The sequence below is a fragment of the Momordica charantia genome (assembly GCF_013281855.1).
Source record: "Momordica charantia cultivar OHB3-1 chromosome 6 unlocalized genomic scaffold, Mcharantia_2.0 BLBB01000006.1, whole genome shotgun sequence".
Lineage (NCBI taxonomy): Eukaryota > Viridiplantae > Streptophyta > Magnoliopsida > Cucurbitales > Cucurbitaceae > Momordica > Momordica charantia.
Window position 1 is genome coordinate 9,714,357 of NW_028275164.1, and position 72,089 is coordinate 9,786,445.

At 32.4% G+C, this 72,089-nt stretch overlaps 4 protein-coding genes across 15 annotated transcripts in view; all 4 read left to right on the forward strand.

The window, feature by feature from the left end:
- The window catches only part of LOC111020766 (Tetratricopeptide repeat (TPR)-like superfamily protein), a 16,195-nt gene extending 11,652 nt beyond the window's left edge, over nt 1-4,543 (forward strand). For 7 of the 11 annotated variants that reach the window (XR_015791242.1, XM_088124762.1, XM_088124763.1 and 4 more), the window contains 4 exons: nt 467-858; nt 1,905-1,952; nt 2,209-2,294; nt 4,103-4,543. The gene's annotated coding sequence lies outside the window, so the exon portion shown is untranslated. Of the gene's footprint in view, nt 1-466; nt 862-1,904; nt 1,953-2,208; nt 2,295-4,102 lie in introns of all 11 variants that reach the window. The other 4 variants (XM_088124765.1, XM_088124767.1, XM_022297528.2 and 1 more) reach the window with 3 other exon arrangements.
- A 17,971-nt stretch (nt 4,544-22,514) lies between these two features.
- Nucleotides 22,515-23,336, forward strand: LOC111020778 (uncharacterized). The gene has a single exon (XM_022297551.2). The coding sequence runs from the start codon at nt 22,519-22,521 to the stop codon at nt 23,155-23,157; it is 639 nt and encodes a 212-aa protein (XP_022153243.1). The 5' UTR covers nt 22,515-22,518; the 3' UTR covers nt 23,158-23,336.
- Nucleotides 23,337-31,533: 8,197 nt separating this feature from the next.
- On the forward strand, nt 31,534-46,659 carry LOC111020773 (signal recognition particle-related / SRP-like protein). Of its 2 annotated transcripts, none has more exons than XM_022297542.2 (14): nt 31,534-31,751; nt 31,895-31,991; nt 32,144-32,210; nt 32,371-32,481; nt 32,910-33,105; nt 33,252-33,337; nt 39,732-39,927; nt 40,579-40,690; nt 43,333-43,460; nt 43,572-43,778; nt 43,888-43,997; nt 44,790-44,919; nt 45,569-45,715; nt 46,006-46,659. In XM_022297542.2, exons 2-14 carry the CDS (start codon nt 31,919-31,921, stop codon nt 46,225-46,227), a joined length of 1,785 nt encoding a protein of 594 aa, XP_022153234.1. In that variant the 5' UTR covers nt 31,534-31,751; nt 31,895-31,918; the 3' UTR covers nt 46,228-46,659. The 2 variants fall into 2 exon arrangements, with proteins under 2 accessions (XP_022153234.1, XP_022153233.1); XM_022297541.2 differs by having other exon boundaries at nt 31,535-31,751; nt 45,566-45,715.
- A 22,130-nt stretch (nt 46,660-68,789) lies between these two features.
- Nucleotides 68,790-70,986, forward strand: LOC111020780 (protein LATERAL ROOT PRIMORDIUM 1). The gene is made up of 2 exons (XM_088124888.1): nt 68,790-69,890; nt 70,464-70,986. The coding sequence occupies exons 1-2, from the start codon at nt 69,248-69,250 to the stop codon at nt 70,805-70,807; spliced, it is 987 nt and encodes a 328-aa protein (XP_087981014.1). The 5' UTR covers nt 68,790-69,247; the 3' UTR covers nt 70,808-70,986.
- The last annotated feature ends 1,103 nt before the right edge of the window (nt 70,987-72,089 follow it).

The following is a 72,089-nucleotide window of genomic DNA, read 5'->3' on the forward strand; positions in this document are numbered from 1 at the left end:
AACCATTAATATGGTTAATATCAATGAGAGAGAACATGACATTGATACGTGATTTGAACATAGGACCTCTTACGCTGATACAATGCTGATACAATGCATGTTAACTTATCATTAAACCCAAAAGTTTAAGTTAATAGGTTTTTTATTCATATACTTCCCACTTTCTCAACCTACATTTTTAGCCTTATTAATTACAGGTTCCTTCTACTTTCTCCATATACTTTCTCGCGCCTTGTATATTTTTCATGTTTCTCAATGAAACACTACAATAAATCTGGCAGTTAATGACCGTCAAAAATAAAAACACGGAGGAAACAATGAGGGACAGTGAAAAAAACCCTCCAAAATTTGAAGATAAAAAATTTGCTTTCAAGGATGGTCCAAAACCGACATTGGAAGTCTTTTATTATTTCACCATTTTAATTTTTAACCCAACTTTTTCACACTCGTCTCTCTTACTATTCAGCCTCCCTCACCAAAGACCAACCCACAATTTGCAGCCTCTCCTTCATCAAACGAATGACAGGGACTGCGGCACGAACGATGATTACTCTTGACCCTATGACGTGAAGCAGCAGCAGGGCGACCTCCGGCAGTGCGAACGACAGTGACCCACGATGCTGAGCAGTAGTGGATTTGAACTATAGAGTGACTCATATGGCGGTGGATCTGAACGGCAAGTCTGAATGTTGGTGACCCAACCTCCAGCGCCACCCGTAGGCAACAAATGGTTTTAGATCTGTAACACCCACCCTCTATTGTGTCAGATCTGCGAGCTTGAGCCCTTATGATCTGCATTTCGAACTATTTCGGCTCTTGAGTGTGGTGATGGGTTATTTTGGAGTGCTGCTCCTTCAGGTAGTTTTAGTATTTTCTTCAATTTCAATCCCCCGTTTTAGTTTTGTGACTAATTACTTTTCATATGCTTTACTATGAAATATGTTTTGTTACTCTTTTTTTCGCCATTTAGACTTGGGAAAAAGTATCAATTGCACACCTCCATTCTGTACTGCGAAAACCTGGCTTCGATTGTCAATGGATAAAATTTAGCAAACTAAAAAGTATTTGTGAGCCCATAAAAATAAATGCAGAGCATTAGACTATTTGCTTAGAATGGTTTAGTTTGCATGGTCTATTTTATGGTTTCGGAAGAGAAAATTTGGTTTTAAACTTTGGAAGGACTAGTGATCAATCTCTTTAATTTATTAGTTTATATTTATTATGAAGGACACTGATAACATCTCTTTAGGTTAAGTCTCTCTGCATTTATAGTATTGGGTAATGAGAATGTGTTTTCATGTACTGATCTGAACTTTGAGTAGTAAAGAGGCTTTCAATCTAGCAAATATCCATTCAAGATATTGAAAATAGATTTTTTTTTTTTTCAATTTTGAGAATCAATTTTATAATGTCTCATACTTTTTATAAGGATTTTGTTCTTCGAAACTATATTTGATCATTTAGTACTGATTTTCTGGTTTATATAATCTACTTCTTGTAATGAAGTTCAGCCAATTTCAGACTAATGTTGGGGAATTTGGATGCAATCAAATCACTTTTTTTGTTAATGACATTTCATTATCAAACTCAATAATTCATCCTCTATAGTGAAGTATCAACTGGAATCTATATTAGTAATAATGGAGGAATTGGAATAGAAACCATGAAATAGTATAAGCCAAATGCAATAGTTGGGTTCGAAGAGTGGTGACTCCTACAAAGATCAATCCCTAGAAAAATTTCATTTCTAGATGAACATTGGGTCATCGGGAGACCTTTCAGGCTTGAAATGGCTAAAATTTGCTTTTGTTATATATTTTGAACCAGAAACCTATATTGATTAAAAAAATGACTACTCGTCTACTCCTATGAAGATCTTTCATAACCAAATTTCGTTACCTCAGGGCGAGTTGTCATTGGTCTATTTGGAGAAACAGTCCCTAAAATCGCAGGTAAGGAGCTAAATTCTAGTGTTTTCTTGTTGATGGTCGTTTTACATTCCAATAGTAAGGCTGCCGACTATTTTACATCTTCATGTTTGTTTTGCAAAGAATTTTTGCTCTTTGCACGGGTAGCCCAGTAAATTTTGCTCTTCAATAGTTGGATTATTCATTAGATTGGTCGAGGCAGCAAAAATTTATTTAATTCTCTGTTAAAATATCTCTAAGATTTGAGATTTTAACTGATTTTCTTAAAATCTTGTTATAGGGGAGAAAGGAATTGGGAGGAGCAAGAAGCCTCTACATTAGAAAGGAAGCAAGCTTGTGCAAACTAAGCTTGTGACTTTATTCGAGGTCAGTACATAAGATTCTTGTTTTGAAAATTTAACTAGTGTTCCTTGTGAGATTATTGTTAGAAGAAATGTGTGTGAAAGTTTAATGTGTGAGGAAGTGTTTTCTTACCCTGCCACTATCCTATGTAATTGTCGATGGTAGAAAAAAAGAAAAAGAAAAAGAAAAAGAAAAAGAAAAAGAAAAGGAGGGTTGTATTTAAAAATTCCAATGGAGTTCCACATTGTGAACAAGATTTGGCTTGTTGGCATGTGGGTTTATAAATACTGCAGGACCCGTATTTTTCAATTTATTATATTATAGAAGTAAAAGTTCTATTGATCATGTTCGAATGTGGCATTTCCACATAGATTAGATGAGTAGGAGAGGATTGACATCATGATTAGATATTAAAATTATGTGTTTTACTTCCATTTGTTTAATTAATCTCTGTTAGTGCTGGTATATATTGAGATTTTTGCTCGTGACATGACTATTTGCATTGAAAGTTATTTATGTTGGGTGATTGAAAAGCTTGCTAAGTTGATTTCTCTGGTAGTTTGAATTCAATTTGATTCCATATTACTATTTACTTTCCAGAATTGAGATCTCATAGTAAATCAACTCTTCTTGTTAGGTGATAGTGGTGTTTTTTTGTAGTGAATCAGTGATAATGTCAATTGTTTTTGAAAACAATTTTAGTATTACGCCTGCTTATTCAAATGAAATATAAATATGATAATGCTTACTTATATCTGACAGCCTACCTGCAATATGAGTAAAACTAATTTCACTGACCATCTTATTATAGATTACAGGTACAAACTTCTCCAATAACCACCTTATTTGTAGTTATTTTTAGTTGGATTTTATTGTAGTTTGATAATTAAGTATGAAATAGTGTTCTGTTTCTCCTCAAATTTTTAGTGTTTTCATTCAGAGGGCATTGGATAATGCTCTCTTTATGTTTCTCCTTGTTTATCAAGTCACCAATTCCCCCTCTCCCCAAAGCACCCTCATCCTCCTTAAATTATAATTATTTTGTGTTTGGGCATGTTTTCCTATGAGTAACTGATATTGTTCCGTATCATTTTCTATTTCTTTGGCAAGTTGTGCTACAGGTTTAATGGTTTTTCCTCTTCTTATATTCTGCCTTTTCTTCTTTATCAAGCCCTTGTTGTTCAAATTCATGAAAATGTTTGTTGACTGGAGGCTTTGAACAAATTGGTCACTATGATTTGTTTCAATATTGGGTGTTTTACGAGATCTGCTAGATATAAGGTTCCCAATATGAGTAATTTTGAATTATTATTCCTTGAGTGGGATTTAGGCTAATCTATGAACCTCTATTTCCATTGGTTAGTCTTTTGTTCAAGTTGAAATGTTTTAGAGTCTTTGTATTTATTTCTTTTAACAATATTTCCTTATCTTTGTAAGTCGGACTCGGTTTCTTATTTAAAAAAAAAAACTCTCGGTATACCTTTGGCTATGTAATAAATCCCACCTTCCGAATTTGGTGTGTTCTCTCTTCTAATTTTACTTTACCATTGTAGTTGCCAACTTGTGAGCTATTTATCAGCAGCAATTACCTAGTAATCGGCACTGGAATTGTAGCAAACAAAAATTGTCATTTGTGTCAATAGGGAGAGAGATAACTCTTCATAAGAGAGTTATCTTAGGAGAAAAATGCCAAGGGTAGACAAGAAAATAAATATTTTAGCTCCAATCTCAAGAGTCTAGGCATTAATTGTGACCATTCAAATGAAAGTTGCAAATGTGTGTTTATTGTTGAATATTAAGAAAAGGTTATAAGTTTGAATGTTTTGTGGCAGCAACGATGATGTGGAGCCAACATGGGAGCTAAAATTGCAGAAAATGACAAAAACAGTTTACCCGAGATTTTAACTGCAGTAAAACGAAGAATCACCTGAAATTTGGGTTGGACCTCGTTTATCAATTTGGTTGCCCTAAAATTGAGGAGGGGTATAAAAGCTTCAAATGAGGGTTGCCTCTATAATTCTTCATCAATCCCTAAAGAGAACAAAACAAGAAAGAAGGGAAGATTCTTACATTTTGTTGAGGACTCGAAGAAGACAGAAATTGAGCTAATAAAATTGTCATTTTTGTATTATTTAATTAATGAGTTTTGTATTTTCTTCTTCCCTCTTCTTTGTCATAGAGTTAAAGTAATAGCTAAATACATTAAGAGGGTTGTGGACCTGTACTCGTGAATGCTGATTTTTTGGTTTATAAAGTTGTTTCTACTTGGTTAATGCTTGTTTTGCATTTTTAAGTTTAATGTACTTGATCACCATGTTGAATAAACTATTTATTAGCTTTCGGGAGATTGTAATAGAGATTGAATAGTTTTAACTTGTGTTAGATCTACATTCGAGTTTAGAGTGTAGGTACTTAGAAATAGGTCTAATCTAACATGGCTAAAAATTGAGTTGAAGAGTCGTTGGTCTTAACTGTGGTTAAAATAGCGTTGAAATTTGAAAAATTTGGGAAGATTTTGTGTTTGTTTGACCAGTAGCTATAGCAATTTTGTTGTCTTTGTTCTTGTATCTTATGTTGAAGGATTAATTGCCTTTAATTCTGTTTTATTCATATTTAAATGTATTTTTATCTTATTCGTAAAGTATTGATAATTCAAAATATCCTTGTTTGTTTTTCTTATTTCTTAAATAAAAGTAGAAGCGTTTTAGTTACTCAATCCTAGAGAATTCATTCTTTTTTATCACTTGCTATGTGATTTGTGTATACTTGCACAATTATATATTCCATGTAACAAGTTTTTGACACTGTTGTAGGGGACCTTAAGAGCATCTCTTGCTATTTTTTAAAAGGGGGAGTTCATATGATTCAAGGGAAAATGAAAATGGCACTAGTACCAATACTTCAACCTTCTTACTTACTTATTTGTGGGAGCAATGTGATCTCTACATAATGGGAATGTTAAGGTGATGCTATGCAATTATAAAAAATATTGGAGAAAAAGGGTATTCAAATTTCTTGTAGGCTCATGGATAGGGATTGTTTTGAGAGAAGCATTCATTTCACGTCTTCTAGTTAGATGGCAAGTAGGGATGACAATAAGATGGGGTTAGAGATGCATTCTCTCGTTTTTATCCCCGTCTCTGTCTCATTCACTATTTTTGGGAGTTAAGAAAGAGGATTGAGTTCCTTGAGAGAAAATTTCTCGATTAATATGTAATTATTAATTATATTTTGGATTGAATGGAAAAAGATTGGAGAACATCTCTCATTTAACTTGAGTAACGCTTGACTGCTCGCCCTTAGTTTTCGACCATCTCTTCAATCTAGAATAGAAGACTATTAGGGACAAATGTGATGTGAAATATATGAAAAATGAAGTAATTGGAAGAGCAGCCGAGGACTTGTACGAAACAGAAGAAAACCAATTTTAGGGGCAACCAAATCTTTCAAAGAACTGCCAAAAACCAAATTGCCATGCAACTCTTTCCTTTCTCATAGAAAGTCAAACATATCCAAACTTCCTCCAATTTATTTTTAATAACTTTGAGGACTATCACATTAGAAACCAAAAAGTCTTATTCTACATTGCTGTTTAGGGCACTCTAGTTTTATGAGTTCGAAGAAAAAATTATCCAAAGTGATTTTATTGTGCAAAACATCCTATCTCATTTCATAGTCTCATTTTTTGTTTACCAAAAACTTCTAGTACTCCGGTAATACTCACTCCACCCGTTAATTTTCCCTTGTTTTGACTTTTTTAATGAGACAATAGTCTGATCCTACTATTTGGTTTCTAAAGTAGTTTGTAGGATATTTAATTCTAGGTAGGCTGCCACTATGAATTGAAACTCGTTTCTATAAACTCTTTACTATTTATATTAGCCTTGATTGACCCCTAAATCAAACTAGGTTTTGAAACAACAAAATCAAGTTTCTCGTTCCCTATTCCTGTTTAGTGTTTTCAATATTTTTTTAAAACATAAATAAAAACATTATTTTATCATTTAGAAATGCATAATAAATGTTTTAAAAATAAATAAAATGTAAACGAGTTTGAATATTTAACTGAAAAATTAATTTTCATATAAAATTTTTACATTTTTTTAAAATCTAAAATGATAAAGAATAAGAACCAGAAATGATTACCAAATGTAATTATATATATTTTTTTTAAATGGAAAAATGGGAAATAAGAAATAGGAAATGAAAAAACAAGAAATAAGAAATAATAACCTTATTAAATGACCCTATATTAACCTAGGATTCTTTTTCTTTTTCTTAGAGCAAAGAGTGGTGTTTGAGGGCAGGAGCTTGATGACTTTTGTATCATCAATAACCATACAATAATCACTCGAATCTTCTTAATCGAATAGAAAATTGAGGTTAATGAAAATATTTAAAACCTTTTAACAATATTATTGAAACCCAAAACAAGAGTAAAGTCTAAATCTATAAATTTGACTATGTAAGAGACCATATATTTCAATGAACTTGGGATTTTTTTTTGGGGACCATTTATCAAAGTTCTTGCTCTAATATTTGTTGGGAATTAAAGTAATTTACACTTGGATTAAAAATTTATTTCCATAATACTTGGTTTATTTTTGTTTCAAAATACGAGAATGAATAATATATATATATATATATATATATATATATATATATTTATTAGGCCAACGTTTACTTATCCGCAATCGTTAACAGAAATCAATCGATAATGAAATCAATCGGAATCGTAACGTTATTCCATTGGTGTTGTTTACCAAAAATTTTTTGGAATCGTAATCAGAATTCGTTTGATGTTGTTTATTAAAACTGTCTGGAATCGAAATCGGAATTAGATATATAATAATTACTAATATACCTCTTTCTCCTTTTTAGCTAAATACAAATATATTATTTTTCTAATCTTTTCTAAATTACAATAATAATAAATTTTATAATTTATTACTATATTATTGATACGTAAATATTTTTTATTATAACAATTTATCTAATATTAATACATAATGAATAATTAAAATAAAATTACATCAAATAAAATATTTTTTTATTAGAACAACCAAATTTTAAACTAACATATTATTAAGTTTTATTATTCTAATATTTAAAAGTAATGATATCTATTTAAAAAATTTAGTGATATTAATTAATATTAATTTAACATATTATATAATAAAATCACATCATTTAATAAAAATTGAAGTATAAATGTAGAAGAAATTATAAAAGTATAGAAAAAACTAATTAAAAATTAAATGGATCTATAAGAGAGAAAAGGTAAAAGTGATACATTAATTATAATATATATGTGGGGTCCACGAAATAAAGAATAAGAATGAGATTGATGAAGTTGTGAGAGTGTAACGAGATTACACATTTTTTTTATGTAATGAGATTACAAAGTTTGAGGTGAGTCCCACCATTTGATTACATTCCTACAATTTGGTAAACACCCATCAAAGGGAATCAAAGTTTTCATTATGATTCATCGATTGCGGGTAAGTAAACGGGACCTTAGTTCAACGGATGAGGATCCAACCATGAACCTTAGACATGATAATAGATATCTTATCCACTCTAGCTAAACTCGAATCGAAAAAAATAAGCCATTTATGAGTCTTATTCAACAAAATAATTAAGGTTTAAGTCACATTTTGATCTATAAACTGTTTTGAGATTATTTTATTTTAGTCATTGAACTTACAAAATATCTATTTTTGTCCCTAATCTTTTAAGTTTGTTCCATTTAGTCCCCAATTTTTTTCTTAAAACTTATTTTTTAAATAAATATTTTGGTCTTTGTCATTAGTTTGTTGTTAATTTTTTTGACAGGTAGATGACGAGTGCGGCTAGAAATGACCACCAAATGTTGTAGAGTTAGAACGAAAAAACCTGTAACTTTTTAGTTACTATATTGATTTAAGCAAATAACAAAGGAAGCTATATTAAAGTCAACATTAGCTTAACTCAGCGATTAAGATATCCTACTCCTTCACTACCATTGAAAGTTTAGAGGTGCAATTATAACAATTATCATATTTGTGAGGTTGTGCAATATTTACTCTTAATATTATAGGGTTATGGAAAATCTTTTATTTTATAATCTAAAATACATTTATAATTAAAAATTAAGATAAATAGATAACAATATTATAGTATATATCTTATATATTATATGAAAAATATGAATAGAATTGGAGGTTTTGAGCGATCGCCTCATTTGCATGTATCTAAGTCGACCTAGATATAGTGTTGGCTTTGAATATGTGTATCGACATAGATTGATTGAGGTGGGTGTTGGATGGACATAATAATAACAAAGTCCAAACTGATTATCTTTTAGAAAAAAATTAGAAAATAAAGTAGACATTTTAAAATTGAAGTAGCAAATGAGATGAGCTTAAAAATTATGAGAAGCAAAATAGAATTTAAACCAATAATTAATCATAATAGATCAATCCGAACATAGCTCATTAGTTAAAACATCGATCTCTAACTTCATGTGTTGAAATTTTTAGTACTAAAAAAAATTAAATATAGGAGGTTAAAAATTACCCTTTTTTTTTTGGTTGAAATCACATAAACAAATGCAGTTTGACACGTTAACCATTGTGCATATCATTTCAATAATTAGCTTCGGTGATTTTTATACTATTTTTCAATAATTTATTAAGTAATTTTTCCTATTTGTATAAACTCTGAAAAATAACAATATCTGTGTATATATAATTTTTTTGAAGGACCCAAAAATCCTTTGAGTCACTGCATTTGATTCAAATGGTTTTCACAAAAGCAAAATAAACAAAGTGGAATTCAATTTTTTTAATAATTTAATTTAAAAAAAAAAGATTTTTTAATTGTGCACCAAACAAGGTTAAAAATAATTATTATAATTATTTCATTTATTTCCACAAAAACTAAGCTTAGACATTATAGGATACTTACAGTGAAAAATTAATATCTAGATAAATACCAATACCTATAACAGATCCAAGAATTGGATTTCAACTAAAAATTCTTGGCAGACCCTAAGCGACAAAGATAAGAATTTGGAGTGAAGATCCAAATTTTTTTTCCTCCATTATTTACGAGGTTTTTTTGTTAATTGTTTTTTATTTTTTGTCGTCTTTTTGTTATTTTCTGTTTTGGGGACTGTTTAAATTTCAACTCTCATATGAAAAACGTGATTAAATGTTATAAAAGAAAAAGTTCAAAAGGTCAACATTTATATGTCAGCAAATTGTGTGCTATGATCAATTTAACGTCTTAATTTATTTTCTTGTGTTATAGTGTTCCTTTCAATCGAAAGAAGTGGCAATATTCTAATTTATACAGCTCCATTAGAAACTAATTTTTTTTGGGTTGGGAAACATTGCTCAATCTGAACACGATGCAATTGATGTTTATACCTAAATTTGGTTGCATTAGAACACGCACGAGGTGGAATATATTCCATTCGATGCTCAAAAGTTAGTAAGGATTCGACCTATAGTTCTCATCACGAGGAACCAAAATTGTATACTTGCGTACGAAAAATGATTGTCTATTTATAGAAGAAGGTGTCGAGATTATGGAGCCAAATCGACATTGGAACAAGTTGAGACGAGGCTAGATGGAGAAGGAATGAAAAGTATAGGGAAACGGGCTGTTGTAAGGCCTTTGGGTCGAGAGAGCAGTGCTGCGGTGCTAGGGACAACGCCACGGTGCTGTCGCGTAAACAAGAAAAATAAAGACGCATGCGAGGAGTCTTTTTCTTGCTGCATTGTCCATAGCGTTGAAACGTCGTGTACAATGTCTCAACGCTGCGGCAAAGGTGTTTAAATATACCTTATTTCATTAGGTATTTGATATGTGTTGTAGCACATTTTGTGTAGTCGTGCTGTGTAGTTGCATAGAATCACAGGGGTAGTGCTTTGGCAGAGAGTTTTAGAGGCGAGATCTACTCGGGGTTGTAGAGCGAAGTCGACAATCAGTTCGTATTGTGAGAATTTTCATTCCTTTTTCTTATGATTCTATTGTTGTAGTTCCTAGAAGCTAGGTGGATTTTGTCGGGGCCTCTAGATTTTGAGAGAGTATTGTATTGTCCATTATATTATCCCAAAATCATAGTAGAACTCGTTGTCGTGGAAGACTGGACGTAGCCCATAGTTGGGTGAACTAGTATAATTTTTTTGTGTCGTTTACTGCGTTTTCCCTATATTTCTCTTATTGTTTAATTAACTTAGTTTTCACCAAAGAACTGTGGATGGGGAAAATATTCTTGGTAAGTAATTTTTCCATCAAGTGGTATTAGAGCTGCATGTTCAGTATCATGAGATCCAGTAGGAAGTCACATCACAATTTAGAGGGGGATTTTAAGATTTGATGGGGAAAATTTCGGATTTTGGAAGATGCAAGTGATGGATCTTCTTACAAACAAGAAGATTCACAAAACCCTAAAAGAACAATCAGCTACTGGGATGACATACAAGGAATGGGCAGAGATAGATGAACAGGCTGTAGCGATCATCATGTTGTGCTTATCGATGAATGTGGCACGTCTCGTAGCACATCAGAAAACAATGTTGGGACTGATGAACGCACTGACGAACAAAAATGAAAGACCCTTTGCCAACCACAAGATGTATCTAATCATGAGATACTTCAACATTCATATGGAAGAAGATACGTCGATGAACTCTCACATCAATGAGGTAACTAAACTGATGAACTAGTTGGAGTCAATGGAAATTACCTTTTCAGAGGAGGTGAAGGCTATAAAGTTATTGTCTTCTTTGCTTGAGAGTTGGGAAACGATGAAGACGAGGTGTCGAATTCATTGGGGGACAAGAGTCTAAAAATTTCATATATCTGTGATGCTGCAATTGTTGAGGAGATTAGAAGGAAAGGAAGTGGGAAGAATCTTTTATCCACTTCTGGTGGTGAGAATCATTTGGAGTAAACATTGGTAGCTCAAAGCAAAAGCATAAATGGAAGATGAATTATAAGAAACAGTAGAGATACGACCAGTAGAGACACCCTCCCTTTCGTATGACCTTGCCCATGCATGGCCACAGCTTACCAAGCACCCTTGCCGCACGCACCACTCAGCCGCCGAACCACGTGCCGATATGCTCTTGCCCGCGCCCAACCGACCAACACGCACCACCCATGCCGCCCACGCCACTTCCAAGCACGCACCCCTTTCTTTGCTACCGCCACCCTCCAATGGGCGCCACCTACCTTTGGCGCCAAAACAATTGCCCTACCACCCACTCTTCAACTTTTTAGGAAATTCCCTATTCTTAATTTGTTTTAAAATAATTGTGGGATTTGTTTTAATTCGTTTTAGCAAATATTTTCAATTTTAGGAAAGGTATTGCCTTACTTCATTAGCAAGTTGGCTATTAAGAGAAATTTCTTTTCAATTATTTGTTTATTTTATTTTTAGGTTTATTTTTATTTTACAATTTCCTTGTAAAGGTCATGGACCTTAGCTATAAATAGGCTTGTACCCCCCTTTTGTTTGAACATTTTGGAATTATCATTTGAATAGAATTGAGAGTTTTCTCACCCTTTTGTCGTGTGCAAACCCTCATCCTCTAAACTATCGATTTCCTTTGTGTGGTTGAACTTAGAATCTCATATTTTACCCCTCGGAGCATGCTTGTTGAGTATATCCAACCTCGAATATAGTGAGTATTCTGTCTGCTCAAGGTAACGATTGTAAAGGTAATCCATCTAACCATTAGCCTCTCGGGTTGAAACCACTTATACTTGGATTCAAGTGGCTTGTGGCTCGAGTAGTCCATACGCTTGATTGTCGCATTTCAAGTTGGTTCACATCCTTTAGTGCAAAGAATCATGGTACGGTGAGGATGGAAAATGAGAGACTCTCAAAGATCTAAGGAGTTGGGGAGGTACGTTTGAGGACTAACAGTAGGATTGAGTTAATTTTACATGGTGTCAGGTATGTACCCAGTTTCAGGATGAATTTGATAACATCGGGGAAGGTAGATGACGAAGGCTACATAAGTGAGTTTGTAGAAAATACGTGGAAACTCATAAGAGCATTTAAGGTAGTGATTTTTAGCCACAGAGAAGCTTCAATGGATGTGTTGAGGTTTAGCGTTGGTAGAGGATCAGAGAGACAAGTTATGCATAGGGCTGTAGATAGTTCAAGGGGAGATTTGAAAGAACTAGCAGCACTTACAGTCAAGACAGATTAGAAGAATTTTCCATCCGTTCAAGTAAAACAGTTGGGAAGTAGAGGAAAGGATAAGATGAACAACTTAGTAAGGTGTTTAGCAGATTGTCAGGATAAAACCCCAGTTGTCAGACGGATTAGCGAGCTGTTGAAGTCACAATAGGCGAAAGAGTGCATTGAGGAGAAAGACTACAATTGGTGCTGAGGTCGAGGGTGAAGTCTCTAGAGTGGCAACAAATTTGGGTGAGACTGTCAGGTCATTAGAAGGGATTTTTTTTTTCAGGAGTCGTTGAGTGCGAGTTAAGAAGGAAACGTCGGGGACCACTTAGTTTGAGTGAGAGCACGTAGCTATGTCTCTTACGTCTAGGAGACAAGACCACGTAGGATTGCTCAATCTCAGGGCAATCACAGGTTGAGCTTCGGTTGGTGCCAAGAAAATGTTAGAAACTGTCCATGCAGTGGGAGTCGAGCCTTAGTTGGTGCCAAGAAGACTTTGATCAGTTAGAAGCTGTTGGTACGGTCAGAACTAAGTTATGAAAGACACTATTGTTATAGTGGGAGGTAGACTATTGTTTTATCCCCAAGTTGGATATTGTTGGCATTATGGAGCCAAATCGACATCGGAACGAGTCGGGGCGAGTTGAAACGAGGCTAGAATGGAGAAGAAATGAAAAATAGAGGAAGCGGGCTGCTGCAGAGCCTTTGGGCACAGAGAGCAGCACTGCAATGCTGTCGCGTAAACAAGAGAAAAAAGACGCACACGAGATGTCTTTTCTTCGCTGTAATGTTCGTAGCGTTGAGACGCCATGTTACACATTTCAACACTGCGGCAAAGGTATTTAAATACACCTTATTTCTTTAGGTATTTTATATATGTGAAGTATCACATATTTTTTGTGGCACCCGTGGTGTGTAGTTGCACAGAATCACAAGGTCAGTAGGTAGTGCTTTGGCATAGCGTTTTAAAGGCGAGATCTCAAGGTTGTATAGCGAAGTCGGCAACCAGTTCTCGTGAGTATTATGAAGTTTTTCATTTCTATTTCCTAGGATTCTATTGTTGCAGTTCCTAGAAGCTAAGTGGCTTTTGTCTACGCCTCTAGATTTTGAGAGAGTATTGTATTGCCATTGTATTATCTCAAAATCATAGTAGAATTTGTTGTTGCGGAAGACTGGACGTAGCTCATAGTTGGGTAGATCAGTATAAATTCTTTGTGTCGTTTACTGCACTTTCCTTATATTTCTCTTATTATGTGATTGACTTAGTTTACAATGAATAACTGTGGAAGGGCAAGATATTCTTGGTAAGCAATTTTATCATCAGAAGGATAGTAGGTCCTACAACTTTGGTATGTTAAGTGGTTTCTAGAATTCGTTAGGCAATTACAACAACTGCTCTGAGGTACCTTACTATCAACTTATATCTAGGCTATCAGTAGGCTCTCGAGCTATTTAGGTGCACTTTAGACGAGCTTAATAGCTCGACCATTGTGTATTTCCGAAGTAGTTTGGGAAAAATCACTTGCCATGCTCCTTTTTCATCACTTCACGAGATGGGTTGTATTTTACCTTCTAATATTGGATAGGACACTTTGTTATCATAAAATAATTGATGGTAGGACCTTCAATTGTGAAACTATTAAACTTAAAAGGAAACAAAAAAGATAAGAAGAAGAAGTGAATAGTTGACATATCAATAACCTAGATAAAAACATCTTTTATCAGTTGAGAAATTAAAATATTTTTATAAGTTAAAAAAGGAACTAAAATAAAATATTCTAAAAATTAGGGACTTCAAATGAAACTTTTTTTAGTACAACAAGTGGGGTGGAGAGATTCTAACTTATAACCTCATGATTGGAGATGATACCAATACCACTGAGCTAAGCTCATGTTGGTAGGTAGGGATGGCAACAGGATAGGGCGGGGTCGGGAGAGCCATCCCCATCCCTACCCCGTTGAGGATTTTTCTCCCATCCCTGTCCCCATCCCCGAAAATTTTGGGGGCGGGGACGGGGATGGGTTCCCCGCGGGGAACTGTCCTCGATATATTTGATTTTTTTATTTTGAAAAAAATTTATAAATATTCTATTTCTTTAAAAAATGCAAACTTTTTCTTCATGGAATAGTGTAAAATTTAATTAAATACAACTACACTGTTTTAAAAAATTATAAAAATATTTATAAAAGTTAATGTATATTAATATTATTATATATAAAATATATAAAAACTAATAAAATATTAAACGGGGCGGGGACGGGGCGGAGAGACCTCCCTCATCCCTGCCGAGGATCCCGATCAGGATCCCCAGTTTGTCCCTATCCCCGGTCAAACCGGTGATTCCCTGACTTGATTGGGTTGGGTACCTGCAGGGATCGGATCCCGTGGATATTTTTGCCATCTCTATTGACACGACTTCGAATGAAACCTTAAACAACGTTTATTTAAAAAAAAATTCTCATGGTTTAAAGGGCAGCTCCAAAATGAAGCTTCACAATTCATATCGAACCATAAAAAAGAAAATTAATCTTTTGAAGCTGAAAAACGTTTTCTTTTATTAGAACACATGCATGGTGACATTATTTATATTTTTCCTAGAGTAATTTCTTATTTCTCCTTATTATTTAAAAACAAAATACCCTTTTGGTGGTTGGTACTAATATTTAATAGGTTTCGCAGTAATTTTCTTTAAATAAGGATCGTACATACGGTAAGTTAAAAAATATAATAACTTTTGCCTCCTAGAAAATTTTATAAGATTTTCCGATACGTTGATGCAGAAATTTGGCCTCTCGAAATTCCACCAAATTCGCATCAATGGTTAATAATGAAATCTATGGTGCTAGCCACACACAGCTCTAATGACTAAGTTAGAATAAGAAGTTTGTTGAGTATCGAGAATAGGATTTTTAGCGGTACCTTTAGGGTTCAGCTTAACATTATATTTATAGAGGTCAAATCCTGATGCCCTTAGGAAAATACACTGTTGAGCTGTGGGCATCTTGTGGGTTGAATGTTGAACCAAGAGATCAGTAGCCTATAGTAGATTTTCTAGTTGTCGGATCTGGTCTGCCGAGACTTGGTCGGCCAGACTTTTCGGAGCCATGAACCTGGTCATGCTCTGGATCTGATTAGGCCCAGATATGGTCATGCCCTACATATGGTCATACTCTAGGCCTAGTCATGCCCTAGATCCTAGATCTAGTCCTACCTTGGATCTGGTCATACTTTGGGCCATGAACCTTTGATGTAGCTCGCCTATTGGGTCTAGTCTTGTCTTCCCATAACATTATTTATTTTTTTATTATTACATTACAAATAAGAGGAAAAATATTCAAACCTACGATGTATAAGGGAGATCAAATAGTATGTAAGTGTAATTGGTAGAAGAAAAAAATTTGAAGAAAAAGAAAATTGTTTGGAAATATATCGAAAATCATTCGAAGCTATTTTTTCTTTAAGAATACTACAAGACCACAAATATGAAAATGAGAAATTGAACCTATAAAATTTAAGAGAGGTAAAGATGTTTGCGATTATTTCTAGTAATTTTTTTAGAACTACCATTCAAATTTTGAGGCAGTTATTTAAATTTACGATTTTTAAGAGAAGCATTACTAATGTCTTGACTAATTGAGTTATGTTAGATTGATTGTTTATGATCATTCAAACCGTGTAAAATATAAACTTTTATTTGTTAAAAAAAATTAAAAGGACATAAACTTTTTTTGACTTTTCATGTTAACTTAGACCATAACTTAACTAGTCAAGATATATATATATCCCCAACCAAAAGAACATAGATTTAAATCTCGAGCTCACAGACTAAAAACATGTCGTGACTCTTCATGAAGGATACATCATCTCAGGCATAATTTTAAATTTTTTATTTGTTATAATTTAAAATTAATTAAAATAAAATTTACATATATTTTTTTAGTACAATAAATATGAAGACGAGATATTGAACTTTTGATCTCTTCAAACAAAATGTCTTAACTATTGAGTTGGACCCATGTTGGCTAATGTCACATCTTTTAAAATGTTTTAACGCCACATTAACATAACTAGAATGATAAAATTAATAAAAAACCGTCCAAACTTATAATCAATCTTTAAAATGTCGATATTGATAGAAATGTTGTTTCCTCTCGACTTTACTTTTTTTTTCTCTAAAATTGTTCTCTTTTTGTCTTTAACTTTTCTTTAACTATTTTTTTTTCTAAATCTTTTTGTTTATCTCTCTAAAATTTATCTTCCAAAAGTTTATTTACATCTCTCTAAAAGTGTATTTTCATGTCTCTACATTAGCGGATGGCAAAAATTTCCAGAGGGTCGGGTTCCAATAGTAGAAAATGTATGTCCTGACCCCTTCCCCATCCCCGATTCCATTTTTTAAATAATTAATATATATGTATTACAATTTTTTATACTTAAATTTTAAAAATAATTAAAGACAATTATAAAACTTATAATTTTTCTCGAGAGCATCTCTCAGACCCAAGAACGAGGTGGAGACAAAGACTAAAAATTTTCACGAGCACGAGAATGGGGGAGAGCATCCTCACTCGCACTCATACCATTGTCATTTCTACTCTACATAAAATTTTCTCCCTAATATGTATTTTCAATTTTCTAACTTTTTTTTAAAAAAAAAACTAAAAATGGTGACCAAATATGTTTTGGTTTTCACTTTTTTAAAAACACAAAACAAAAAATGGTTATCAGACATATATGGTTTTTGTTTTTTAAAAATAGAAAACAAAAAACCAAAAACTAAAAACAAGAAAAACCAAAAACCAAAAATAAAAAACAAAAATAGTTATCAATCATATATGATTTTTATTTTTTAAAAACAGAAAACAAAAAACCAAAAACAAAATACAAGAAAAACTAAAAATCGAAAACAAAAATGGTCATCAAACATATATGGTTTTTGTTGGTTATCAAGCAGATCCTAAAAGTCATGTATATGTACATAGAAGTTATTTGAATGGGTAAATTAAAGTTATTGTTGTTTGATTATGTTTTATTGACACGTCAACATTTAGTTCCATAGTCATATAATTATTAAAATAGAAAAATTAATAAAAAAAAAAAGTAAAGGAACTCTAAATTATATAATATTATAAATCTAATTAATTTTTTTGTGTCAGATAAATCTAATTAATTTTACTAATGAACACGTAATTAAAAATAATTATGAAAAAAAACTAAAAAAAAAGACTCAAGAGGGGAGCAAAATGAGATTGCATTTGTCCCGATAGAATCCAAAAAGAGAGATCAATAAATCTCTATAAAAGAACTCTTAAAATATGTACATTCAAGTGGACACTTAAAATTTGTATCTATAATCATTTTAGAAACGTTTAATTTTAATAAAATTTGCGCACATAAAACGTGGAGATAATCCATGTGAACTAATTTCATTATTAAGACAAGACCGAACAAAAAAAAAAAAAGAAAAAAAAAAGCGCTATTTAAAGATTGCACAAAACTATATTGAAAATGTTTTCAATTATTTTTAAAAACACTTTAACAATTTATTTTATTTTTTGTGGTCTGGTCAAAGTCAATGCTTTATAATGTTATAAGGAGGGAAATTAAACAATCACCGATATGGCTACATATCTCCTACGTGACAACCACCATGACGTCACCTTATTGGTTCATTGGCCATGTCGGCATTCTTTATTTTTACATTCAAATTTATATATATTTATTATTATTAAAAAAAAAAAAGAAAATCTCATTTACTTGATTGAGTCAAATTTTCAACATTTTGAGTAACAAAATCAAGGTTAAAAATCAAAATCCACTAATAAATTACGTAAATTAAAAAAATTATGTTATCTGTTTGGTACCATGTTTTTGTTTTTGTTTTTGAAAAATATAAACTTCAACTATTTCAGTTTCTGATAAATTCTCATTTAAAATAAATGTTTTTGATAAATTATCATTTTCAGTTTTTCTTCTTCTCAAAGTGTAAATAAAAGTATTATTTTATTATTATTGACTTATAAAGTGCATAATAAATGTTTAACAAAACCGATATAAGATAATTTTTCTTAATATTTAATTAAAAAATAATTTTCATTTACTTTCTTTTTAATTTAAAATTTTAGATAATGAAGAATAAGAAAGGATTGCCATTTTCCTATTTTAGTTAAAAAAAAAAACAAGAAACGACAAACAATTATCAAACGGCAGTTATATTACTATTTATTTAGAAAAGGAGACAAGAAAAAAGAAATTATAAATTATAAAACAAGATAAAAAATGTTTAAACTCATTCATGATTCTTTTTCTGTTTTTTTTTTTTTTTTTTTGGCAAAATACAGTCATGTTGAATCTAGCTATAAAATCAAGTAGCTCGTGATAAAATAAAATCAACACCCTACAAGAATAATACATCTTGTTGAGTGATATAGTGTAGCAAAGCTAAATGGGTTCAAAACCATAATTGAAAGGTTAATTTATACAAGTATTGGAAGTAAAGGTATATAGTTATTAACACATCATAAATATAAAATCGAAAAACAAGATACTAAACCAAAAATAAAAAAATAAATCTTGAAAACTCATTAAAAATCATTTCATTTCATTTTATATATTTTGGAAACAAGTGGTTTGTAGTAACTAAAAACAAAAAACAAAAAGACCCACTTTCTCTTTAAAAAATTGCAATTTTAAATAAAGAGATAGTTGGAGTCTATAATTTATATAGTCATAAAGGAGCACTAATATCTGGCCATTGAACTATCCTGAGATGGAGCTGACACTCAGTTTTAAAATAAAAGGAAAGTGACAAGAAATGTGGTTATAGAAATGTATATACTTTTTTAAAGGAGATACTTGTTCAATAACACACAAAATTTCCATATGCATATCTCAACTGTCTAAATTACCTCTATGTATATATATATATATTTATATCTATGAGTATCCAGACCAATTTACGCGTATTTCGACTAATCTCACGAGACAACAACTTGATCCTATAACATTTGATACTAGGAAACACATAGGAATTACCCTCGAAATTGGAGTGCTCTTTAAAAAATAAAAATAAAAAGAGCTTCTTTTTGTTTATCTCTCACATACATTATGGTACCATTTTTCAAAAAAAAAAAATAATAATAATAATAATTATTATTATTATTATACTAAAAAATGGTTTTTATTTATTTATTTTTTTAAACTTTTAAAAAAATCTAATAAAAAACCAAGTCGCTGGAAGTTTCTTTTGAAGTCTTAAATTGAAATTGATGAAAACATTATTAGGGCGTATTTGATATTGTTGTTATTATTTTATCACTCTTTAACTATAAAAATGCATCCATTAAAGGTTTGGCCACCTTATGTGCCAAACATCTTACCATTTCTGAAGGAACTGGAGTTATGTGCACGTCCACTAATCTCATAGGACAAAATTACCATCTAAAAAATGAAGGAAATACAGAGAAAGTACAGAGAAAATTAATTGAATATTTGATTTAAAAAATTCATTTTCATATAAAAAATTACTTTTCTTTTAATTTAAAATGTTAAAAAACAAGAAACAAGAAATTGTTACCAAACATGCTTCTATATTTTTTTTAATAGAAAAAGAAATAGTAAGAAACAAGAAACAATTATCACATGCAACGACATTTTTATTTATTAAAAAATAGAAATAGAAAATAAGAAACAAATTAAAATGTTTCCAAACTGTGCCCTTAATTTTTACAAAAGCTCAAAACATTAACCAACAAAATTTCAACCACACCAACTGGCGGACTTTTAAGTTTTAGTTAGTATAATATTTGTTTCTCTCTTTTGATAAATCGAAATCGATGTCGTGTGGCTTCGCCAGTCGAATTATCACCTATAACTAGGGAGTGCCAATAGACAGCCAACACTGTAACCGACATTATAGAACTCGTACTCGAATGTGAGGGAGAGCCCCGACTACGCATCCCGTGAGGTTCGAATTGGGGAGGGGTATCCCCACTCGACCACAAACGCTCACTATACCACCACCCATTGGTAGGTATTATTCGGTTTCTCTTTGCACATCTAGCTACTAATAGTAGAAAATTATTTTGAAAGGTTTCAAACAACGACTATTATTATTATAATTTTTTTTTTAAGAATAGAAGACTAACATTTTTCACTCAAAATAAATTCTAACTAATAGTTTAAAATACTCTTTTGGTTCTCATATTTTCATTAAAGTAACGATTTAGTTTTTGAATTAGTTTGTAACGATTTAGTCCCGCCATATTTTCATCTTTAGTACGTAACAATTTCGGTCATAAACTTAGTAACAATTTTGGTTCCTATGTACCACGAAAAATCTCATCCAAATTTAACTGTCGATTTTTATTATATAACAATTTAATTAGTCTTTGTAATTTATAAAACACATCATTGGTTCCTCGTCAGTTTATCAATCTACATATATAAGAAAACCCTATCAAATCTTAACAACATTTTGTAGAATAGAAACTAAATTATTACAAAATTTAAAATAGGAGGACTAAATTGTTATAAATTTGGAATTACAAAAGAACCTTCGTTACAAACTAAAGATATTGAATCGTTACATAAATTAATGACGCATAATGACCAAAACTACTTGTTTAACCCTCTTAATATTTTTCTTCAATTTGATCATCAAACCGAAAAATGTCAACCATTAATTTTGAAAATTAGGGTTTTCGGAAGAGATCAAAATTTACAACCACATAATATTAGCACACAAGATGGGTATAATATTCCTACTTGATCAATGTCAAAATTGCCCAAAATATTGTAATTCAGAAAAATATTGACCCACATTAATAAAAACCACAATAAATTAGAAAAGTAAACCCTAAAAAAATCAAATTGGAAATTGAAATATCTTTGAAGAATTTAATATTTATTTTTCCATTTTAGAAAAATACTAAATATCAACCCAAACACTACCCCTTTTTTACTTAAATATTGTTTGACTTGAATTTTCTAACTTTTGCTTATCTTTGCTTTTAACTATTTTAGGGGCCAATTATATATATATATATATATATATATATCTGATTTTGACTCAGCCTGATAAAGTACAAAACAAGTTGTTATATTATATTATTGGCAAAAACATAAATAAATAAGAGGGCTGAAATTTTCACACATTCCTTAAATGTTAATTATGCCATATTCAACATATGGGGCAAAATGAAAAGGTTGTTGAAACTTCAAAATTACATTAAAAAAGGGCTAAGTTCAAAGCTCTCTTTTTTATCTAACATAATAATGTAATAAAATATTACGTTAATTATAATTAAAATTAATGATTATAAAGTTTGAATAGGTTGATAAAGTTTATATTATATATCATTCGTTACTATTGACAATTCAACTAAAGTGACATCAACCCATGATAAATATTAGCTACATTTGACATGTGATTAATGATATATATTTTTTAAAGTACTAATATTTACAATTATTTTGAAAAGATATACAATTAATTTAACCACTCTTTAAAGTCCCATAATCTAAGCATAGCCAACTGGTTAAGCCACCTATCTCCGATTAAAAATCGTGAGTTCGAATTTTCACCATTTTTTAAGTCCACATCATCTCCGTTGAAACTGTGTCGAGACCACCCAACCCACATCTCCACTCACCTCATAGAACAAACTTAAACAATCGTTTGATCTTACAACACACATTTACAAATCTATCATACAGACCCACTTAAACACAATAACTAAGGTAGGTCAAGATATTTCTATTAGTAGAGTTGTGGGTTAATTAGTAGGTTCGAATCCCAACTCGATAAATTTAATTTTTTACCACTTGATCTCATATCATCAAATTAGGATGCAATTGCATTATGCATACCATGAACATAGCTAGCATGTTGATTGTTGATGTTGCAAAGAGATTAACATCCTCGAAGCCGGCATGGCTGACTGACCACCGACCTCAAAAAATTACCCTAAAAACAAACCTTCTCATACCACTTTTTCCTTTTATATAAAATCCCCTCTCTCTCCCAGATCCGAAGCCTTATTTTTTTTCTCTCTCTCTATATGGGAAATTCGATCTCTCCCAGCTGTCTGCGATGGAGAATTATTACTTGTAGCCGCCGCTCCTCCTCCTCCGTGAAACTCGTCTTCTACGAAGGCACCACCAGAATTCTCACCGGAAAACACGTCGCCGGCGAGATCATGTTCCAGTTTCCCGATCGGATCGTCTGCCACGCCGATTCCTTCTTCATCGGCCATCCGCTCCCCGCCTTGGCCATGGACGACCATCTCCTCGCTGGCCACACCTACTTCGTTCTCCCCATCGATCGCTTCCCCTCCGATGTTCCCTCCACGTCATCACTCGCCGCCCTGGGTGGAGGCGCCGCCAAATTCTCCGGCGAGTGTCCGTTTGAGTATCTCCGGGGCGCGAATGGGAGACTTCTGATTAAGGTCGTCCCGGAGTTCATTATGAGCCTCGTTTCTCCCGCGGCAGCTGCCGGAAGCCCTGGCGACGGCGACGGCGACGGCGGCGGCGGAGGTAGTTTTTTGTGTAGTACGCCGGAGTTGCAGAAGCATTACGACCAGCTTGTTGGATCGAAAGGGCAAATGTGGTCGCCGAAACTGGAGACGATTTCGGAGTATAAAATTAGGTATTCGCCCTGTAAATTTGTAGGCTTTAAACTCAAGCAAAAAGAAGGCTAATTAATTTTCCTTTTTTTTTAGATAAAAAAATTAAAATTCTTCTTCTTCTTCTTCATTAGAAATTTAGAATGATATCTGTTTTTTACTATCAGCTTCTGGAATTGTACAAAACAGATAGGAGAAGTTATATTATTGGTTAAAATAGTGTTCTGGTGCGACGGATTACAGTTTTGTTCATTTTTGTCTGGAAAATATTTGGCTCCGTGTACTCATCAAGAAATGCAAAAACAGAGATTAAAAAATTTCAAAATTTCAGTGGTGGATTTGGTTCTCACCTAAGTAATTAAGTATTTTCTTCTCCTCCCTCTAATCTTAAAATTTTGTTTATTTTAGTCAGGTAAGTTTGGATTATTTTGGTTCCTATTTGGAAAATTATAACTCAAATTCGATGAAGGATGAAGTTATGGTTATATTTTAAGAAATTTAGATGATATACTGTATTATATGGTCATGTTGAAACAATCAAGAATCAAAATTTATATACCAAAATAGTATTTGTAACTCATATTATTATTTAACTACTAAAAACCAGTGTTGTGTGCAAACAATAGAAAAAAAAAAAAGAAAAAAGAGAAAAAGAAAGCTTCTAGCTCTTCTTCTCGAATTTTGTTAGTTTTGTTACAAATTTTGACCATATAAATGATTTAACGATTTCTGGGGTTTGTTTTGATCACACTTGGAACTGTCTAATATAATAGGGTTTGTTTGGGAAATTTTTGAGATTGATTTTCCTTTTTTGTTTTTTTTTTTTTGTTTATTTTTTTCTGAGTGTGATTGGTAAAGATTAATACTACAAGAATTTTGTACTTTCCTGAACTTTTTTTTGTCCCAAGGAGGAAACAATTGTTGGGAGGTACATACTTCTCCCGTAGACCCATCCCAATGCTTTTTCAAAAAGGTCGGGAGGGGTTTTACTTCTCTCCCGACTTGAAATCACAGCTTTGTAGATTTTGGCTCAAGTTATATATGGGGTATTATTTGGTTTGTAGATTTATGATTTGTAGAAGTGTATTATAGGAGAGGCGAATATTAAATGTTAAATTCACTTTTAATAATGAGTTGTCAACACGAGCATAGTTGAGAGATAATTGTCATATACTCATTTTTCGAAGTCGGAGGTTCAATCACTATATTCCAAAAATAATTGTACTAAAAAAATAAAATAAAAAAATAATTATGAGCTTGAAAATTTGAATTTGTTTGGACTTCGACGGGAAAAAGTTAGGATTTTGTAAAATGTAAATATAGTGATTTATGGAAGTGTATAAACATCAAAAGAACTCAACTTTCTTGAGATTAATTAGCAAACTTATACAACCATATCAAAGTTTTAACTAGTTGAATTAGGGTTCAGATTGACTTCTTCTGAGTTAATTCAAATAATTAATCTATAAGTATAGTTAGTTTAGACATTGACAAATGAAGAAAAATGGGTGTGGATACAAATAAATAATTATGGCAGCAGGAATAATAAATGCGACATTAATATATATATATATATCAGTCAAATATTTCAACCCACCGCAATTTGATGGATTTGAAAGTGAAATTTCCCAATTATATATAAATATCAAAATCTCTATATGTTTATTTTAGTCTAATTTTTATTTGAATTATACTTTACTCCTTCATCCAAATTTGTAATCACACTACTATAAATATGAAGTTGAATGACAGTTTAAAGTTGTCATTAACTCAATTTCTATATAACTTTCTTGATAAGAGAGATCATGACAGTTTTTTAAAATTTTTTTAGTAACGCATTGATAAAGACAGTTAAAATTTGTTACGAATGAATCTTCCACCATAATTAAAAGTTTGTCAAGAAAAATTTAATGACGATAGTTTATAATTGTCATGAAATGTATATTAACGACAACTGTCACGAAACTATTTATAGCGGCAATTAAAAAATGTCATTGAAACTTAATAACAGCAGTTTTTAACAATTATGAAAAATAATACCGTGACTTCAAATTTTGTAAGGTAGTTTCCTGAGTGTCATAAATTTCTGAACTATGACAATATTCATATCACAAATAGTGTTGGACAAAAGTTATAATTTGTCAGGAAAAGTTTGACAATGATAGGTTTTGTGACAATTTTTCAACAAAGTGTTATATTGATGATAGAGTTACACTATTATATTATATTAATGTTTCATTCTTTTTGTTTGTTTATTTATTTATTTTCTAGTTCAACCCTATGTAAAGTTGGGAATTCGGTCCTTCGAGTCTTTTGGTTGAGATTATAATGTCTTATTCAGTTGAATTATTGCTCAAGTTTGGCTCATAGATTACTATTGAGATGAGAAGGATAATTCAAAAGTTTAAATAACTCTAACATTTTTAAAAATTAAAATGTTTACTAATACTTTTTGCTTTTTTTTCCAAACTTTTTTGACCTCAGCAATGTTCATAAATGCAAAAAAAAAAAAAAAAAAAAAAAGCATTTCAAGACTATTTTTTAAATTTTATTAAAAGTGGGAAAACTAAAAATAATTTCTTAAAAGGAAATATAAAACTAAAGAACTTAATAGAGAAAAGGTCAAAAAACAACAGAAAATTACTAGCAAAACTTCCATATTCTCCCTAGATGCTAAATCAATATTACAATATTAACATTATCGTATCATCTAGGATAGGAAAGATTATTTAAATCTATGAACCCAAAAAAAAAAAGACATAAGTATTTGACTATATTTTTTTAATTACAACTAGGTCTAAAGCTGAGTTATGCTTTAGATCGACAATTATATCTAGTTGTCCTCTTTTTCTTTTTAATAATTCGAAATTGAAGCGATTTAGCTTTTTATCCCTAAAACTAGAGGCATCCGTGCATTTGTCTCAAGTTCAAGTTCAAGATTTGAGAGACATCAATAATCTTTGGTATTAAACTCATTCGAAGGTGGAAACAAAATAACTCATTGTACCATAAGGCCTCATGACCTTGTGAACCGAACCTTTGATTAGGATGGACAAGTTCTGAAATCATTTTCTGCATTTGAAAAAAAAATTGAAATCAAATGATTTCAAATTCTATACTTCGGCCAATTATTTTCTATAACAAATGCGTCGGATTTGTGGGGAATTTAAACATAACATATTCTTATTTTGCCTTATTTTTTTAGGAGAAAAAAATAGATTTTTAGTATTAGTGTTATCGCTCTACCTACTCACACCATATAGATAAGCTCAACTTTTGATTTGTATGTTACACAGTTTTCTTTATTCTAATAGATATAATCCAACTCTCTCCGTGAGAGGCAATTTTTTTTTTTATCATCATCCAAGTAAATTTGGTTGATTTTCTATTTTGTTCCAGGTGTATTTAATTTTGCTTCTATTTCGACATTGTTTGGATCTTGTTAATTTTTTTTTTGGTAGATTTTTTTTCTTCTTTTCTACTTTTACATTTGTTGTCTTTTTAGTAATGCATATCGTATAATAACTATGATATTAAAAAAAACACCTTGCTACAGCATGAATAAATTGAAGTAAAAAGTGATCTTTGTTTTTGGTAGTTTTTTTTTTTCTTTTTCAAAAACAAATTTGTTTTCAATTGTTTCATTCAATTTTTTTTTTCAGGCGAGAAATAAGTGATAAGTGGTCTGCAATTTATTTTTCTTTGATCTGCAATTTTTTTTTAATATTATTTGAATCAAGATATTTACAATTTTTTAGTTTATTTTTTAAAATAAAGATAATTTTTTAAAGTTATTTGATTAATTTTTTTTTTTTTTTACATTATTGAAATTAGTAGGTGATATTAAAATATTATATTATTATTAATATGATATCCTACAAAATATTAATAGCATGATAGTAAAATGCTATATATTATTTGGATTTCCTACCAATTCTAGACGCAACACGAAGCGTTAGGCCGAAAAATATTTAACCATCTTAAACTATGATATTTTCTAAATCATAAATAATTTTATTATACATTATAATTCGACAACTTTGGGAATGGTGGCCTTGCATAGAAGAGATGATTCATTATTTCATTTTGAGTTTTAGTCTCAAAAAATGGGAGTTTTAGACCACAATAATCTTTCTATGTATATTTGATGTCTTATGATCTTTTCCACAAATCAATGTCTTCATCCTTAAATTTGGATAGAAACATTATCCATCCAATTGGTGTAATCATATATATTTGCCAAATTGGACTTTGTAATTCATACACTACATATGTCATTACCATGGACTTTTTCTTATTCCTCCCTTTACGTTTCTCTATCGTCCATTCAATAAATAAACCTTCTCGAGAAAAAATTTGGCTGCACATCAGATTTACTCATTCAAGAAATATGACTTTAAATAAATGTTAAGGAGATGTATGACTTAACCTGATCTTGACCCGGCTTGAAAGCCAACAATATTGACTCTTAAAGTTAAAACGTTGAAGTTTGTGTTGATGATATAGCAAGTAAACAAAGATGAACGATAGTATTGTTTTGTTATTTACGGCGAATTCTTCTATTTTATGGAGAATTTTTTCTCATAAAATTTGTGTGATTTTTACATTTTTTGCACTTATCTTTATAGCATTAAGAAATTCAAAGAGAGAGACTCAAGTAAACTCCAAGAAATATGACTTTAAATAAATGTTAAGGAGATGTATGACTTAACCTGATCTTGACCCGGCTTGAAAGCCAACAATATTGACTCTTAAAGTTAAAACGTTGAAGTTTGTGTTGATGATATAGCAAGTAAACAAAGATGAACGATAGTATTGTTTTGTTATTTACGGCGAATTCTTCTATTTTATGGAGAATTTTTTCTCATAAAATTTGTGTGATTTTTACATTTTTTGCACTTATCTTTATAGCATTAAGAAATTCAAAGAGAGAGACTCAAGTAAACTCATGTGGCTGAATTTTTAACCACAGAATAAAGATTTAGATGCACATTAATTTGGGCCAACAGATTTCAACCAATTTGTTATGGTCCACTTTATTAAGTTTCATTGGTTGATATATGGGTATTCCATTTGCTCCATTAAATTCATTTTGGATGACAAACCTTATCAACAAATACATCTCCATTGGTTATACATCTCCATTGGAATATAACCAAGTAAAAAAAAGTCATTTATATTATCTTTTCTTAGGTTAAAAGTTCGATGTTCTACCATTCACGTTGAATTAAAATAGTTTACGTTTTACTGATTTGAAAGTCCAATTAATCAAGAGCTGACTCATGCCTCTCTAAAGTTGCGGGTTCAGATTTCCGACCCTTATTTAATGAGCTCAAAAGAAAAAGGAACATTTTACTATGCATGCTTCATTAGTGTTGTCCATTTTAAGGTAAGTTTGCTACTTACTTCTATGAATCGTTTGTAAAAAAAAATTTAAAAAGAAAAAAAAAACTATGAATCCTTTACCATATGAGATTTTTTCTTTAGTTTTAGATTTAAATTTATTAGGTAAACATAATATATACGTACAAACTTATTAGAAAATTTGTATAGTAAGAAAAATATTTCGAATGTAATATATTATTACTTTTTGGTAAAAGTACTTTGGACATGGCATAATCTCTTACTTTCAAGTGTCTCAAGTCTCTAAAATTTTAATATTGTGTCTGATAGATTCTTGAACTTTAAAAAAATACGTAACGTAACATGTCTCTGAATTTTCAATTTCATATCTAATGGCTTCCACCTTCCTCACCATTGTTCCATCGCATTTGAGAAAATACATGGAGAAGATAAAGTTGCCGCCGACGAATAGCTCGATCGGACGATTATTCACCTTTGCCGAGGAATAACTCAACCCTATTTTCCATTTTCAGGGGCTTCTTCATTCATCAACGGGGGATTTCACAGGAGATTTCATTGAATTTTCAGTGGCTATTATTCACTGCATACTTTAGACTAGATTAAAAAGTATATATTATATAACCTAATAGTTTAATATATACTAATAAAATGTATATATTCTAAGATTAGATTAAACTGAAAAATATATTATATAAGGGTTACTAGAATTTTCAGCCGCCAAAAAACTAATGCTCCTCGGAAAAGTGAAACAAATCGTCGGAAAATTAATGGGTCACTAGAAAAAATTAGATTCACAGAAAACAGTAAAGTCGTTGCCTTAATTGGTTTGAAAAACTAAATAACGGCCAAAAGTTGTTAAATAAAAAAAGACGTCGGAAAAAAATAATATACGCCGAAAATAGAAGAATCACTGGAAAATTAACCCATAAAAAAAGGGAGTTATCTGTAACCTTGGAAAGAATAAAATAAATATCAACTGAAAAATTTTCGTGATTATTGAATTATTTGGAGAATAATTGTATTGATTAGTTACTATATTTATTTAATTATTTATTAAAATATTATCATTTAATCATTCATAAAATATCATTTAATCATTAATGTAATATTTGCATTAAATGACCATCAATTCTACTTAAAAAAGAATATTTTTTTATGGCAATTTGAAGAAAAAAAACTTATTTAAATTCTAGAAATCTAGATTTGTAAAATTTGGAAAATATGGACCTTTGTGAAATGTCATATATAACTTGAGCCATTTGAAAGAGTTTCCTTTTATTGGGCTTTTGGGCTCCCATTTTGTAAGGCATTCTCTCTTTTCAGTAGCCCTGAACTATTGGAATATTTGGTGCTGTAAATGTAACTTGGAATACCCAACAAGTGATATCATAACCTCATATAAGCGTTTTTACAGCAAACATTTTCTTTCAGAAATTTTGGAAAGATTTGTTATCATTGAGTCTAAATCACAACTAAGTTTCAACTAGAAAAATTTAATGGTAAAGCTAATTTTGGATTATAGAAAAAGAACATTTAGTGCAACAAAAGGTTACAAAAAGTTCTTCCATAGAAGTATCTCGTTGAAATGACGGAACGAGGGAAAGAAGATATGCTTGAAACGCCTTTAAGTACACCGATTTTGTATTTGTTGGATAATGTTTTACGATGGTCGATGATGCCACCACAACTTTAGAGGTATGGGAAAATTATTTCTTGTCAAGTTTTTGTCCAATAAGATATATCTTAAGGAGAGATTTTTTAATTTTAGAATTGATTCTTCAAGATCATTAGATACAAATTTAGATGAGCTTAACAAAATTTTCTTGATTTAGCCAAAATTAGAGAGAAAATGACTAAAGAAAATCAAACAGTAATTTTGTTAAATTCATTGTTCGATTCATATAGAGAAATCAAGACAATAATTAAGTATGGAAGAGACGGCTTAGATATGGAGATAGTTCTGAATGCTTTAAAGTCAAAAGAACTTGAGATCAAGTTGGAGAAGAAGGATAGTAAAGCACTGTATGTTCGGGATAAAGCAGAGAAGAAAAAATACAGCAAGCAGAGAGGAAAATTACTGTCAAAGTTGAGAGTCAACGAAGTGTTACAATTGTTAGAAAGAAAGACATTTCAAGAGAAATAGTCATTTGTTCGTAAAATTACTATAGTTCTTTCTCTTTCACGCTCATTCTCATTCGCGATAATTTTCGTTGTACTTCTAAAATTTATCCTTTATTATCATCATTGTCGCTTACTTATTACTATTTTTTCCACATTTATCTACTTATCGTATGGTACTGTTAATCGTTCACAATGACGTCTCATTTTCGTTCAAGCTCATTCTCGTTCAAGCTTATTCACGATCTCTTTCGTTATCTATTTTGCATTCTTACTGCTGTTTTCCACTGCACCCGTTTATTCTCAATAAACTAAAATCGAATAAGTATAAAAATAAATATATGCAGCCTTTAAAGAACATCAACCAACAATTGAAAGAATTAAATTTCACGTCTTTTCATCTCTCTCGCTCGTTCATGCACGCTCTCGATCAAGCCTATGCACGCTCTCGCTGTACGCTCTCGATCAAGCTCATGCACGCTCTCGATCTCGCTCTCGATCTATATCATCCTCGAAATAGCTATCCATATCCATTTAACGCGCTAACGATCTCCTTCTTGTCTTCACGCCTTGTCCGTCATCTTCTCTCCCTCTACGTCTAAAAATCAACAACCCAGTAAACAAACAAATAAATAACTTATATGAGAACAAGCCCAACGAAAACATTTGAAAACAAAGACCGAAGGATAATGAAGTTCGAGCATCGAGAGTCAGTCGCCTGTAGATGACAGAAGCAAAACAACCCTAATAGTGAGAGAGAAATGAAAAACCGATAGATACTGGAGTTCAAGCCTCGAGAGTTGCCTGCAGATGAGAGAAGCACAAGCAAAACAACGAAAAATAATGAGAGAGAAATGAAGTGTTTTCAAAGGAGGAAAACTCAAAATAATGTGATGTGGACTATAATTTAACATTAATAAAAGAGGAACATGATTTGAATTGTTTTTTTTTGTTATATGAAAAGCAAAAAATAATTTTGGAAAACAACATTGGATCATTCTCCAATCGCTAAAACCAAACTCCATTTCCTTTCTGGCGTTGGATTTTGGTTCACTTCCGCTGAAAAAAAAAAAAACCCCCAATTGGCAAAACACTATCAAATTACCAAACAGACGCAATTCAAGAATACGGAGCAGCCGTCGCCACTTCCCACAGATCATCGGGGCAATTACAACGACCTCCGTTGGGTAAGTCTCCTAATTCCGCCGCCAATGCATCTCAGATTCCGATCCCTAATTCCTGTTCCGGCATTGGAATCGGAATCCATGGATATCCCTTCATCCTTTTGCTACTCTGTAACGATTTGATGTGTGATTTCTTTGCTTTGAAGGCCTCAATTGCGAAGTAGAACCAAATGGCGTCCATGGAAGTCGACAGCGCGAACTCTAATGTTTCTGACCCTGATAATCCTAGATTTTCCACTAACGGTATGCCCTTGTCAATTGGCTGTTGTTTCCTTCGTTAATCTTGAAAAATGTTCGAGTTTTGAGGTTTCGGGACTGTAAATTCATCATGTTGGACTGGTTACTTGATGTTGATGCTGCCTTATCCGTTGTTTTTTTTTTATTTGTTTTCGAAGTATTGCAGCTCTTGAAATCTTCCCAGATGCAGCATGGGTTACGTCATGGAGACTACACTCGCTATCGGTTTGTGCTCATGCGTTTTGTATCATCTGTTTTAGTGATTACATTGTTCTGCTGATCTAATTTTTTGTTTCCAATTATGCTAGCATTCATACTGTTCTGGATTTTACTTGATTGGGTGGTCTGTTTGACTGTTGGTGGATTTTATTTTTTTGATGCGCAGGAGGTACTGCACAGCTCGGCTAAGGAGGCTTTATAAATCTTTGAAGTTCACTCATGGCCGTGGAAAATACACCCGACGGGCCATTACTCAATCAACTGTTACTGAAGTCAGGTTTGTCCCATTTAATTTTTTATTTTATTTTATTTTGAAAGCAGAGAGTAGAATTAGATTTTTCCAATATCTACTTCTTGCATCTCTTCTCTCCCTTTTTTCCATTCGCTCTTCAAAGTAGTCTCCTGTTATTGACGAGAAAGAATTGTGCTCAAGAAATGGTTAACAAAATGCTCAATAATGTGTATCCTTAATTACACTGATTCTAATGAAGTGGGAAAGGAAAAAAAGCGAAAGAAGATTAGTGAAGTGTTAATTAATGTGATGATTGGTGCAGTTAAGGAACAATGGATTTAGAACCTTATGATATGAGTTTAAATCAAGTGACACATATATTGTTAGAATGAAAGGTGTCTATGAAGACAGGTGAATTGCAGAAGTCATTTTTAACAGAGTTTTAAACTATCAACTTTCTGGATTTAAAATAGGTTTCTCCATGTGGTTCTGTATATGGCGGAGAGAGCATGGAGTCATGCCATGGAGAAAAGGCAATTACCAGATGGTCCAAATGCACGTCAGCGTATCTATTTGATTGGTAGGCTCAGGAAGGCAGTGAAATGGGCCAATCTGTTTGCACAATTGTGTGCTAGCAAGGGAGACCCAAGAACATCTTTGGAAGCAGAGGTTTGATCCTAATTTTCTCCTTACAAAATGTATATCATATATGTTAGTTTTTAACATTAAAACTTTAAAATTATGTCTTAGTGAATAGTGATTTTTTTATCATTTTTTTGTTTCTCAGCTGATCAAGTATTTGTTCTTCCATGTAGGCTTATGCATCGTACATGACAGGGAACTTGTTGTTTGAACAAGATCGGAATTGGGACACTGCATTACTAAACTTTAAAAGAGCCAGGTGCTTCCTTGTATTTTCTTGATTTTATGTTCTTTGTTAAAATGACTAAATAATTCTTATACATTTTTTAACGGTCAAGACGCATTATCCAAATCTTTTGCAATGTGGACTTTGTAGTTTTTTTTTTTTTTTTTTTTTTTTTTTGATAAGAAACCTGAGAAAAATATATTATAAACGAAAGAGCCAAAACAGCCTAGGGACTGGGGTAGAGAGAACCCGCACCTATAAAACACTAAATGATGACTTTCCAATTGTTCACAACCATGGATATGCTGGAATTACAAAAGAAAGAATTTCCTTTGATTGAGACATCACCGAGAAGAGGTGTTCTATATAGTTCTACAAAAAAAGTCAAAAGTATGTGCATTATCTTCAAAAGTGTGCCAGTTCCTTTCTAACCAAATGTGCCAATGGCACTTGCTGCACAATTCCAAAGGAATCTAGCTTTTCTAGGAAGAAGCCAGCCCGTGAAAACATCCGATAACCAACCTTCAATCTGTCTGGGGACACATATCGAGATGCCAAAAATATCCATAAGAAAGGCCTAAAATCCTTTAGAATAACAAGGTCGCTGCCATTCTTGGAAAGCTTGAAAGACACAGAGTAGATGTATTCTTTATGACAAGAGGGGGATTTAGAAGAGACTTGGGATGGAATTAGGTTAAAGTGCCTCCCTTCAAGCTTTCAATTCCTACAATTTTGCATATTACTTGTTTTTATTTTAGGTGGCTATGATTACACTGGGTTGACATCTCAAATTCTTCCCTCTCCCTCTCCTTTCATTGAAAAGTTATATTTTGTTCCAATCAAATTTCCCACAAAAAATGGCCTTAGAAACATTAAGTGAGAGAGTCTTCGTCTTATCTTTGAAGGTTTGACCCAAAAGAAGGATATGAAGGGCTATGTTGAGTCTCTAAGGTTGGGATAAGTCAACACCAAAAGTATCATCAAAGCTTTAGCGAGGAAGTGCAACTAAGGAAAAAGTGATCAGCAATATTTCTCTTGCTTTTCCAAAGAATACAGCAACTTGACAAGGAGTATTCGTAAGGATTTTCTAGTCTACATTTCCCCTTCGGCAAACTGTGAACAAAAAGACCCTGTAGTTCTTTATGGTATTGGGTCTTCCAAGTTCCAAATAGCTTGCATAAATGAGCTTCAATAACTTTTGTTCTCATGACAAGCTCGTAGAACACGTTCCTCCAATTCCCTCGTCTTTTGAATACCAATTCTAGCAAGTGACCTCATTCCAAAGCGGAGTGATTGTCTAACTCAGCTATTTGAGAGATTGTACAATCTTGAAAAGGAATAGCAAGGGGATAATTCTCCATCAAAGTGAGTTTTTGGTTCCGTTCAAAGGAATTGCAAAAGATCTCTGGAATTGTGCAGTTATGTCTTTTCTCAATATATATTAAATATTATATATTTCTATAGAGAGGATATATATAGTAGGAACTTATATTTAGGAACTTTTATTTATTGAATAAGGAAAGAGAAGACGACTACTTTGTTTTGTGCTTTACTAGATAAGCTATACCAAAAGAAAAGCCTATTTGACAATTTTGACAATGAAAGTTACCAAAGATCTTTGTTTCTCAAACTCTAGCTTGTCAACAAATAAAATACAGTAAGTCGTTCCTAGAATCATGTGATTTACTAGTGCATTCGATTTGCATCGGGTTATGGTGGAGTTTTTAACCGATTTCATGTCATGATTTTGACTCCAAAAATTTACTAGAATTGGGTAGGTATCCCAAAGAGAAGAAGTATTACTAAAGATAAATCATCTTCTTTTGATTGATTTTTGTAATAGTTTTAAGCTTTCTGTCTCTTGGTGGTGCTCAAATCATACAAAATTCTTTTTGAATTACAGCCTCTTGATGTATGTTAACTATTAGAAGAGACCTTTCTTGTTTAGTTTATTCTGGCAGGAGTTCCCTCTACTCCCGACCTTTAGATTGTTCCTCTTTATTTTGAATTTATTCTCCTTGTTTCTTATAAAATGATTCTCCTTCCAAGCATCCTCCTAGTCCTGAAAATTGGCGTGCCTGCTATTACTGGTCCAAAACCATAGTAGTCTAGAATTAGATCTCTTAATTTGAGGTTATAAACCAAGGACTCCAAGAATTATTTCTAGATCACTTTTCAATGAACCATCCATTAGCCTTAGTACCTTAAATACTATCTATAACTTTATACCATAACGTATCGACTTTTAGTGCAGATCTTTGTTACCATGTGGCAAGCATAGCCTTATTTCTTCTCTTTTTGCCAGTATGTCACGATGCCTAGATTTCGTTTATGATTTATCCCAAGGTAGAAAATTTGTTTTCAAGCTAACTAGGTGCACCCTCATCCATATCTACCCCCTCCTCCCCAAAAGATCTCTATTTAGCTTATCAACCTTCTTAGCTATAGAGCAAGGGGTTGTGAAAAGTGAAAGGAAATAGGTTGGGAGATTGACAAGGATTGATTAGCAATGGTGAGGTTTTTAACTTTAGACAATAAAGATTTCTTCAATTGTATGTCATGCTCAAGATCTTTCCCTTAATAAGTTGCCAGAACTTCCAGCCTTTTGGATTCCTTCCTAAAGCAGGGCCCAAATATTTGAGGGGCCACCCCCCATTTTACCATTCTACTCTTCTTTTACTTCATTAGGATCAACATTAATGCAATGGTTTACATTTGAAGATTCATAGAGGTTGGAACGGAGTTCAAAAGCTCTAACTAGGTTGAGGAGGTTAGTGGCTTTGGATTTATAAAAATGAAGTTTTATATGCAATTTATAAGTAGTTTATTGGAATACCATCCTGGTCAACTTGAAAGCCTTGTCAAGTAGCCTACCATAGACATCAGAAACTAAAACAGAAAGAAAAGGAGAGAGGATCTTCTTATCTTATTTCCCTTGAAGGAATCGTGGCCTCTAGGTCTTCAGTTAATGATAGTAAGAAAGCTATCACTCAAATTACAGCTCCATGCCATATCCACCTTCTCCACCTATTTCCAGAGGCTGGATCCTCTATCAAGCATTTCATCAAGGAAATAGCTATGAATAATACCATATGGTTTTTAAGAGACAAGCTTAAACACCAAGCCTATCTTCTTCGTTCTTCTTTTCTCATACACTGCTTCATTAGATATTGAAATAGGGTCAATAATGTCTTCCCCTTTATAGAGATCTGAAATAGTGAAAAGGAGGGATAGTCTTCTTCAGTCTCTTGGTTAGAAAACCTCAGTAATGATTTATATATATATATATATATCAAATGGTAAGATTTGTGGGTCTAAAATTGTTCACACAGACGGTGTTGGATATTTTGGGAGTGTGGCTAATGTATGATTTGTTTTTTTTTTTTTTTTGATAAGAAACGATACTTTCATTGAGAAGAATGAAAAGAGAAACAAAAGAAACCAAAAGGGCCTACAAAAAAACCAACCCCGAGAGGAGTCCCTTACAGAAACAGACTCTAATCATAAAGAATGAGACCTAACGGATAATTACAAAAGGCCTTAGAAACAGAGTCCTATAAAGAAGCATTAAATCTAATGAGATTCCAAACATAATCAACAGATTTCTCCACCTCTCTAAACAACCTATTGTTTCTCTCTAACCAAATCCCCCAAATAGCAGCCAGAAAACAGGTCTGCCACAAAAAACGACCCCTGTCACGAAAAGGAGGGTGTAACAACACCTCCTCCATCATCCCCTTACAATCTTTGGAACGGACTCAAGACAAGCCAAAGCAATCAAAGAAACGGAGCCAAACATCCTGAGCGAACTGACAACTCCATAACAAGTGCTCCAAATCTTCAGAGGCATTCCTACAGAACCACCGTGGGCCCAGATAAAAGGAAGACATCCTTTGGATACGATCTAAAGTATTGACTTTTCCAAGTAAAACTTTCCACCTGAAGAATTTAATCTTCTTCGGAATCTTAATCTTCCAAAGAGAGTTGAACCAACGGGCCGAAGGGGAAGAAGGAGAAGGGGAAATCAAAATATCGAAATAAGATTTACAAGAAAAACCTATCGAGGGGTTGGGGGACCACACCCTCACATCCTCCCTCCCAGCAAATAAAGACACCTCAGACAACAACACCAACAACTCGGACAAGACTCCCGATCCGTCAAGGGATGAGAGAGGCCCAAAGAAATGGAATTAACCTCCCCCCGGATTCAAAATATCGGCCACCGAAAGAAGCCTATTTTCAGATAGAAAATAAGGCCGATAGAAAGCAAGGCACAAAGGTTTATCACCAACCCACGAATCCTCCCAGAAATAAGTATTTTGACCATCCCCCACAACAGCACGAAGAGAACGAGAAAAAGCAGGGAAACATGAAGCGATAGCCTTCTAGGGATTGTTATTGCTCACCTTAAGACCACCTGCAAGGACCCAGTCAAACAGGTGAGGCCCGTATTTACTCACAATGATCCTTCGCCACAGGGCCCTAGGTTCATAGAAGAAGTGCCATAACCATTTAGTTAGAAAAGCCTCATTCCTAAGCCTCAAGTTTCCAATGCCCAAACCCCCTGCATCTAGAGGCTTTGTAACCAAATTCCAATTGACTAGATGAGTACCACCCCCCTCCTCTACCCCCTCCCAAAGAAAATCCCTCATGATCTTTTCTAGACCCTCATTAACAGCCACTGGGATCTTAAATAGAGACATAAAGTAAGACGGAATTCTCCTCAAAACAAATTGAATTAATGTAAGTCTCCCTCCTTTAGAAAAATACGCTTCTTCCAAGAAGAAAGGCGCTTCTGCAACTTTCACACACCGGCGTCCAGAAAGTCACACTCCTAGGATTATGACCTAAAGGAAGACCAAGATATGAGGAAGGAAACTCACCAACTTCGCACCCAACCAGGGAAGCCCACTCTCTAAGCTTACCCATGTCACAATTCACCCCCAAAAGAGAGCTTTTGTCTCGATTAATCTTAAGGCCAGGAAGAGCTTCAAAAAAACCAAGGAGGCAGTTAAGATTATTGAAAGCCCTGTCCTTACCAGAACAGAAAAGGACAGTATCATCTGCAAACTGAAGGTGAGAGAGGGTTACTTTCTCCCTACCCACTTCAAAGGCTCCCAGACTCCCTTTCTCGACCCCGACGGAGACTAACCTGCTAAGAATGTCCACCACCAAAATAAATAGGAAAGGAGATGAGGGATCCCCCTGATGAAGGCCTCTAGAAGCGAAGATTTTACCCTTAGGTCTCCCATTCACCAGGATGGAGTAATTAACCGTCCTAATACAACTCCACATCCAAGCCCTCCATTTATACCCAAAACCTTTCTTCCCAAGAATCTTATCTAAAAAGTTCCAATCCACGTGATCATACGCCTTTTCGAAATCAATCTTAAGAACCACACCCTCTTTCTTATTTTTCCTATAATCCTCAATCGCCTCATTAGCTATCAAAACTTGGTCCAAAATTTGCCTCCCAGCAACAAAAGCCCCTTGCGTCTCAGAAATAGTAGGAGGCATCACCTTTCTCAGCCTCTCTGCAAGAGTTTTAGCAATAATTTTGTAGAGACTTGTTTCACTTTGACCGCATTCTCCTTTTTCGGGATCAAACACACATAAGTCTCGTTCACCACCCCCCCCCCCCCCCCCCCCCCCCCCCCCCCCCACCAAAGAACTCCCGAAATACTTTCAACAAGTCCTCCTTAATACCGTCCCAATTATCTTGATAGAAAGCCATAGAAAAGTCATCCGGACCAGGGGATTTATTTCTGTCGAACCCAAACACCACCCGACGAATTTCTTCCAAGGAGAAGGGGACTTCCAAACTATCTTTCTCAGAAACAGAAATTGGACTCCAATACAGACCTTCCAAAAAAGGCCTTTTGTTAATGCTAACATTGCTTATCAGTTTGAAAAAGGTTCTCATGTAAAATTTCATCTTTTAACGCAAAGTATGCCCTTTTATTTTCCCCCCCAAAGTCTCGATGGCTGCAGAAAGTTTGTTTTGGTAGGATGCCTTCAAAGAATAGGGATAGGAGATAATATAGAAGAATGAAGGCAAGGGAGGATTACAAGAGGACATGGTTCCGCAATTTATTCTGAAATTACATGTCTATATTTATTTTTTATTAGATAAGTGCCTATATTTATTATGATTAGCATAGAGTCTTGATCCAAAAAAAAAAAGAAAAAAAAAGAAAAGAAGAATCCTGGGGAGACAATAAATTCAAATCCAAGTAAAATGTCCAATCTTATCTCCTAATTGAATACGATTCAATTATAGTCTATCGATGATTGTATATGGTTATCCATATGTAAAAAAGAAAAAGATTGAATAGGATATTTGATTTCTCTAAACTCTCTGCATCATTTATCATCTCATCTTGGTTTGTCAGATAACATGATTAGCTAACGTTTTATTATCTTTTAGAGCTGTTTATGAGCAACTTGGGAAAGTAGGAGATCTGGAGCATCAAGTTTTGTGTCGTGAACGCGTGGAGGAGCTGGAACCTAGTATACGATACTGCTTGCACAAGATTGGCAAAGCTAATCTACAGGCCTCTGAACTTCTACATATTGGGGAGATGGAAGGTCCTGCTCTAGACCTTTTCAAAGCTAAATTAGAGGTCTGTTTGCTTTGTTTTTACTTCCAATTTTATGCATTTGTTATTCTTGTTCCTATTTTTTATTTATTTATATGCATATATAACGTATGTACGAGCACCATAAACTAAAAAATTTACTGAAAGAAATCTGTATTAACAAAGGTCTGACATTTTTTTTTCTTTAGTTTTTTTAGTAAAAATTTTATAATTGAGAAGACCTGACAGTTAAATTGGTTTCCTTACAAGAATTAAGTTTTGTGGAATAATTGACCCGCTTGATCTTTAAAAACCAATTTCCTAATATTTTTTACTTGCATCTATACTTATTCCAATCAGTGTTATGTCATTAGATCCCAGGAACATAGGTTCTAGAAGTTAACTTCACTCGAACTTATAGCTGTATTATAATTGTTTTTGATGTTGGTTGATTTTTTTGTTAGGTAGACCTGAGAACACTACTTGTTATTGAAAAAACGTAAGACAAAAGTAACCACAGGAATGTTCTTCAACTGCAAACTACGTGACTTCTCAGATTTTCGATAAAAGTTTACTAAAGTTCCATATTGGTGGCTTTGATTTTCTATCCTTTGTGTTTGGTTGATTTTATAATGTCTTCTTTTAGTTTATTAGAGGTCTTTTGTATATCTTACGGTCCTTTACTCCTGCTTTTAGGCTGTCATGTCGGAGGCCAGATCTCAGCAGGCTGTTTCCCTGACCGAGTTTCATTGGCTAGGTCACAGGTTTCCAATATCCAATGCAAAAACGAGAGTTGCCATATTGAAAGGTTGGTGACTTTTTTTAAAACATTAAAATATTGAGATTTATGATGATTTCCCTTCTGTAGGAACTTAACCTGTGATGATTTGTAGTGTACATTTGTGGTGATTCTCTTTCAACATCATTAGATGCTGACAGCCCGAAATTAAATGGCATGTTTGGAAGTTGTTCTGTAATTTTTTTTTTGTTTCTAAAATTTATTGATGCAGTATTTTTGTTGCTCTGGTCAAAATTCCAGGAATGAGAGGGTGTGAGGAACAGTTGAAGATATGATAAAAGAAAACTTTCTAGATGGAAAAATTTCTACTTATCCGGAATAGGATGACTAACCAATCCATTTGGTGTTGTTGACTCATCCCTATGGAACCTCCGAGTGTAAACTATATTAGTCATGGAGCGTTCTCGAAACTGTCTTATTAGCTTGAAGAGTTTCCATGGAGTTTATTTGTTTTGGAGTGCAAAACAGATCTTTCTTCATTAGTTCAGTTGGTGAGTTGTGAAGTTCTTTTTTTATGAATAAATAAATAAAAATAAATTAAATTAGAAGAAAAGAAAATATTTTCTGTTTTACATCAGATTTCAATGGGGTTAATTGTCTTGATTGGAACAAATTTCAATTGAACCGCTTCAATGTCCTTTGAACGTCAAGTTGTTCAAGAAAGGTTGGTTTTCATGAAGGAACTTTTTCATTTTTTTCGAAAATTGAAATCACTACTCTTTCCAACGAAGGAGTTGAGAGATGTATTGCAGTTCTAGCTTCGGTTAACGAGGGTGGATCGAATGTATTTTCAGAAATGTTGGAGTATTTCAAGGGGAAGATGGAGAGTGAGGTGAAGGATGGGGAGAAATTGGGTGAAGGGGAAAAACAAGGTGGGAAAATCTTTTGTACGAATGTGATAGTCTATAGAGAGGGGAAAAACTAGTAGGGAGAGAGGAAACAACATATATGAGAGGATGAGTTGAAGGGGAGAAAAAACAATGTCAATGAAGAAAAAATGAGAGGTATTTAAAGGAAAAATAATGGTTTGTATAGAAGAAAGTGGAATGTGCTGAAATTGATTAGGAACATATGATAGTAGAATGAGGTTTCAGTTCCACATGATTTAATTGGAGGCATGCTTACACATTAAATAAAATTATTGTGGGTTTATCTCAATTGGAGTTTGTACATCCAATTGATGAAACGGCAAGTAATCGTAAATCATTTTTCATGGTATTTGGTTGGTAAATTAAGAAACATTCATGGAGGAAACTTAGAAGAAACAGCTGAAAAATTGTGGTTTATGAGTTGGCCACACAACATTAGGGCTTGTAACCATTGGAATTTTGCAATTAATTACAGAGATAAACGTGAGGATTTCTTCTCCTTCAAGAATCAAGACTGTTAATGGGGGAGAGTGCGTTTTGGGAACACAACTGGGCAGCAGACAACCGTCTGAAAATTTTGCTCCTGAGAATCTTTCAGCTTTCCGATGACCGGCTATGGTGAAGGATTATTGGGACATCAACACCCATTCTTGGAGGCTATCTTTCCCTCGGTCTCTTTCTGACAGAGAAATCAATGAAGTCGGTAACTTCAAATTTTAATTTCAAAAACATTAAACGGCAAGATGATATGGTTATTCGGAAGCTAGACAATAGTGGAACCTTTTCCACTTCCTCTGTTTTACTTTTCCCATCACTTTGCTATAAGTATGTCTCTTGTCCATCGAGGCTTGTCAAAGGCTATATGAGGAAAAGGAATACTGAAAGAAGTCAGATTATTTCTGTGGAACCTTGCTTGATGGAAGTATCAACATGGGAGAAATGATCCAAATGCAGAATCCTGTCTTTCAAAATTATCCTACCTGCTGTCCTTGTTGTCATTGAGGGGAAGAGACACAGAATCATTTGATTATTCATTGCCACTGTACCCAATAGTTGTGGTTTCTATTTGTCATTTTTTTAATGTAGCTTGGTGTGCCCCTCCGTTGGGGCAACATTGTATGGAGCAAACTTCTGTTGGCAACCCTCTCTAAGTTGACGGGAAATGTGATGAGTTGTGTGGTCAAGTGTCTTGTTTGGAAAGTTTGTGTGGAGACTAAACCAAAGAATTGTCCCTGACAAATCAAGAAATGTGGAGGAAGTGTAAATTATCCTAGTTTTGAACGCTTCCCTTCAGACTTTTTGCACTAGTTCTTTTTTGTAACAATGATTATTTTATGATTATAGATTATTGGACTAATATTTTGAAATCCCCTTTGTTTTTAGGTTGATTTCTTATCACTCTTTTGTATTTTGCTTGATCTAATGCAAGTTACGCTTGTTTCTTCTCTTAACACATACTTGCCTTCTATTTCCTGTCTAAAAAAAGTTGACTTTGTTGTTTTCTTCACTTTGCAATTTTTTTATCCTCTTTTTTATTTTACCTGGGTACAATGTATATTATGAGGTTAGCCACGTTGGTATCTATGTTTTGTTGGTTTACATTGTCTTCATGAAGCAGTTTGGCTTTATAAATTAAGGAATAAGAGCCAAAATCAAATCCTATAGGTTCCGTTATTATGTTTATTTTATTTTTATTTTTGGAATCTGTTGAAGGTATGTCCTTACCCTCAGGTTCATATTTGCACTTAGACTTCCTAATTATGTCTGCATGAAATTATCCAGCTCGGGAATTAGAAAAGGACTTGAAAGGTTCAGCAGCAGATTCAATTCCAGCGGAGAAAAGATTGTCCATTTATGATAAGATATTTGCAGCGTACCATGAGGCAAGGAGCTCTATTCGCAGTGACTTGGTATGTGGAAGGTTCACATTGGCTTTCTTTTGATTCTGGTAGAAAGTTTGCCTCTCCACTAATTCATATTGATTTTCCAGACTTAAGTTGACAATATTCTGTATGTTTTAGGTCAGTGCTGGAAATTCTGAAAATGTCAAAGATGATTTAAGTGGGCTTGATAAAGCCGTTAGTGCAGTGTTGGGTCAAAGGACAATTGATCGCAACCAGTTGTTGGTAAACATTGCAAAAAGTAAGCTTATTAGGCGCCATGATGAGAAAAATGAGAAAGTTACCAAGCCAGAGGAACTTGTTCGCCTATATGATCTTCTATTACAAGTTAAGCATCTCTATATATTCCTGCATTCTTTCTATTATTTGATCTGTCCTTAGATCAATAGAGGTTTTCTGGAGGAATAACAATAGCGTTTATATTTTTGTTTCGCAGAATATTTCAGATCTTTCTGACTTAGTCAGTTCTGGAAGAGATAGGATGCAGGAAGAAGTGACATTTGCTGAAGAGTGCTCGCTTAAAAGTATAGCTTTCCGTGGAGAAAGGTTTCTACCCTTGAGTCCTTGATCTTTCTTGCTAATCAGAAATTCCCCGTAGTGAAATGATGATCCAGCAATTTGTTTTAGTGATTGCCTGTTCTTTTCTTGAACATTGAAATCTGTTTGTTTTTTACTTAATTTGAATATTAGCTCATAGTGCACTCGAGTCCCAACCATTTTCCTTGACCTCATAACTCTTACTCGCTTTTAGCCTTATCAAGCACCTTGTTCACTTGACATACTCGTTTTCTATTTAACCTGCACAGTTGGTATTATGCGAGCAATGACATGCCTTGTAGCACATATCTATTTGAAGGTCGAATGCAATGCTTACTAAAATTTATTCAATCTTTGTAAGACAGAAAGCATGTTTGAGTAAGGAAGATACCTATGGTCCACCTGTTACAGTTAGTATGCCCCCCAACCAAAAAGAAAAAGAAAAATTTTATTCATGCTTCTCGTTTCTGAGAGTGTGTAGAAATGCTTAATGTGAAACAGAACTGGTGTCGGGTTCTGGTTGTTCCCTCCTTGGCCCCTCCACATTTTGTCATTACATCTGAAGCAGAACAAATTTACATATGGAAATGATTGCGTTTCCTTCGATGTCATTTTCTTCTCTACCAGTAGTGTGTGTTTTCATATCTTTTTTCTCTGATTTTTTACAATTATAATTTTGTTAATTTGTTCTTGAATATATGTCATTACATCAAGTGTGGATTTTTAATTGATGTTTTCTGGCACTAATTTGCTGTAAATGATGTTTCTATGTAAACGATGGATCCTTCTGTATATTTTCAGGTGCTTTTACCTAGCAAAATCATACAGTTTGGCTGGAAAAAGAGCAGAAGCTTATTTACTATACTGCCATGCCCGCTCCCTTGCTGAAGATGCTATGCAGAACTTCCGTATTACAAATGTCAGTGATCCGGTACGTGTACCATGTAGAATACTCTGGTTGAATACTAGTTAAAGCATCAAACCCCTTGTATCATTGGCTTTTTCAAAATTGGCAATTACACTACTCTGATAACTCTGGTAGCTTTCTCTTCTGTAGCTGGTTGCACTAGTCTGTTGGTGGAACTTCTCTTCCTTCTATGGAATTCTTTATTTATTTATCTGGGAGTTGGAGCTTTGCTCCCAAGGTCCAGCCATGAGATACTTTTGGTATTAAGCTCATCAGAAGGTTCAAAGTTGAGATCTCTGAGTCTGTATGATCAAGAGGTCCCAAGTCCTTGCCAATTGGACTGGTCCTTGGGGCTAGTTTCTATTCTTTAGTGAGGTTTAGAAGTTATTTGGGGGTTGTTTTAAAGAGAACAAAAATTCAATGGAAACATGTCTTCTCTTTTGTCTCTGTTTCTTTTTTCTTCGTCTCACAAATTGTCTATTTATTTATAACAATTAAAGAACTAAAATTTTTAATATTAGGTGCACCATAACATTAACCTTTACCTGTCACTCAATTATAGTTTTTAAATACAATTTTGAAGACAAGTAATTTTTATTTTAAATTGATAGTAGTTCCCCAAACAAGCAATATTTATTGAAGAAACCTGAGCTTGGATTTTCTGCAACAGAAGATGATCGAAGAGCTGAAGACATTAGTCGAGGAATGCAGAGCCAACAGTTGTATAGAGCATGCAACTGGAATTATTGAGGAGGTGAAGGCTCCAGAGAATCTGTCAAAGAAGATCTCTAAGATGTCACTGACTGGAACTGATAAGAAGGTACTGATTATGTTCATTCTGTTTCTCTTTTCCTGTTTAAGTTGGAACTAGATTTTGTATGAATGAACTGAATTGCTTGGTAGATGAAAATCAATAGACCGAGAGTCTTCAATGGTGATTAAGTTCCATCATTTTTTTCCCGCCCAATTGACATGGAATTCTTATTCCTTCCTAGCCAACTTATGTTTCTTTTGGTTGGAGAAGCCATGTTTCCACGAGCATATGTTCTTATATTAGTTTATATCTGCTTGGTTACTAACGTGTATCAATCTGTATTCAATACATTTCAGTCGATCAAATTCCTCCTTCAAAGCCTTGATAACTATGAGTCCGCAATTGGTGATCCCAATGTCAAAAGCGCTCCACGTATCGAAGCCTTTCCTCCCGCGTTTCAGGCAATCCCCCGGAATCCCATCGTTCTGGACCTTGCTTTTAACTTCATCGAGTTCCCATCTCTTCAGAATAGAATGAAAAAGGACCGAAAGGGCTTTATCAGTAGGCTATGGGGATGAGTTCCTTCGGCAAGAATCAAAGATTTTTCTTTCCATGGGGTACTCTCTCTCTCTCTTTTTGCTGCTCGAGTTTTTGTTTTAGCTGGTGGTTACAAGAATATAGAGACCTTTGGAACTGATCTTTTAACTACTTCCCAGTACCCTTGTGAATTTTGGATCACAATTAGAATATAATGACTGCCTTTTTCTTGGTTCTCTAGGATGTATTACAAAGAAATAGGACCAGTTTTTCAGGGTTTTTCTTAGAGAGCCTGCCTGTGAAATGTGACCATTACAGAAATCACATTGTTTATTTTTCTGATTTTGGATACAAATTTTGAATTTATTGCGGATATTTTAGACGTTTATTCGTAGGTTCTGTGCAATATAACTATTTAGTGCACCTGTGGAAAAAGAAACGTATAAATACTATTTTGGTCCTTTAACTTTCAAGTTTGTTCCATTCTGGCTCTCGAGCTCCTAAAATGTCTATTAGAATTCATTAATAAACTCTAGAAAGATGACAATGTAAGTGTACTAGCGTGTTGGCGTGAGCATGTATTCGTACAGCGATCAATATGATTCTTTTTGTAAGTTCACAAACTGAAATAGATATTATGAAAGTTTAGGAACCAAAATGATTATTTTTTTTCCGAAGTTTAGAGATTATCCTAGACAGTCTGAAAGTTTAGAGTAAAGTAAAATGGAACAAACTTCTTAAATCCAAAATGGAATCTAATAAAAAAAAAAACTTTGGGAGGAGTTGATGATTGAGAATGATTGCAATATTATTCTCTGTGTTATGCTACATGGCCTCTAGTTTCTTTGATCACTTTTTGTATTTTGTGTTGCAATTTCCTGTGTCTCATCTCATTCATTTGGCTGTGATCTCACTTTGTAAGCATTCATTAGAATTATGAAGGCTTGAAGCCAAGAGAGCAACTCATACACAAAAATCTGAGCATCTAAATTCTAATTTGGTATAAGAGTGTTTGACATTGAGAATGTGTTTCACATGTTTTTTTCAAGTGTTTATGTAAGACAGTTTTTTTTCCCTTCTTTTAATTGATACTATTTGGTAAATATTTTGACCCATTAAAAATGATTTTTATAATTTGATATCAAAAGTGGTTTGAGAAATTATAAAATTAAATATAAAGCAGTTTTTTTTTTTTAACATCACAAATTGGGTATTGAGGTGAAATTTCTGTCCCTAGGGAAAGGAGTAGATATCAATTTCCATTGCTCGTGTTGGCATATAACTAATTTTCTTAGTTGAATGTAAAAATGTTAAAAGTTGTTTAAGTGCGCGTTTAACACACTCTTTGTTTGAAGTTGCTTAGTAAAGGGTATAGTTGGAAGTGATTTTGGCATTGTCAAAATCACCCGTCTTTCTATGGATCATGTTTGACAAATTAAAAAAATGATTTTAAAAGTATCATTTTGAGGGTGATTTTGAAAAATCAATTATACTTAAAATGACTCCTTCTACCACCACCCCAAACACTCTCAATATAATTACTAGGATAAGAAGAAAAATATGAGTTTTAAGAAAAAAAGGTGAAAGCATATTAAGAAAATTGTGAGGAAACTAGTCGAACTTTCAAAAATAAAAAACTAAAAAGAAATGGTTATCCAACCACGCCTTGGAAGTTTTGAGAAAATTGATTATCTATTAATTTAATTATCTGAATGAGGCCCCAACACTGGCAAAACTTGAACAGCATGCCAACCACGGTTACCCTTCGCTGCAAAGGAGAAAACTAAACTCCATGACTTGGTAAATTTTTCTGCTCTTGATCATCGGACTTCAAAAATGAAATTTATCAGATATTAATTTACTTCATATTATATTATAGTTGATTTTTCTACAATTATCAAACAATTATTTTAACTGCCACAACAATCCTAAACTAAGCCTCAAACTCCCCTGTTTGCTGAGCTCCTAGCCACCCGTAAAGGTCTCTAGTTTGCAATTTCTCATGGCTGCTCTCGGCTAACTGTGAAATTCGATTCTATTTCGGCTATCTCCTCGGCAGGGAAATATAAACTCTTGAAGTTGAATGTATTTAGCACCACAACATTCAATCAATAGCCTTGAATCTTGAAGCTTGCTCTTTCCTATTACCAAAACATGGTCTCCATTTTTGTAATTCCATTTCTTGGACTAATAACTTTCTCCTCTGACTTTTGCGAAACGCTGAAGGGGAAAGCTCCTCATTTGTTGCCCAGTCCGTCTTCTCTCAAGGAAAGTTCTTTTTCTAAATAAAAGAAAAAGAAAAAATAAATAAAAAAAGCCTTAAACTCCACACAATCATTTGCCTCAACAAATTTCAAACCCAACATTCATTCAAATTAATTAAGACCATTCTTCCTTCCAAACAAATTTATTGAGTCAAGTCACCTTGTCAAGTGGGACATTAGATTGACCGCTCTTCCTTTCAACAATTTATTGAGTCATGTTGCCTTTGTCTTTCCCTTGGGACAAAATTTATCTCTACTAATTTTATGGGGCTACAAATTGAAAGGTTGCTTCATTGAAACAAAGGCCTATCGAGAGATGGACGTCGTTTCAAAAGCCAACACCCACACAACAACAATCCCTGATGTTGATGTCACAGTTAGACTAACATTACGTTTAGAATTGAATTATAAATGCTCTTGGAAAGAAAAAAAAAAGATATTTTGGATTTCCCTTTTACATTTTTTTTCAAAGTTGAGGGTAGGTCTCGCAACAATCTAGTAAAGGGTCTAGGAAAATATCTCAATATTTTCATTTGATGAAGAGCTATACCTAAGAACTTTGATTTTAGAGTGATTGCTGGCCTTGATGAAGAATATGATAGAGCAACTACATGGTCCAAAATCTTGTATGACAATAAATCAAGCCACAATTAATTATATAAAACACATTCCCAAAATGATAGGAGAATAATTTACAATTCCCCTCTTGGTACCAAAGGTTGATAATCAATAATTGGGGACTGTGAATTTAATAAAATTAAGGCACCAAATCTCAAGCCATGACATTTAACACCAATATTTATAGATGCCTTACATGAAACTATTGTAGATTGATTTAGAACTTAGAAGCTTTTTATCTTGTAGGTTCAAACCCACTTCAGAGTGACCAAAATGTAAACAAAAGATAGCCACGACGTGTAAAATATATATACTTGTACCACGAATCCAAGGTTTATAGCGATGAGACTGAACATTCAATAGCGTGCAAACCTAAACACACATGAGCAAAGTTCTACTCAATCAAAACCACAATAAAATTGAAATTAAGTAGCCAAAACGAGCATAGCTCAACGGTAATTGATATATACCTCCAACCACAAGGCTATCAATTCGAATCTCCTCTCAAACCTGTTGTACTAAAAAAAATGAAACTAAATAACCAAATAGGAAATGTGAAAATCTTATAAAATGTAAAACATATAAGAGAAACATGTGAGAAGAGTGTTCTTGAATAATCATGATCAAGTCTTTTAAGTGAAAGAGAATCTAATTTTTTTTAGCTAAAACAAATGTTTACTATATATACACACTAAGGATTTTTTTTTTTTTATTTAGAGTCTTTCATATAGCTTATATTGTTTTTATTGTGGGAGATTAAGACACAAAACTCTTAATTAGAGAGAAAACTCTAGAGTTGGATCACTTGTTCATGAGAAATAAGATGGTATAATTGAAATAGATTAAGGTGAAGGGGGTTCAAGGTAGAAAAGAATCTCCTATATGTACAGTTCAATTTAACAATATGCTCTAATTGAGAAAGATCTACGTCTATTTAGATTATCGTATACAAAATCAACAATACTCGAACCTACGTTTGATCTTTTAATATTTGAAATTTTTTAAAAATGTCAAGTAGTATACACTTTTAACTTTGAAACGTTAAGAAAGATATGAAAAACTACGGAGTGATGAAGATTTCTAGATTTAGATTTGTATATACTTGTTAAGGATCTCACATCAAAAAGATTATGAGACCTAATAAGATTTATAAGACACGTGAATTTCTCCTCTCATTGTCCATTAGTTTTGAGATAGAATTCTATATAAATCTTAAGATAATATTAGGACCAATAAGCTCAAACGAGCATTCGGTAAAAAAAATATATATATCTGGCCAAGATTGGTGATTAGAAGTTTTAGGAATTGGGAAAATTTCTAGTAGTATGGGAGTCCCATACTCTCTTTCATTTACATAATAATAAGAAAAAAATTGATCCCACGTCATTTTTAATATACTGATGTGGCAATCAATAAATGAAAGGGAGTACAGTACTTTCCTAGTACCAGAAATTTTTTCCGTATTAATTCTAATATTATGTTTTAATTTTTTCCTAGGATGGATTGCACCTAGATCTTTTATGAAGTTAGGATTAAAGATCGAAATCAAATGTAACAATTCTAACCAATACATTACTAGAGATGCATAGTAATTCCAATTACTCAATTAATATCACATTGATTGGAGTCAACATGAGCATAGCTCGATGGTAATTGACACGTAATTATTTCCTTGAGGTCGGAAGTTCGATCCCTCGTATCTCCAAATTATTATATTCAAGAAATAAAAAATCACATTGATTGGAGATTTTGAATGCGTTTGAGAGTGATTTTGATTGATTATAAAAATCATGCCCCATTGGAACAGTCAGCTTCAATTTTACCCTAATTATCTCAAATCTTTCAATTTTCATTAGTTATATTTTAATAAAAGTTACTACCATAGGTTTTCTAACCATGTGAATTTGATTATCATAAATTTGCGAAAAGAGCTTCTTGTTTCTTATAATTGAACCTCAACGTATTAATTTTATTTTATTTTTTTGGTTTGAAAACAACCTCAACGTATTAATTTCATCACTTATTTAATTGACATATTATAATATATGTGTATGCGATTTGTTCCATTTTGGTCATTAGACTTTTAAAGATTCTTTTTAGTTACAAAACATGGTCGACAGGGGTGAGGATTCGAAACTTCTACGTATTTGAGGATATATATGTCTTAACCAGTTGAGCTACGTTGAAATTGACATCTATGTTTTTTATTTCAGCTTAAACAAAATTAATAATTTTGGTATATGGACTTTAAAAATGTCTATTTTAGTCTTCGACTTCCAAAAATAGTCATTTTATACTTGCTACATTATTTTGCTTACTAATATCTGTTTATTTAATATTCACCTTCAATTTAGGTGATTGAGTACGTATCCTTAACATATTTGTACAGCTATTTTATGAAATTTTTAGAAATTAAAACTAATGGTGAGGACCAAATGATTATTTCTTAGGTACTAAAAAAATATTACTTTTTAAAAGTTTAAGAGTTAAAATAGACATGCGAAAGAGAAAAAAATAAAGTTAAAAAATTTAATAATTAAAGTAGACATGGGTTTTTATGTATATATAGACATTAAATTCTCTTATAAAATCACCAAAATTAATTATTTAAATCTACACCTAGTAGCTGGACAGGGCTAATGAAGATAGGCCGGTTTGACCCGGGTCCACTATTTGACATTTTTTTTTTCCTCTTTATAATTTTTAATACTTTATTTTTTAAATGTTGATGATGATGCCCATTAAAAATGTTGAGGTCTCTTTGATAAAATGATATTTTTTAAAAAAATTATAAAGATAAAAATTGATTATAAATACTTAAATTTATAAATAAACATTTTACGGTTTTTGAATCAGTTAAAAATTATTATATTAATATTATGTTCATATATACTAGTGATATTTTATCGATTCTTTTTATTTTGTCGATTCTTTTGCAATATTATAAAGTTGTCAATTCACCTCTAATATCGATATCGAATCCATCAACATATAGAAATATAGATGAAAATGTCGACATGTCGATGAAAATTTAATATTCTATATATAGTGTTGTGAAATAATATTATTGTTTGTATTTCTTAAATACTCCAGTATCTAATGATGTGGGTCAATTTGAACAAAGAACATTATAATGTCTTATCTGTTAAATTATGTTCTAACTGACCAAATATAACATTTTTTAATAGGACAGATACTATTTTTGTGAGGATTGACTTTTATGGTTCTATTCTAATTTCAATGTCATTTATAGTTAGATTTTGAAAATTTCACCATTGAATTTGGATGATATTTTTTTGGCTACTAAATTGTGTGGTTGGGCGTTTTTAACTCGAATTTTAACTTTTTTTTTTATTTTTTTAATCATATTTTTAATCTATTGGTTATTTTTTTTAATAATTTAATTTTGAGGAGGGAATTAATATTTCCACCATTTATTTAAATTTAACATTCAATTTATTGAAATTAAAACTTTAAAGTTAAAAAAATTAATTAATTTATTCAAATAGTGATAAACATAAAAATTTATTTCTTTATTTGTAATATTTTTCGTATTTATTTATTATCAATAAATACTTTCATTTTGACTGGACTTTTTTTTTCCGGCTTACATGGGAAGAAGGAAGTCAACGAATAATTAAAATGTTAATAAAATAAAACCTCCATTAATATTGTACAATAATTTACTGAATATTTACTTTTGCGAAAAAGTTAATGAATATAATGTGTTTTTATTTAACATCTGAATGTGCAACTTAAATTTTATACTTTCCATCTTCCATTTCCAAAATGCTGGGATTTTTCATTTTTCATTTTTTTCTATGTATTTTATTTTTAAAAATAAATGTCTTTTTCTTAGATTTTTCTTTATAAATAAAGCAATAATTAACCACCTTTCGACAGCTGCTTATCATCTTACCTAAAAGTCCCGTGACAATATAGTTGAACGAAGGTATTCACTAAAAGAAAAAAAGAAGCCATTTATATAAGTAAATCATCTGTTCAACAATTGGATAAAGATAATTAATGTACCTTTAATTTATCATTCTTCTAAAAAATCCATTTAATAATTCTTTCAAATTTTCTAGTAAATTTATTTAAATTCATATATACACACACTGAAAAGAAAATTCAAATGGAAGAAGATTAGTCGGTATAAATATAATTCATCTAAAAGTCAAAGTAATCAGTATCAACAACGTACACAACACGCGTCTAAATGAATCTTTGTAGCTCTAATACATGCCGCAACATGTAAAATACACAACTTTTGAAGTTATGTTATTTATCTTTGTTAAAAATTGATAAGAAAATAATGATAGAGAAAAAAATTAATTATTTTTTAAAAAATACTTTTGAAGTTTAGTGATTAAATTACTATCAGTTCACATATTAACCTAATTACAACAATGACTCATTAATCTTAAAACCTAAAGTTTATGAATGTAACTGAAACTTTTTAAAATTTAGAAATATTGCCATCATCAAAATTTAGGGTAAAAGTTATAATGTAATCAAAATTTCTAGAGTACAATAGACTGAAAATATAATTGAAAAACAAAAACTAATACTACGTTACAAGTTAAATCTCTTGACTATTCAGAGTATGTGTCTGATAATTCTCTTAAAAAGTGTTTAATTAATATAATTTTAAACTTTGAGTCTAATACCTGAACTTCAAAAACGCGTTTAGCATGTATTTAAACTTTTAAATTTCTGTTTAATTAATAGACCTCTAATATATTAGAGAAACTTGTCAAAATTTGTGTGTAATAAATCTTAAAACTTTTAATTTTATATTTAATAGATTTAAATTTTTAATAATGTTTATTAAGTATGATTTATTAGATGCAAACAAGATTTTCAATATTCGTATCGATAAAAATATCAAAATCTCACTTTAATGGAAATGCCACTAAAAATATGGATTAAAAAAGGCACGTCAAAAATTTTTTCTAAAGAAATAAAAATAAAAAACTCAGTAACAAATATTTATATTAACAAATAATCATTTGGCATGTTTTTTAAATAAGTTAAAAACTATTAATATTAATATTATGTCCATATTGATAAGAGGGACGACTTGAGATGGTACGGGGCCTTAGGCAAAACTTTGATTGGGAGGCCTTAATATATAAAATATCATCTAAAATTTATTTTTGTTAATTTTTGAGATGCAAAATTATATATTAAATTTTGATAATCTAAGTTTATTGATATATCATTGAAATGAACAATATGATCAATCCATTTAATCTTTCTTGTAACATAGTAGGCCTTAAATACGATTAATTTTAATTTTTAAAAGCTTCTTTCAGCGGAAGCAACTATTGTCGGTATTGTTAATAATATTCTATAAGCAGTATACGTCTTTGGAAAAGCGTCTACCTTTATTTCTATAATTTAATATTTTTTAATAGGATAGTCAATTTCATTTTACAAGACTTCTCTTAATATTTTTATTTCAAAAATAAATCTAAACCGCTAATATCAGAAAATGTATCACTTTAAATGTATTTTCAAGCTTAATACAATATCTTTTCAGATTTTCGTCATATATCTAATAGACTTTAATTTCATATCAAATAAGAAGTTAAAGATATTTTCATATACGTGAAATTGTTCAAATCTATTTTGAAGTGAAGAAATTGCTTAATCTATAATATAGTAAAAATAATCAATTCTAAAAGAATCTTGCGGTGATCATGTTTCTTCGATATCACCATTCTCATCAATTTTTTTAATCGCTTTTTTTTTTCCACGAAATATTGGTTGTATTTCCATAACATTTGCAATTTCCTTTGTATGGGGAGTTGGCATGACGTATTTGGGGGTTAAGTTTAATTAGTTGGGTAGTTAACGTGACCCAGAATTGTGTGGAAAAATTCTGGGTCGTTACAGTTTAGATTCTGGCCCTGGGATCTAACTTCTAGCTAGGCTAGCTGTACCACCCTTGAATTTCTATGTTGGCTCTCCTCGTGTGGCTCAACATTTTGAGGTATTTGGGATCGTTGAGTGGGCAGCTCAAAAGAAATTCCTTTAGCTGAAATCATAGCAGTTGTGAATCCATTTTCTCTATACTTCCTTTCTAATTTTTTTTTTTCATGATTAGATGTTTCATTTTCAAAAATCATATCATTATCTACTATATTTTTCTTTTCATCTCTTGATTTGTCTATACCTATCATTTCTTCTATTATTTGATCGTTTTATTACTTTTACTTTCAATAACAAATTTATGAAGAGCACTTTTTTTATATTCAATAAGTTTTTCTACTCTTCTTTTTTTTTTAAGCTTTTCATATCCAAATTCATATATTTTTTTAGACATATTGATATTTTAAGTAAGTAAATTTAAACAAATCTCAAATATTAGGTGTTGAGCAATAAACAAAATGAAATAACTTATAAAAAAATGTAAAAGTTTTTGTTGTGAAAAAAAAAATAAAAAGATAAAGAAATATGGAAGGTCTCCAGTCTCTCAAAGTAAACTTGCGAGGATTATGATAAGCTTATATTAATGGGTTGATATTTTTAAGAAATTTGAAAGGAACGTGTACAAATAGATTAAGGTTAACGAATTTAAAAGCTAAGCCAATCAAGATTGAGAGATATTTATGAGCCTATTAATTGTATATATTTTTTAATAGTGTGTATTTTCAATATTATAAAAAAAAATATAGGAAAAGTAATAAGTAAGTTATTTTATATTTTAAATTTAATTTCTAATTAAAAACTAAATTAAATAGATACAAATATTATACATTATAGGAAAAATATGTGACCTTCCTAAAACGAGGGGGTCGGTCGCCTCGCTCGCCTATAGCTTAAGCCGACCCTGATTGGTAATATTTTGTTGATACTTTTTATATTTTGTCAACATCCCTCGCTGTTAGTGGCGAATTCTCAACCTACACATGACATGCTATGGTTGGATCTTCAGCCATACACGTGTCATTTCATGCAAGAATATTCACCTCGGTCACGAGGCTTCGTACTGAGCCGAACATATATGATGGCCAAGCCGATCAAAACATGCTACTTTGGACTACCTCAGCTCAGCCCATTCTTCGACAGATTCCATGACAATACACCGTGATTGACAACAATCTTAAAGAGCCGTTGAGGCACCGTTGGGACTGTTGTCAGAGAAGTTACCTATAAATAGACACATTCTCCTCATTTCAAGGTACGCGATCAAACAAATTCTTTCTCGAGTTGACTTGAGCGCTTACTGACTTTAGCATCAGAGTTTCTACTCTGTTTTGCAGGTCTTCTGCACGGCATCCAGAGTTCACGGTCTAACTCGTCCTTGCCGTTCCGAAGCTTGGAGACTTGGTCAATTCTTGATCAAACACTCGCGATGCGACAATATTGAACTCATGGGATATATAAAAATATCAATATGTAGATGGAAATTTAATACTCCAAATCCAGAATAAAAAATTCGGAGATCTACTATATACATTTTAAAGTCGATCTATTTATTATTAAATATAACATCAAAAGTTGAACAACTTATTGTATATTTTAGAAAGATTAAGAATATTTTAATCAGAGGTCTAAAAGTTTCACACTAAACCAATAATAAAATTAAAAATGAAAGAAAAAAAGTGGAAGACAAAATCCAAGAAGTTGCAAAGTTTGAGGATAATGTAAATTTGGAAGTATGGTCTCCTCTCTTCTCTAGGTATTATGTTCTTATGTTCCTCTACGGCCGACACCACTTTACTGCCAAAATCCACGCGCCATACTTTTTTTCATTGTCCAACCAACAATCATGATTGAAAAATTACCAGACTAACCTAATACAATCATTTTTTTTAACTTTTATATATTGACTAAATAGATAATTATGTCTAAGTAATTTTATTATAATTTTATTTAGAAAAAATAATTTTAATTTCGTCTGTGTGAGTGTTGACATTATGATTTCCCTTCGATTAGTACCTAGTTACGGCTTGATCACAAAAATGATCAAGTTTAGATCCGTGAAGTTCGGACTTGGTAATTGAATATGAAGAATCTGTAAAAGAGAGTTAGCACTTCGATGCTCAAGTCAGTACACAATCCGATCTATACTCGAGAAAATATAGTTTTGCATACCTTGCGTGAGAGGCGAGGTTCTCTATTCATAGAGGTGAACTCCTGACAACGCTTCCGACCACTTAGGACAGTGGTGTCTTGTCGAAGAACATGTCTATCACCTTTGGACCTGTAGATGCTCTTCAAGGTCGGTTCGTACCTAGTATAGGTTGATCAATAGACAAGATATAGCTGTCGAACTACTTGAACTTGTTTCACATGAATTATTTTATTTGATTTTCCAGATCATTATGGTAGTTGATGATCTCTGATATCAACATGTGGCAAGTGATAAATTACCTTCAACACTTACCATCACAGAATGTTACAGATTTATCGAGGAAGTAGCACTACTGTAATATTGAATATGTTTTTGGGAAAATTTCTGGTAGTGATGTAATGTGTTGAAATATGTTTATGGGAAAAATTCAGTTTCTACCGCTACAAGAAAAAGGAGTTTTAGAGACACGCTAAAAATGTCGCTGAAAACGCAAATTTGTCGCTAAAACTTTCAGCGACAATAGCCGTTTCGTCGCTGAGAACGTCGTAGAAAACTCATCGTTTAAAGTTTTAGCGACACCGGCTACATGTCGCTATAATATATTTTCAGCGATATGCACCATTTTCAGCGACAATAAACAATGTCACTAAAAATTCTATTTAGCGACAACGTAGTATGTTGTTGAAAATGATTTTCAGTGACAAAACCTAATGTCGCAGAAAATTCTATTTAGCGACAATTTAATATGTCGTTGAAACGAGTTTTCAGCGACAAATGTAGATGTCGCTAAATACTATTTTCTGCAACATTAGTCCATGTCGCTATATTAAATATTAATTTAGCTAAAAATTGATTCCAGAACAACCTATTTTCCAGTTTTTCACCTTCAAATTTTCTCAATTTCTGTGATTTAAAACGACACATACATAAAACGTCGTTGAAAAGTTTTTGTAATATAAAAAAATACATAACGTCCGTTCTCCAAATGTGTAACACCATGTTATAACAAAAAAGCATTTTCTGGCTACAAATAAGAATTTGTCTTATAAGTATATTTGATTGAATTACATATAACAAAATAAACATGTGCACGAAATTCTTCTTTTGAATGATCCAATAGAGCCGCTTTTGATGACAAAGTTATATCCTTATCCTGTAAAAAAATTAAACATTACTTAACGAAAGTTAACGCAACTTATTTAACATGAAAATATAACAAGATAGTTTTTGACCTACTAAACCAACATATATATATCCACACCAACTAACTAAATAATGAAAAACATAGTGAACAACACTAAACCTTATAAACAAAAAGTAATCTATTAGAACTTCCAAATCTAAGCTTATACTCCAAATGGAGGAGAAATCCAAAATCGAAATTCACTACGAGACTGAACAACTATTAAATCATTTTAAAACAAACAAAGTTGGCACTACAAGAGAAATAGTCACGACATCAAAACTAATATAGATCTAGCCATGTTCTATTAACACTAATATAGATTTAGCCATATATATACAACTCAAGTGATGACTACAATAACTGCAAGATCACGGCATTTCAACTACACAAAACCAATATTTATAATTATATGCATCAAAGGATCGTTGTTATGCTTTTATTAACATCATAAACAACTCAAACGCTCCTAACATGTGAATATAGTAACAAATTCATATCGATATAACATAAGTCTTGACTAACAACCAAATTCTCCAAACAGTTGAATTTACTAACAAACCTATATTAGATATAATATAAGTTATGACTACCATAACTGCAGAATAGCCACAACACTTAGCTACGTCAAAACCAATATTTCAGAAGTACATGCATCAAAAATGTAACTACATTTCTACTAACATCATGAGCAACTCAAATGCTCCTAACAATTGAATTTACTAACAAACTTATATTAGACATAATATATGTTATGACTGCCATAACTGCAGGATAGCCACAACATTTAGCTACGTCAAAACCAGTATTTCATAAGTACATGCATCGAATATGTAACTACACTTCTATTAACACCATGAACAACTCAAATGCTCCTAACATGTGAATATACCTAACAAATTCATATCGATATAACATAAGTCTTGACTCATCTATTATGGACAATATGTATAAGTACCTTTTTAAGCATCATTTGACGGTTGAGAATTGGCTCGTTGTGACGATCCTTCTCCAGCATTACTTAGCCTGTTTACAGTTTCTTGTAACTGACTCAATTGAGTCATTGCTGATTCAAGCAGGCTTTGTTGCGTCTGTACAATGGATTGCAATTGAGTGATTTGATTTCTTGACTCTCTATTTCTTTGAGAACTTCGTTCATTTTGAGTCATCGCCGTTAGTGGTCCCCATCCAAGTGCACCTCGCCTGCCTAGTACTTGAACACTGATTTGTCGAGCTGAAGGAGGTTCTGCATCTTCTTCCACTGGTGCATTTTTCAGTTCAACCATTTGTTCCTACAATGTCCATAAATAATTATATTAGTACATTTCAAATAATACAAAAATAAAAAAAGTAGTTTTACCTACATGTTTTTGACCAGCCACCGGGCTCACCCACTCGTCGTTTATCCTTTTGTGTGTTACTTCGAACAGTTAAATGCCATCTACCCCTCGTCCCTCTTTGTTTTTCTACATAATTCAAACAAAGTTATGAGTACTGAAATATTTTTGAAGTTATAGCAAGAAAAGAGATACATACAATGTTTTCTCTGTGACGTAAAAATGCAATCGTTCCTGCTGTATGACCGTACGGTACAGACGCTCGAACTCTAGTGCTTGTTTCATAAATTTTTTGACATATATATAATACTTAGTAGCAAAATACTTAGAATAAAACTAATTCATATCTACAATACATACCTTAAACTTCTCCGTTTCCCAACGATCGCATAAACGATGTCAATCTTCATCTTGTGCAACATCTTTGTGTTTGTGATGTCGTGCTTCTTCTGGGGAATATTGCATGTAATGCTTATGCAACTTGTACCGGAAATCTCTATGCGAACTCACCGTGGTGACGCTACAAGCAGTGGGTACGGGTGGACAGCGCGGCAAAACCCCACGGAGAAACGGTAATGTGAAGCACAATCTGAAATTAAGAATTATAAATTGTACAATAAATTTAATCGAACCGTATTTTGGCAAAAACATTCGAATACATACCTTGTAATGTTGAGACGAAACAACCCGTATCAGTGGAACTACGAAGAAAAGGAAGGGTTGGGCACTAAGCGGTGGCAACCGATGGCTATGGTGAGGTGCGGCGACAGCGACTGAACGATCGAACAGTGAAGCTGCAGCAACGGTGATCGAATGGCGAAGCTGCGACGGGAGGGTTGAGGTTTTCGAAATTAGAATCGAATGAGGAAGGAAAGGAAAGGGGTGGCGACGCGACGGAGCGGCGAAGGAGCGGCGACCGAACGTTGATGGTGCGCTGAAGGACAATGGCGGCGGCGAGGGTTTGGTTTTGGGAAGAAATCAAAATCACGGATGAGGAAGGGAAGGTGGTTTTCTAATTCGAGTTTTAGCGACGGGGATCACTTATGTTTTCAGCGACACGTTCCTTAATAGGTATCGTTGAAAATATTTTCGACAGTGTATTTTCAGCGACACCGCCTTAGTAGATGTTGTTGAAATGTATCTTCAACGACATCCGTTGTCCACGTGGCATCGCTGAAAATACGACATAGCGAAATTGTACGTCGCTAAAGAGGTTTCAACAACAATATATATTACGCATGTCGCTGAAACCAAGTTTTAGAGACATTTTCCTTAAACTGTCGCTAAAAAGACGCTGCAAAAATCCCCCGTTCTTGTAGTGTACAATTAAACTTGGCAAATTGAGATAGTTTTTGTATGAGACCAGATTAACTTTAGGTTGTTTTCTCTTTTCAATTAAAATAATTTCTTAAAACTTGACTTAATACTCTCACCTCATGAATCTGTAATAAAGTAGCTAATGCAATATTAGTTATCCATTCTCATTAGGGGAGACACATAGCGATGTGGCTAAAAGATTATCCTGCCTTCGTTTAACGAGACTGCTATATTTTAATACTTCTTTTAGTGAGAGACTCATGGCTTCAAGTCTTTAATTCTTGTCTTATTTTATGTATAAAAAAATCATAACTAAAAATGCTCCCCACAAAGCCCACGAGTCCCATGTTGGCTTGTAACCAACCTTGTCAACTAGGTTCACTCAAGTCTTGTACTGGTTAGCTCGACAGTTGACTTGTTCGATTTTGTTGGGCTACAATGTCATCTTTAATTGGTTGGTTGACTTGATTAGTGTAGGTAACTCAATCGGCAGTTCATTGGTTAGTCACGAACAAATCATGAGCCAATTAGTCAAGAGTCAGTGTGAACTCAACAAAGACCCACTAGGAAAGAAGATCTTGAGACCTACGAAATTTGAATTGCCCTTATCTAAGAAATTCGAAATGAGAGTATATCTTATTGACTCTAAGTTTCCTATCCAGCCTTCCACCTATAAATAAAGATAGAAATCCATGATCAAAGTACGACTCTACTTTTAGTTAAGCTTTACACCGATCTTGATCCTAACTTGGCACTACATTGATGTGTTATTTTGTTTGTATTGCAAGTCATCCCTTCTTTAAATTGGTGCGAGTTTGATAATTCAAATAATTCAAATTTACCTATCAATACATGGTGTATTTAGTTAATCAATATAAATGTATTAATATAAATCTATTGTAGACTTTGGAGCCATAAATAAAAGGGGAATCTCAAGCTTCAAAATATAATTAAAAAGAAAATATTTGAAAGTTTAGAAAAAGAAAATATAGAAGTTTATTTATTACAAGTAAACATGACTTAAGGTTTTAAACCTAAAATTAAAATTAAAATTAAAAGCACAAAAATAAGAAAATATAATTAGAGAATAGAATCGTCTGACAAAGATTTCTTGGGGTGTGGAATTTGGCATAGAAATTTGGGCGCGTGGAAACTGGTGGGGGGCAGTTTTGTCCTTTCGGTGGGAAAACGTCTCGATTAATGAAATGAGAGAAGTGCAAAAGACAGCGAAAATAAGACTGGCCGACATGTCGTCCTGCAAGGCCGTACGACGTACGTCGCGCCGCGCGTAAAGACAAACGCATCGTTTTTGTGTCCGCCGCTTTTATTTTTCTCTCTCTCAAAACTTATACTGTCTCCCTTTTATAGAAATATTGAAGTAAATATTGATAAATATTTTCGTAAAAAATATAAAAATAAAAATATTCATAACAAATATTCAAATTAACAAATAAAATTCTACTTTTTTTATATAAATAAATAAATTATTAATATCAATATTATGTCTATTTTAGTTTGTGATATTGTAAAAACGTTGTTCCATCTCATATACTGATGATGTTGAACTTATGAACATATATAGTTGAAAATGTTGACACATCAATAGAAATTTAATATCTTATTTAAAAAAGAATACCAGTATTTAGTAGATCTTGAGACTAAAAAATTTGTAAAATATTGTTAAAATGTTGTATATTTTGAAACTTAAATTTTTTTAAATAAGTATGTGAATCTTAAATAAGTTCTGTCGAGTAGGTTGTCCCTAACTTATAAGACACTTTTTAAAATTCATAGGAGACATTTTAACATTCATAAACTTATTGTGGATACAAAATTGAAAGTTGAAGTGCGAAGTTATTAGGATACTTTTTAAAGTTTAATGTTCTATTTAAACACAACATTGAAAGTTTAAGGCCCGTTGATAACGTTCTCCTTTCTTGTTTATTGTTTCCAATTTATTAAGAAATTCAAGTATTTGACAACTACTTATGTTTCTTGTTTCACATTTTTTATAAACATTTTCAAAACTGTATAGAAATTTTGGAAACAATAAAAACAAGTTCCTTGTTTCTTGTTCTCATTTCTAATTTGTTCCAAAACATAAATAAAAATATTGTTTTATCATTCTTGAATCCATGGGTATTAGGCCATGCAATTCTATTTTTTCTATTAAAAAGGAAGAAATAGAAACAAGAAACGAGAATGTTACCAAACAAGCCCTTAGTTATCAATTAAACACTTTTGAAAATTCAGGGAATTGACACAACTCTCAAAGTTTAGAGGCGAAACTTGCAATTCAACCTAATTTCATTTTTATTTCTTTTAAATATTATATAGTAAATGAGCAATGAAAATTCAAACTTACAATTTATAAATAGAGTTCCCTACTGATGCAATATTTATGCGTGCATGCAAATAAACTCTAAGTTAGGAGATGAAGATATATACGTGGCACTTCTGTGGCACCAGCTCGAAAATTGGCATTAATAATATGCAAATTTTTTTTAAATTTTACTATTATTATTTAATTTTAGTTGAGGGAGTTTACTTTAAACCTTGTAAAGTATAAAGGCAAAAGGGTTAGGTTGTCTTAAGTTTTGAACTCTTTTAATCCATACAATAATTTTGCACCTTTTTGCACAATCTTAAAGGGTCAAATTTGGTACTTAGATGTGTGTTTATTGATGTTGGGTTGGAAAAGAAATCACTTGATGAACATCAAGTTGAAGATTCATATCATATAAGAGTTTTATTTTGTTCATGATCAATGATACTTTGTAATCATTAAATCATTATTTTTTTAATTGGCCATTTTTTAGGCCTTCATTTGTGGCTATATTACTATATTTATTATTATTTTTTCGAAATAAAATATATTACTATTTGTCATTTTTAGCCAACTTTCACTTAAAATATTAAGTTCTTCTACGTGATATAAGTGACCTCAATCATAGTTCAGTAGATAAGACACAAACTATCTTGGATCCACCCATAAAAATTGTTGAACCTAAAAAAAGATAACGTAAATAAATATTATTTTTTTATAGGATAGGTAAAATTATACAGAAATATTATGCCATTTTAATATAATTATGGATAAATTACACTTTCATCTATAAATTTCTGAGTTCTAGGATTTAACCCTCAATTTTTAGAATTTGGTAAATTGGTCCCCAATTAGCTTTTCATTATGAAAAGTTGGTTAAATTTCTTTTAATCAATTTGATAATCCTGATTATGTTGACGTGATATGAAGAGATTAATTATATGTTTTTTTATTGCTTGTGTGGAAAAAGAATTACCTTTTTACGTATATATTAAAAATAAAAAAATTGTGATCATATAAATTATTGATAAAAAGTTATAATAAATAAAATAAAAATAAAAGAGCAATTAATTGAATCAAAGTATCAATATTAGCTTTTGACTAACAACAATTGAAGAAAAAGAGAATCTCTTTATTCATGGTATTATTGAAAGCATAACAAAATTGTATCAAATTCAAAATTTGAATCTTCAAATCAAGTTTCTTTTTCTAAGAGAGAGAATCTTTCAAATCAAATTGAATGGTTTAAATGGGGTAGAACATGCACTTTTTCTCAGCCACTAAAATGTGGGATAATTAGATCCAAAATTTGAATATATTCTCTTTTTCTTTTTCAATCTTTGCTTAGTCCCATCATTTGGGATCCTAGTAACTTGATTCATGCATTATGTGGTCCAAATCATCATATTATAAAGTATTAAACTTTTTGTTTCTATATTTTTACCTAAATAAGACGAGCTTCTTTCCATCCTTATAATTTATAAGTTAATAACTAATTCGTTCCTTCAATGTATGGCTCAAGTATGGTTGCTTGTCGCTACCAATCAATGCAAAAGTTTCTTCAGCGATTGTTGCTATTTTTGTAGGCTTGGCTTTAGAAGCATCTTCAGACAATTTCAGACTCTTCGACCAAACAAAAAGTTGTCTCGATATGACCCAATTTACTAGTAGTGTTGTCAATTCATTTGTCAAAATCACAACCAACCCATATTACTGGGAGAAAAAAAGAGTTGAAACAAAATGAAAGACGAAAATAATACTCAACCATAGAGTTACCTGTACAAATCACAATATCACCTAAAGATTCTCACTTGAGATCGATCCTCTGTATCAAACATACAAACACTTTGGAAGGATGTTTTAAGAGGTTTGAAAGATCAAAGGTGCAGTGAACTAAAAAAGAGAAAAAAAAAACTACAAATTTGAATAATTATTGAAGGTGTACTACCCAAAAACCCACTTGAATCCTCTTCAAATTTTAATAAATGCCCTTAATTAGACCCAAATGCATGAACTCGTAGATGAAGAATGCATAAAACCTCCAAAATGAGTTGACCCTACAGTCTTAGGTTTCATTGATAGATTCTTGACCTAAAGTATTTGCAAAACTCAAAGAGGATGAAGGGAAAATGGGAAGACACGATTTTTGTATACAAAGAATGAATAGCTTTAGAGTGTGTTTGAGAGTGATGGTAGAATTAGTGATTTTGAAAAAAGAGATTTGAGAATAATTGATTTTTCAAAATCATCATCCAAGTGATGCCCTAAAAATCAATTTAACTAAAGTGATTTTAAACTTCCTAAAATCAAAATTTTAATTTGCCAAATATGATTAGTGGAAGGGAAAGTGATTTTGACAATGGAAAAAGTGATTTTGACCCTTCCAAAATCACTCCAAACAGACCCTAAGGTAACATAGAAAAAAAGTCGAACCATAATTTTTGAAATCCTCAAAAAATTTCAAGTGGTGGAACATATAAAAACTCGTTTAAGGAAGGATATAAATTTAGACTTCCTTTGCATGACATTTTTAATGAACGATCCTTAAAATGCTCCTCAGGATGGTGCCTCTCCCATTTTTTGCCGGGATAAGTTTTTGGACTCTTATACCATACCAGTAGCTCACTTATATTATAAAATTTTGTTAAGTCTCTTATATTTTCCTTAACAACCGTCATTCTCAATATTATATTACCATCATGCTAATGATTATATAGATCGATAGAGTAACCCGAATATTATGATTCTCATTGTCAAATAATTATTAAGGTGACATTTGATAACTATTTTATTTTTAATTTCCTGTTATTTTAAAAATAATGTTTATTTTTTACAATCTCATTTTTAAGTTTTTCGCCTCTCTTGAAAAAATATTTGAATTCTAAGTAATTTTTTTCAACAAAGTTTTTTAAAACTACATTTTTTTTTATTTTTTAATTTGACTTTTTGAAAATGTTTATAAAAAACTATATAACAAAACAAATGAACACATAGTATTAATGTTTCTAAGATTATCTTTTAAAAATAAAAAATAAAAAATAAAAAATAAAATGAAAATGAACACCGCTTTAATTATTTTTGATGTGTTAGAATATAGAAATTTAAGAAAATGAAAATGGTCTTTGACTAAACTTGGTCAAATATTACTCCTCTAGCTTCATTGGCAAAAACATGGTATCGTGTTGCATCATCTACCTTAAGGTCTCATGTCCGAATTTTGGATCTGGGTAAAAAAGATAAAAAGCTATCGATACCAAATTATTAAAAAAAATATATCTATGTCAAATATTATCATACCTACTTATCTAATAACATTGATTACTTACCTACTTAAGTATGAATAATTTTAGAAAACTTATATCATTGATTACTTACTAAATCATTTCATAATGACTAAACATGTCAATAAAATAATTTTACAGTTAAAATATACCCAATATATATTATTTTCTCATAATTATTATATATTTATTTAGTGCAACAATTATATTTAAAATTTATAATAAATGACTTGAAAACTACAGCCACACCAATGACAAATTTCAAAGTTTTCAACCTTGAAAATTATAGGGACTTGACTGAGCATAGGGTTCTTAGACAAAAATTCATTTCTAGAGGAGAGAGAATCTAACAGCTAGCTAGAGAGACTAGAGAGAGGAGAGAAAGATGCCAAATAAGCACACAACAAAAGTTTCGAAAGCAAAAAAATAATATTAAATTCTAATAAGATAGCCACATCATTGCCACATCACCATTTAGCTTGGGGACCAATTTGACAATTTTTTGTTTGTTTGTTAAAGCCATTAATGAGAAGTTGATGCATGACCAAAATTCAAATTTAGTTTTTTAAATTTTATTTATAAAAGTTATCATTTAGTTAAAAAATGTTATAAGTTTAAATATATAATTGTCAGTTCAATGGATTAATGCACTATTCTGATTAAAAGATTTTGAGTTTGAATACTCACTCCCACATGATGTTGTTGTATTTGCTAGAAAAAAAAAAGATAATTAATTGATGAATATAACTCAAGTCAAGACATTAATATAAATCACAATTTCGGATCCTAACGTTTAAATTATAATTTTTTTTATATGTAAAAAATTTTACAAAGTCGTAATTTTATAATGTAATGTGTGACACATTGACATTTAAACTCTCATTTTTCTCTATGCATCTCTAAATGTCAAAGCCGCGCTTTGCTATTTTTTTCATAGATCAAATATAATTTTAGATTATATATAAAAAAAGTGTCAAGTTGAATCATTCATCATCTTCATCTAAGGAAGTAAGATTAATTAAATGTAACTTGATGCCCCATCACATTTTGTTGCCATTTGTTGGAAAATTTTCCTCTTTTGTGTTCAAGCTTTGAACCATCATTCTTTTAATTTTAAATTACAAAAAAAGCAAAAGGATGTGAAATTGGAAATGACACAAATTCAAATTTAGTTGAATTATAAATTCAATATATGAAAGGCGATGTAAATTTAGAGACTAAATTATATAGTTAGTCCAAATTTAAGATTGTTAATAAGGTTAAGTTACCATTTTAACTTTTATGGACATTTGAACTTGATCTCAATTTAGTTCTGGCTAGAATTTTAAAATATTTCAATACTGGTCTTGAGCCTCAATTAGTTAAGATATCTGTATAATCTAATCAAAAGGTCGTGAGTTTGACAACGTATCGTACTTTAGGAAAAGGAAAATGAATTAATTTCTTTCGACCTAATATGAACTAGCTTGAGAGGAAAAAAAAGTAGAAAATTGTTTAGAATTAGGGCTTTTGGAGATGTGCTACAAGATCGAACCTGCACACCCCGTTTTTCTCTTTTACCAAAGTTTCCGCTCTATTTTCTTTGTGTTTATCTAATTCAAACTTAATTTTGTCACTTCGCCCCTACCTTGTACTCAGCGTCAAATTCTTACGTCTAACTGAAGCATATTGTCACTTCACACATACCTTGTACTAAGCGTTGAATTCTTACGTTCTAACTTATTAAGTATAGTTCAATGATCGTCGTAAAAACATCTCTACACAGCTTACTTAAAGATTACAAGTTGAAATTTTCAGGAGTATTTGAGACGTAATATTCTTTAAGAAAAGAACAATAAACCATAAAGAAACTTCTACCACGGTAAATCTGAACACATATAGTTCAACTAATTAAGACATATATGTTTCAAATATTTACCTCATGTATCGTTGAATTAAAAAAACTTCTTCGATCTATATATAAAAGATTAAAAATAAATTAACCAATCTCATAAGATCTTGGGGATGACATTATGACAAAGACTTGCAGGAACTTGTGATATCATCTACCCACAAGGTTTTGTGTCTGAGTTCTGAACTGATTACAGTGTTACGCCGGAATGAGTTCTTTGGTAAAAAAAAAGAGAACAGTCACATGGAACAATAGCCTAAATAATTCGTTGGACTTGAGGCACAAGATTCTTAGAGAGAGAAAGAGAGAGAAGAAAAAGGAAAAAAGGGAGAAGAGGAGGAGGAGAGAGAATAGTGGGCGAAGACATTAATGACTGCAGATACTGTACAGAAAACAAAAGCACTTTCTAGAGAAGCTCCCAAATCCAACACCAATGCCTCACATCTCTCTCTCTCTCTCTAACAAACTTTTAACAACAAAGAAAAAAACATCCTTATATTTCCCTCAGGATCTATATGTTTCTGTCAGTTCACCAAGTAGCCCATATATTACATCTCCCACATAATTCAGTACACCCAATTACTAATTAGGGTTTTTTCTCCTTCCGCCGGAGAGATTCTCCACCACCAGCTGTGGCTGCCGCACGCCGAGTCCCCTCCGATTCCGGTGCCTTCGCCGACTGGGTGGCTCCTCCCTCCGCCCGCGCCGATGAACTCTCCCTCGGTTTCAACTCCACTGGCAGCCTTTCGACTGCCAAGATGTGGCCCTCTTCCTCTTCCTCCTCCTCTCCCAGACCCATTACATCTGGCTATGCCAACGCAGCCGCGCCAGATATGATGGGTCTGATGGCCTCAGGCTTAGGTGTCGGAGTTGGTATTGGTGTTGGTGTTTTACCTCTCCTCACGAGCCTTGCGCCGTCCAATATCGGAATGGAGGAAGCCAATCTCATGATCAGCCGCGGCAGCAACGGCGGAGGCGGGATCCAGTTTCATGGGAACAATATTGATGGGTTTGGTTTTCCGTCTGGTGGGTCGTGTTGGGGATGTGAACAGTGTCCGACGGATCGAACCGAAAACATTTCTATTGGTATGAGATCTTCAAATTTTGGCATGGGAACGTGTCATGACTGCGGGAACCAAGCGAAGAAAGATTGTAGCCACCGCCGGTGCCGGAGCTGCTGCAAGAGCCGGGGATTCGACTGTGCCACTCATGTGAAGAGCACGTGGGTTCCCGCGGCACGGCGGAGAGAACGGCAGATGCTGACTGCCACCGCCACCGCCGGGACATCATCTGGATCCACCTCCGGCGACAAGAAGCCAAGGCTCATTGCTTCACAGACCACCACAAATTCACACACTTCCACTTCCAACACTCCATCACGAAGCTTCGACAATTCCTCAGGTGAAAATCAATATGAAACTCCCTCACTGCAAAAATCACCCCATTATTGGTTTTTTTTTTCTTTCTTTTTTTCCTTTAACTTTCCGGTTCTTCAATTTTCTTTTACTCAAAACTTTTAAATCATAATATTTTGATTCTACACTTTCGATATTTCTAATTTCATCTGTGAAGTTAAAAAAAATTAGTACTCGTCTCAACAAATTTATGTAGCTTCAATATTGGAAGTTTTTCTTTTAATTTTCCTCCTAAATTCTTTATAATCGAAATAATATATACATATATATTAGAAGTTAGAATTTACCCTTTCAATATAACATTTTACTTTATCACTCTTTAAGTACGAAATGAAGATAAAAGAGTAAAAATGATTATCTTTTTTATAGTTTAGAATCTCAAAATAAGAGCTAAAAGATCAAAATTGAGTCCAAAAGAACAATAGAAAAATCTCCAAAATCCAAAACTAAAATAGAAAAATCTATAAACTTCAAACTATCATTGAAACGTTTACTATTTTTATGGGAAGGAAACCCTTTTGGGGGCTGTTTTGTTAATTAACTTCAAACGGCAATGCAGCTGCAGATATGAGTTGTAAGAAGGCAAAGCTGCCGGATCAAGTTCGAGCCCCGGCGGTCTTCAAGTGCGTTCGGGTGACTGCGGTGGAGGGCGGTGGTGGCGGCGGGAATGAATACGCGTATCAAGCCGTCGTGAGGATCGGCGGGCATGTGTTTAAAGGATATCTATATGATCACGGTGTGGAAGCTAGAGATGGGTTTCCGATGTTTTCCGATTTGCATCTCGGAGGAGGCGGAGACGGTGGTTCGACGTCGTCACCGGCAGTTGATCCCACCGATGTTTATGTGAGTTCCGGTGGTGGCGGACTGGCCGGAGGTTCCAGCTATGGTAATCCAATAAATTGAGTTATTTTTCTCATGTTGGGCTTAGGGATCCATATTGTTGAACATATTCACTGTTGGGTTATAGCTTTTGAATTTGTTTAGTGGGAAAATAAGAATTTAGGCGCCCCTACTTATGGTTTATTTTTATTTGTATACTTATATTGCATTTAATAAAGGGTAGATTGGAAGTTTAAATTTCATTTTAGTCCCTAATATTTTCTTTAAAAGTTTAATATGATATGATCTCTAATGTTTAAGCATTAATGTAGGTATCTATTTAGTTCTAGAACTTTAAAAAATTAATGAGCTGGTTCTTAGTGTTAATTTGCCCGTAATATTCGTCACTAAATTAGTACTACATGATTTTGTTACATGTTTTGTCCATATGTTAATGTACACATATATAGATGTCCGAGCTAGTTTATTAGCATTTCTACTAATCTCACGGAAAACCATCTAATCGTACTACATTTGATTGTAAAAAAAATACGTATGATATTAAATACTAGGTAGGTCATAGGATTTAAACTTATTCCCTCTAAAATCTTTTTGAATTTCCTTAGTTTCTTCAGACCAATGAGTCAACCCACTATGATTTTAATATACATATATATATTCGAAGACATTTCATCTATATCCACTATACAGTCGGTGATAAATTAATAACAACAACTGAACCAAAGCGATTATAGCTTAATGGTAATTGGCATATATATTTTAAAAATTTCATTATGAAAATGAGATTCAGTAAAAATGAACCAATGGGAATGTAGGTACTTTTTTTTTTTTGAAGAAAACGAATTTGACCCTTAGATTTGATTATGTTTTTCAAATAAAATTTCCACTCTCCTCTTTCTTTCTTTTAATTAAACTATTGGGTGCTGATGTTGTTTACAACATTTCTAGCTTTGATTTGAATTATTGAAATTAATCGATCTGATTTTTTAAAAAGCATGAATCCAACTAATTAAGGTATATTTTGTACTTAAAAATATAAATATTTATGGATCAATACCTATCTTTTACTAACCGGCATAAAATTTTTACGAATGGGGGAAAAGTACATAAAAAAATATATATTTTTATATTATTTATTAATCTAAAAGACCACCAATTTTATTGGTGGTCAGGATGGATGGGGGACAGATGATACTTAGTATTGTTGTTTTGCTATTTTGACAGTTCTCTTTTGATCATTCTAAAATACTGAGAAAAAATTCATTCATACACTGAAATTAAGTCAATGCTTAGACCTTAAATTTTATCAAATTAGATCTAAATTTGAATAAGTGATTAAATTAAT

Excerpts from the sequence above, each read along its gene's own strand:
- LOC111020778 (XM_022297551.2), top strand. The coding sequence starts at position 22,519 with ATGGGAAATTCGATCTCTCCCAGCTGTCTGCGATGGAGAATTATTACT.
- LOC111020773 (XM_022297541.2), top strand. The coding sequence starts at position 31,919 with ATGGCGTCCATGGAAGTCGACAGCGCGAACTCTAATGTTTCTGACCCT. Across the intron at positions 33,106-33,251 it reads GAACATCTTTGGAAGCAGAG|GCTTATGCATCGTACATGAC; the intron begins GTTTGATCCTAA and ends TCTTCCATGTAG. Across the intron at positions 43,461-43,571 it reads GCTCTATTCGCAGTGACTTG|GTCAGTGCTGGAAATTCTGA; the intron begins GTATGTGGAAGG and ends TGTATGTTTTAG.
- LOC111020780 (XM_088124888.1), top strand. The coding sequence starts at position 69,248 with ATGTGGCCCTCTTCCTCTTCCTCCTCCTCTCCCAGACCCATTACATCT. Across the intron at positions 69,891-70,463 it reads AAGCTTCGACAATTCCTCAG|CTGCAGATATGAGTTGTAAG; the intron begins GTGAAAATCAAT and ends ACGGCAATGCAG.